Source organism: Schistosoma mansoni, chromosome 3, assembly GCF_000237925.1.
Source record: "Schistosoma mansoni strain Puerto Rico chromosome 3, complete genome".
Classification (NCBI taxonomy): domain Eukaryota; kingdom Metazoa; phylum Platyhelminthes; class Trematoda; order Strigeidida; family Schistosomatidae; genus Schistosoma; species Schistosoma mansoni.
Window position 1 is genome coordinate 7,550,318 of NC_031497.1, and position 72,089 is coordinate 7,622,406.

The following is a 72,089-nucleotide window of genomic DNA, read 5'->3' on the forward strand; positions in this document are numbered from 1 at the left end:
TGATCAATCAATTGTGAATAATGGCCTCATTTATATTATGTATAACACTGGTGTAAGTGCGTAGGCTTGCCACAAGCAATAATGGTGCTGTTAAAATTTTAAAAGATCATTGTTGAACTGATTGGTTTATTTTTCATTAACTTTCAGCTTAAGGCTTTAGAGAACGTTTGAAAAGAAACATATTTTGTCGTATTACTTAAATGCTTATTGCATCAAATGAAATTATTTTCGTCAGAAAAGGTGATCTATTATGAACTTGGTACCCATGTGTCTATTTCAAGGTGAAATCCAATCTATCATCAAGCCAATTCTTAACTGCAAATCAGTTCACTTATGACAAAAATAATCGACTTATAAAGACTCAATTGTAGGCAGTGATGTTTGAGCAGTTGAAGAGCGCTATCAGACCTTACACAACAGAAGTAGTTTGAAGTTAATTATACAATCTTTTACCTTATTATCTCAATTCACGTGTAATATTCAGTAAACTGAAGAAAGTAAACGAACCACACAAATAAATAAATTGTTTGAAAATCCCCATCACATTGAAAGACTAATATGTAAACGAAGAATATTCTTTTCAAGAAATTCTCTTCAAGTTCTATAGTTATATATCCAAATTGAGATCATGAACCGATCAATGTTAGACCACCATTGAAAACCTAAAGGTTAAGCGTTCGAATGCGAGACCTAAAGTCCTGCGTTCGAGTCTCGCGTGTGGGATCGTGGATGCACAATACTCAGAAGTCCCATGTTAGGACGAAACGGCTGTCCAGAGCTTTTTACCAGGTTTTTTTATACTTTAGAGGTACAGGGCTAAGAAAATGTGTATACTTCCCTATCCAGGTGTCTTTCCTGCTTAAATTCCTTTTTACTAATTCATCAGTTCTCTTGGCTAAGAGAACGTCCAAAAAGGTTATTCTACCTTCACTTTTTTTTCAGATATAACCTAATGGCCGGGTGTACTTCATTCAATTACCTAAGAACCTCTATTTGTGATGTGCTACTTTTAGAGGATGAACGTGCCATCTATATATTGAAAGTAAAATGTGAATTTTTGAATAATGTTTGTCAGAGGATTATTCTCTTATTTGCCCAGAAAAATGTCAGCTAGTGTGAGAACCAATGAGGAACCCATGGCAACTCCATCCATTTGTCTATAGTTTTCTCCATCAAACTTAAAATTCACACTCATGGTACATTTCAGTAAAAACTCTTTTACTGCATTGATTGGGATTTAGTCTCGATTTCGTTTTCTCTAAGTTGTTCACATTATATATTCTACGGTCTCCATGAGGGAAATATTTTTAAATATTGATGTTACATCCGAAGACGTCATCGTTTGTTTGGATTTCTGATCCTGTCAACAAATTGGAATACACACTTAACACTGTGTTTTACAAGTTTTTTGTGGATTGGTTTTAGTTTGCCAACATACTTATATATCTTTCTAACCCTAATTGATTCTGATCATGAATCTCATAATTTCACTTAACGTATAAATCAATCCAAGTTAACGTTGCATATAAGTCATCTCAACATTAACAATTCTAACTTGCTTAAAGATTCTAAATTCACATGGTATAACTTTCAACTAACTAAATCTCCATAGTTATCATGGTTATCAAAATTTATTCATCACATATGACAGCTTTTGTCTGTTGATCGGAATAAATAATAAAGTATTTTAAAGTTTCAGTTGCCCATGCAATTCCTGCTTTTTGAAGAAAAAATGGGTTACAATTATAATGTCAACTTCTTTAAAATCCTTTTTATGTATTGCTGAACAACATAAGAAAAATTCGTCCCCTTACTTTTCTTCTCCTTTTTTCATCTGTCCTGTTACTCTCTTTGTTCGAGTTTATGTCCGAAGAAGGTTTCTCTGGTTTATAGACGAATGGTATTCATAAAAATATTGTATAAGATTACAACATGAATAATTACGCTTCAACTCACTTCGTCATATCAGCAGTGTAAAGATGATAAACTACAATTAGCCATTTATAGTCAATAAACAAGAGCTAGTATGTAACAGAAGCAATTATATGGACAGTTAGCTGAATTTTATGTTGATGTATCTTGAAGGGCAGAAAACAGTAAATTCTGTGTTGGTGCATTGTTGTAGCAACTTTAGATTAAATTGCTTGAGGTAGAACTTGATAATTTGAATTAGCGGTTTAAACAGTACATAGAAAATATAGCAGAATATTTTGTTCAATCGAAATAAGTGTAATTGAGCTAATGTAATGTGGTATTAGTCGATGGAATTCTCTGTGAGATATAATCTTGTGTATCTTTGTATGTCGGTGTGAAAAATTGTAATATTTTATCGTGAAATATTAATATTAGTAGTGAATAGATTAGAGATGGACAAACTATGAACACCGAGACAGTCTAGAAAATTGTGCGGACAAATACTTTTACATAACGTTCAGTCCTAAAGTGTTTTTAAAGAATGCATACACAGATCTATTTTACACTCATGATTTGAGGTAAAAGATATAATTGAAATCTCTATTGAAATAGAAATCTCTCAGTCAATATCTAATTAAGACATGGATAAATCCAATACATTACGAAAACCTTCCATCTAATTAACACTACTACAGTTCGATTAAGAGTACATAAACATATAATTGGTTCTTAAATCAACCTTCAAAAAAAAACTTTAATAAAAATAGTACACTATTCATAACTAATTAAAGTACTTTTAAAATTAGAATTACAATTTAAACCTTGGTATTATAAGTATTTCTCATTAAAGTAAATCATTTTTTATCAGATAATCAATCTTAAAGTCAGGTTAGTGATCAGAATTAGCAAAAATTGAGTCTTTCTTTTTTTTATTGTAAAATATTATTAAATCGTATTATGGGATGTTGGACAAAAGTTGAATCTTCTGATTTGAGAGTATTCTTTTTCTTTTTTAAATGAGGTAACAGACTCAATCATCTGAATAAACATAGTTAGGGTAGTTTCTCATTATAAATAGACAGTTTTAAATAGATTTGTGGATTTACACTATCTGTAATGAAATTTATAATAGTGAAGTTCATAGTACGAATATGACTTTTGAACTTAAGTTATAAAACTTAGTTTTTATTCAATGATCAAGCCATTTTGACTAATATTTATCGAAAGATACTGTTATGAGTAATTTATCCAATGTTTATCACCAACAGTAGTCACCTGTTTAGATAAATATCTCTGCTTACAATTTAACATTAATGTCGGATTCTGTTTCCCATATTCATAATCTCGTAGCTAAATATTATTATTCATTTTGACGCAAAAAGAGTTGGGTAATGATCTATATAAATCTATAATTAATTATCCTATTGCATGATCATGGTATTAAATCTAACTCTAAATTATTTAGTTGACAAACAATTTTGTTCCTCCGCTTAATTTAAAAAATATATTAAATAAAAGCTAATCTTACTGGATAGTTGAAATCTGTACAAACCATTTTGACCAAAAGAAAAATTAGGAATATACTGGTCATTTTTGATTTCATAATAGAAAGTACAAGTGGATATATTTGTTAGCTAACTGATACTGATTTAAACAAAGTGATATAGTAAGTTAAAATACAAAATTCGTGAAAATATAAGACAACTTTCTAGCTAGTCTTAATGAGTGAGCCTGATATAATTCTTAGAACTAATATATTTGAGATATATCTGAACTTAACTATTACAAAATCTGAACCGTACTTGAATCCACTCATCGACAAATTGAATTCAAAAAGGTAAGGGTTTTAAATACCATGTACAAAAATACAAATTATTGTCATTTATTGCTCCAATTAAGGACATCATCGGTCAAATCAATAACTGACTTGACTCTTCCCAGTAATCTTGCATTGGATAAATTTCAATATGATGTTTGATAACTTAATTCAAGAGACATTACAGTATTTATTCACATAATTAAATCAGCACTAACAACCATACAGTACATTCTTATGGTTATAATGTGACAATCAATTACTATCATAAAGTTAAGAAAACAAATCCTTAGCAAGGAATTATGAAACATTGAACATACAATAAATGACTATCGAGAATTTGTTTAAATGACTACTTATCATAATAAATTATTCATGTATAAAAAGAGTAATATTTTCATATTTTTTCTACTTTTCCATGACTAATTTCAACTTGTCTTTGAATAACTCTACAGATTAATGACAGTAAAACTTCATTTATAAAAAAAATACTAGATATTATTTCTGTGAATAATAAACAGAATTCTGTGTAATTCACATAACAACTAATAAAAATTAGTCACAGATCGTGTACTTCTTTTTTTTTAATATTTTAACACCTAGAGACTTGTTTTACTTCTATCTTGATTTTAATTAAGTGAAAAGAAAAAAAGGGGGAGGAACGTAGTTTAAAGAAAAATATGTTTCCGTTAGTTATTACTTGTTTTATTTCCTTTTATAACACATACTACATGACATATTGATAAGAGTAATAGTAACGGTAATATTATTATTATTACTATAGTTTTTACCGGATATATTCCGCAAAAGGTTGATAAACAAAAATTTCTTGTAACCATTTTTTTTTCCTTTCTACAGTAGTTAAACCGATACTATCTAAATGTATAGAACTCTTGAGTGTTTAGGGAATTAAGAATGAGACTAACAAAAACGTTATTTTGTGTCTATGTATACATTTAATGACAAGAAATTGAGGAAAGAAAAAAGTGGGATTTTCTTAAAAGATTTACACACTACCTTATCTTTTATTTATCTTTCTGTCTCATTTTATTGAATGTCACTAAAGTTATTAATACTGTAATGATTATCTGTTGTTAAGGTTACTCTCTTAGTTATTTTGTTTTTGTAACCAAGTCTATATGTTAAGTTATGAGAAAAAAAGGTTTAACAGTCAGTGAAGAAAATCTTTTAAGCAATAAGAAATGGTTTAAAAAACAGCAACCCTAATGAATGATGAATCTGTGATAAGAAAGTAAAATCTAATTAAAACAGATATAATTCATTTCTCCTGATAACAAGTTCGTTAGAGTGTGTGTATACACGGAGTTTTCAAGGTGCATAACTGTCAAGTTGTAAAATTCTAATTAAACGTTTTATTTCAATTATTATTCCATTACTATCAGTAGAATGATTGGATTAATTTTCATAACAAACAAATATCAATTAGTGAAACATTGGAAAACTATTTTGGCATTGAATTATCATTATGCTTACTAGATGACTAGTTTCAAGGTGATTTTTAATTGAAAAGTTATTATCTGTGGACTAAGTAAAATGAAAATGAGGCAGTCACACATTTCTAACATCAGATGAGAAATGTGTTAAATCATACAGTGACTATGGTTTAAAAAAATTCACTTGATAGCTCCTCAGAATAATTTTTACACCAAAATCCATAATATCAGTATGGGGCCCCGCGTGCGGGATCTTAGATGTACACTACTGAGGTGTCCCATACCAGGACCGTCTAGTGCTTCCAGGTTTTCAATGGTGGTCTAACATCGATCAATTCATGATCTCAATCGGAAATCTATATTGTTTGGTTTTAATTTTATGCGAGTTACTGTGTAATTACTCCTAAAGAGTTTAAAACCAGAACCAAAAAACGGCAATTCTTTCTAGCTGATAAACGAACTTAATGAATGATATGTATTCTATGAAATATTTTTAGTATTGATGCATTAGAAGGGATAAAAGTACTAAGTTAGGGCTACCTTCATGCTAAGATAAGTAATATCAGTGGTTGATGCGAATTTCGCAATCATAAAGATCAGTTTTGTAGTGATAACAACCTACACACTTTTGATGATTGACGAAAAGACTGTTAAATAGCTTTTCATAGAACCTTCTCTTCATCGGAATATTTAAAACCAGTCCATATTAAACGAAATTACATCGCGGTAAACTTTTTGTTGTGATGAAAAAAGTGTTTTACTTCATAAATTTAACTTAAACATAAAAAATTAATGTTTTTTGGTATAAAAAACCAACTAAAGTCGATAACTTCATAAGTAACTTTTCTCTAACTATGACATAAGATTCTACAGAACAAAATATGATGGGAAATATTTACAGCTATGAATGATAATTTTGATGATGTTTTTTCTTCCAAGCCGTAAGATTTATATCATGAATCTTCCCACTTCTAGGTCAACGGAACAAACTACTAGTCGATTGAGAAGAGATTCTGATAACTCGTTTCTTATCATGATAATGTCAATAAAAACAATGACAGCTTCTTAATTAAACCATCCTGCTTAAAAACCACATTGCCTAAAAATAGAATATGCATGAATATGATGAAAAAATAATGGAATCGTAATCGAACCAATTATCACTTAATTTGCTAATCTCATTCATAGATCTTATAAATAAATGTAATGTAGGATCTTATGCTATTCACAATAGGCGAACTACACTTTTTCTTGTATGATCATTTTATCCTAATACAATAACGAAACTTTGCAATCACCTGATAGATAATTAAAGTACATAAATTGTGTTTAGGATTGTACTATATGATTTAGAATAATAATATTACTTAACATCTACTTATAATAAGGTAATTAACACCAAAAGTGAATTTATAGAATGAGTACTCGTCTTTCAACAAGTAAATTATACATTGATATCATTGGATACCGGCTAAGTATTCTAGAGATCAAGCATGCACGCACAAGACCGAAGGTCCTACGTGAGGAGTTGTGGATGCATATTGTTGAGAAGTCTCGTACTAGGACAATATGATAGTCAAGTACTTCCGGGTTTCCGATGATGGCTCAGCTTAGATCGGCCCATGATTTCAACTGAAAAAACAACGCATTGTCCTAAATTCTGAGTTTTTAAAAAACGTTTTAAATAAATTATACTTAGAAAATAATGTAATAGTTTATGTACGCCTACAGAAAACTCTGAAAGACAAGTGATAATCAGTTTCTGAAAAATTGCCTATTTCATTAGTGTAAACTATGAATCAATTCAATGGAAAATATCTGCAGCTTGAGTTTTTACAAAATGTGTAGCTTGTATAACTTCTTCAGTTCAAGTTTAAGGTCTATCTAGTTATCATATTTGTCACACAAGTACATGAGTCTTAAGAATTTAAAGTTAAATTAACTGTATTTTACTAAAATCTATTTATGCAGACTCTTCTGAAACAAACTATCTAGTTGTCAGTTCATCATAAATGATACCTTTTCTCTCTTCCAACAATTATTAATTAATTCTATTTAGTTCAAAGGAGATCTATATTACAGAAAATGTTCATGTATCAGAGATCACATATATGTTTTATTCAGAATTTTAAAATATACTGGAAATAGTCTATATCACATAGTTACAAATTCTTTTTTGAGTTATGCTACATATCGAACAGTATTGGAAAAATCACAAATTTAATTTCTGTTCATCTCCTGGATACAAAAAAAAACAAGATAATACGTCAACATATTCTTTAATTGTGAAAACAGAAATGATTAAAGTAAACTGTAGCAATATTCACTTTATTTTGAATAAAAAACAAGGGTGTTCTTTTTTACCCAAAAATCAACCAGGTTTAAGCGAATGTTAATTGAATCTATTTTTATTATTTGTAATGTTAATTATTATTCTTTGACCAAAATAACACTGATAGATGATCAAATGTTTTCCAAGATTTATAAAAATTATCAGTATGGTGTTGTGGAGATTACTATGTTTTTGATTGAGATCATGAACTGGTTGATGTTAGACCACCATTGAAAACTGAATGACCTAAGTTTGAATCCTGTGAGTAGGGTCATGGCTGCTTACTACTGAGGAGTTCTACAGTGGGATAAAATGGCCGTCCAGTGCTTCCAGGTTTTTAATGATAATCTAACATCAATCGTTTCATGATCTCAATCAAAAGAGACTGATAAAAATTGCTTCATTTCCTCAAAACAATTCTTATTTTATACAAAGTTGAGCTTTTTTTGGGGGTGGGGGGGGAGGGAAACACATCTTAATTTTCACAACAAAATTCATTTGCTTCATCCAAGCAACATTATTACACATTGTATTATGGAACATTTAAACCAGTTTATTTCTACAATGAACTGAACAAATTTTCTCATTTTAATTGAAAGAAAAATAAAAAAATATTGAAATTAGTATAACAAACAGGTCAATTTCCTTCCTAACTAAAAATGAATAAGAAAATGAAAATGAACATAATTTTTCTTTTACATATAAAAATACAATAAAAATTTATTGTTCATAGGCTTGACAGAAAATAATTGAATGGCTTAGTTGGAGTTTTATTATTTTTATCATTATTATTAATTTTTCTAATTAAGAACACCTTTATCTTGTATGACATTAACTGTTTTGAAGAAAAACCAGAGACAAAATGAAGGGAAAAAGAGAGAGTTAGAGAGAAAGAGTGCAAGAAAGAGTGAGGCGTTTCAATCTTGTAATTACTGTCTTTAGTTTTCTTCTCTCTTCTTAATCACTTCTTTCACACCGATCAGAAGATAGTATATCCACCCACCAACTGAAAACTTTCACATAATCCTGTCGCATATTCTTTTAATAAGATATTTAACAAGAAATATGATTGTGATCTTACTAATTTTGTTTAAAAAAAATATACATTATGATTGATTACTTGGTCAAACTCGATTAGTTAATGATCAGTTTTAAATCTTGTGGGTTATTTGTTTACTACAAAAATATAATATAAAAGACAATAGATAGATGGATAAACAGATCGGATAATCAGAAGCCAATTCTAATTATTTTGATCTATTTTCATTTATACTCTCTTGAGGGACCTTATTCTGTCATAAAAAATATAAAAAAATTCGACATCATCTATCAATTTTAGCTTTAACTAATTTCTGTATTGATTTATAATTGAATAGATCTGAAATCAATAAATTGGTTCATCTTTATTTGCTAATCTTTTTCTTTTTCTTGTATTTTAGAATTATGGTCTCTAGTTCTTATTTTACTCCATCACCAATAGTTCGAAGTAAAAGTTCAATGAATATTTTGACATCACCAAATAAAAACAATGAAAAATCTCGTGGTTTAACACAAATATGGCCTTGTAATGTTCAATTGTCTAGATATCAATCATTAGAACATCCTAGTAATTATTATAATTATGCAAGGTCAATATTTATTTGAATAATCTTTTAAAATCATATTTCTTATAATTTCATAATTGATTAATATTGTTTCCCTGTTTACTAACTAATTATAGTGTAGAATAATGGTGATTTGAATACAATATCCATTTAAAAATGTGGCGAAGGGTCATATTACCGGCTTAGACACTTTTTATTGTTAATCTAGAAACCAATTGAAGTAGACCAATTTTAAAAATTCAAGTTGATATTGATATTCACAATTGATTGATTACTGGGTGGTGATCAATGTTTTGTGTGTCAAGTCCGTCTTAGTGCTGATCGAATACTATCGACTATCTCCAACCACCATCTTATCTCAATATATAGTGCACGCAGTGTCGAGTCACCTAGACTAGTAGCCACATTGCAGCTTGATTGATAGCATTCGATCAGCACTAAGACGGACTTGATACGCATGACATTGATCACCACCCAGTGATTAATCAATAGTGATTACATCTCAGTCCTGCACCAGCTCCCTTAAGATTACAGGTACACCTTGATATTGATACTATTTAGACCATGGATTGTTTGCTAATATATCAAGAAAATCCCAGTAGTAACTTCGTTGTACCTTGAGGATTTATAGAACGAGACTGGACACTGAAATAGATTGTCTTTACCTCAGTTAATATATTTTAACAGTTGGATTTACGAGTCAATCTAAGCTGGACCACCACTGAAAACGTGGGAGCGCTGGTTGGCCGTTTCGTCCTGGTACGGGACTCCTTAGTAGTTTGTATCCACGATCCCGCACGAGAGATACGGCAATCTCCACAAATTCCCATGCTGATCTATTAATATACTTGAACTTTAATTTCTTACCCACTGAAAGTCCTCACAAACATACTTATGAGTTTTTGTGCATACAACTTTATCCTTCAAAACATTATATAATGGCTAAAACAGATAACTTTTTTGTGCTAACCAATGAAAGATTTTAAGATGGCTGAACATATTGAGCTGTACAATGGTCAGCCAGTTATTACGTCCATACATTTATGTCTAATCATCAGACGGATTACTTTAAAAGCCAAAATTTATATTGACAACAAGCTATGGATCAATTGTATGACAACGTTTTACCTCCTTTTGTACTTTAAAGCATTAAACAATTTCTCATTTTCAAGGGGGTCATTTATTTTCCTATAACATAATAAAATTACTAAACATTATATTATATACTTCTCTCTGTCCGCTTAACAGCATGTGAATAACTTTAAAACAATCTGATAACAATAATGTATTTTTTCATTCCGTACTTTATTAGGCGAGAGAATTATTGATCCACACAAAGGTTGATCTTTGATTTGTCCTTCGACCAATCTAATTTTAATGGTATATATTTTTCAGATTAGAAAATAGTCCCAAGAGTAACATCATTACTTATAATAAGCGTTTTAGTGGCCCTCGTGTATCTGACTCCAGTTCGATCGTGTGAATGATTGTCATCGACTTATTTAAATATGCGTGTCGCCAATCCTCGTATATATATATATATATATATATATATATATATATACGAGGATTGGCGACATGTGCGACATGTGAGTAACGGAATTAAAATAAGTCAGATACATGAACGAAGTTTGAATTCGTTTATTCTATACAGTTGCTGATCTGAACAAACAACCAGAAAGATAGAGCAAAGGAAGAGAAAAGGATAGAGGAAGACGAAACAAAATGACGCTCAGTGGGGAAGCCATGTGAGCCAACACCATTTAACCAAGAGTAAATCGATATTTATTGTCAGACAAAGATAAGCTACAGAAATGTGATGAGTAAGATAAGAAATGTACACACATACGCTCACATAAAAACAGTCAAGGGTGATAAGCGAATAACTAACAAGGTGAAAATGTGACTCAAGGAAAGTGGATAAGTCGGTCTGTCCAGGAACTAGAATAACCTATGCGAGCTTAGCATAAGGCCAGCCACTATAGCATATAAAAACTCAATTCTCAACTCAACAAGATAAACCATTGTGATAAAACACAAGCGTCTTCATTTCATGATGGATAATCATCATCAATCTACATCAATTGTTTTTAGATATTCAACAAATACTACACGTCTATATAAATTATATCTATCATTTCCAGTAAACCTATACTTAAAACGTTTCTTTGTTCCTACTACTTATACTAATATTTTAAAACAAGTAGGCTAAACTAGATCTAATTTTACTTTGAACAAAAAAGTTCAATTTTAATCTAATTTTTCCAATTAATTTTTATCATTACATCATTTTTCTATGGAATGATAACACCATGAAAAATTTCATTAAAAATTCAATGTTTTTTTTCCTTCTACAATTTTCTGTCCATCTACATATGACATAAATAAGTTAACTTAATGGTGACATATTGTTAACATTATTCTGTTCAAGTTGTTTTCAGTTTAAAGTATACATGTCATATTGTGTAAAAAGGAAGATGACCATCAACAGGAGTATATATTCACTTTTATTTACACACATACAAGCATTCATAAATACAGAAAACTGTATATCCTTTAATGGAAACCATTATTAAGGCAGTGAACAAATAATAATTTGGAAAATGTCTTAGATATGTATATTGTGTTTGATAATATTGACACAGTGAAATAAAAAAGGAAACGAGCATGTTTTGTTGAGAGTTAGACAGTATAATGAACAACAGAGAAATAGAAGGAACATGAAGGGAATGATGATTAGTTAGTCAAGGTCACTTTATCGATGTTGAAATGAAATTTATCTTAGATGAGCGACCAGTTTTTGTATGTCTTGCTTATTATGTAATTTCTAACATATGAAACTCTTATTCTTAATGAGTTTGTAAAAAAACGTTGTTGAACTACAGATGTCATACAAACATACATATATCTTCGCTTATTACTGATGTTAAATAATTAGATCTGAAATGTTTAAAACATATGTATGTTAGAACAGATGAAAAAACAATAAACTTAAATTTATGAAGAAACAAATAATTAATTAATTGAATGATAATAATTATATACTGTTGAAATAATTTTTAGAATTAGTCTACGTGTGCTTCAAAAGAAGTTTTACGTAATAGTAAATAAGTTTACTGCTTCAGCCAGGAGGTCACCAAATGAATAATCTTGGAACCTTAAGTTTAGTTCATCTGTTAGCTAAATCATTTGATGCTACACGTTTGAAGAGATTCTCAAGGAAATTTCGAATTAAGATTTTATACTTATTCTTGTAGTTTGAGAAATTAATATATTTATTTATAAAGAAGCATAGGTTGTTTCTCGTGTGCAATTATATCACTCAGTATAGAAATTAGAAAATTCTACCGACAAATTAACTGGTAACTGACGAATCTTTTTACACAAACGAGAATATATTTAGGCAATAGTTTTCTTATGAATCTATCATTATTATTAACGTCGAGAATACGGAGAACTTTAGATTAGACACTTTATGTTAATTCATTCACAATCATTTGAAAGCAAACACATGTCACTAGATATAGAAATCAGTTACCTCAGTAATAACATTGAAAATGATATCAATTAAACTCATTAGTTTCTGAAGACTGGAGAAATTCCCATTGATTATAATATTAGCTTCTAATAACTTGTTTTCCCTAAACAATCTTTTTAAATTAAAATCATCTAGATAATGTACTAATAATGATCATGACAAATACATAAAGGTTACTAGTCATAGGAAGCACTGTGGCGGTATTGTTCTCTGTGACGATCAAAATTTATTGTTAAATATCAACTTTACTGTGTAACAGACAAGACTGAGTTAGGTGATTCATTACTTCAGCTTAACTTGGCAAGTTGTTTTGAACATTAATCATAAAATTATATAAGCGGTTTATGCTTTATTACTTCTATAAAGATTTAATCATGCTTCATACCTGACATTCATCGAAGACCATTCAAACAAATAACATCCCATCATTAGCGTAAAATTACTTCAACCGAGGATTGAGTTGAAGACACATAGTTTTTGTGGTGAGCGCTAAACCATAAGACCACCGAGCAGATATATAAAAGTTCGTATGTTTAACTTCAATCGATCCCTGATAGTAATAACCATCATGTTCTCATTAGTGACAAATTTTGGGAAGCAATTACACCCATTCTCTGAGGAGCCGGGACTATTTAAATTTAAAAGCGTTAAATGCCAGTCATTCGCACACCAATAGGATTCGAAGATTGTTGAGAAATATTAAGATTCGATTGAAACCACACGTGTAAATCTCTGATGTGAATGAATGAGACGTTGAGAACCAAGAATAACTAACCAGGTAAGTGTTGAGTCTTGAATTAAACTAACGATCAACATAAATCACCTTGTGCAATAATTTTTACTAAACATCTACCTACTTTCCTCAGTTGTATGTACACAATATTCAGAAATAAAATATTTTACCTCTGAAAAAATCGAGGTTTATTATGGACATTTTTTTATTGGTTTTTAGAAAATGCATCTATCCACGCCACAGTGAAACAATGTGGAATTTAGTTAATAAAGCTGCTTTGCAAAATGCTGCTCATGAACGAGCTGAAGCAGAAGAATTACGACTACAATCATGGCAAAAGATTCAACAAGTTAATAGACAAACTAGAATCAGACAAGCTGAAGCAACAAATAAACTACGTAAGTTTATTTCTTCCCATAATATTCATTTATATAATTCCTGACAATAAATTTTAAATATTTAAATTATATTATGCCCACTAAAAACTTGTTCATTATCTTATGTCATTAAAGCTAAGTAGGTTTTATTCTGGGTTATACACAATTTTTAATTAATTCAAACTTAAGTTTACCAGTATTTGTAATCTGACTGTTTCCTTTACTTGTTATCATGAATCGAAGTCAGATAAAGTGTGAAAAACACTAAGTCGTATTCTGTAATCAAACTCAGAATATTCATATAATTTTACAAGTTTACTTCAGATAGAATTCAGTAATTAGGAATAACTATACTGAATTGAAACACAATATTACAAGGTTGTGTTCCATGTTTATCTGTGGATATTCGTTTAAGTTTTATAGTCACCAGTTTGTGTAATGTTATCATGTTACAGTTGCCATGGTCAAAATTGGTAATAAAAAAGTTCTCACTCATAAAGAAAATACTTATTCATTGAAGCTTAAATATTATCATATAAAGTGCCTGTTTAAAGAGTTACAAGTATACTGTTCAATCTTTTGTTCTTTATAAGTTACAAGCAATATCTTAAAAGTTCCATATTTGTTTTAATTATCAAGCTCAGAGTAACTAGGGATAAATTCAAATCTACACACAATAATTTAAACTGAATATACTGAATTGTTTTAAGCATTCAATATAATATAAGGAAAGATGGATAGTGACTAGCAGTGGAATCCAGGATGCGTGTATCATCCTATTTGGGACTCGTCAGCTGGATGTACCTGCATCTCAGAGTTTATGTTCACTCTGGGACTCCAACCCAGTGCCTTTCGCTTCAAACGCCATCGCGTTATCCACTCAGCTACTGAGTCCTGATAGCCACTTGCTTGTACAATGGGGTGAACTTTAAATTCACTTGGTATTATTTGTGTGAACCTTCCCATTGACGTTTAGGACTGCTGATCAATCGCAGTTCAAGTGAATTCAATAGAATAATTTAAAATCTATCTGACACAAAGATAACACATATTGTATGCAACTTGCAAATGCTTCCATTTAGTTGTTAAATGGCTATGATTATTATCACTAACATGATGGAAAAATACAAAAATTGAAACACTTAGTAAATCGCACATCACTAGACAGTCATTTCATTCAACTTTATCTAGTAAAGTGTATCAATGACACGATTAACAATAAATCAAGAATTTTTAGGGCTTGAGATAAATGTAATACATATACACAATAAAACCAGACTTTGGTGGCTCATATTATCGCTTTCAGTTAACTTATAATATGGTGAGATATTCATTCATCTTATCAGTGAGTAACTGACTCAATTCAGTCTCAATTGATTCCACAGGTTTGGGGAATACATTGATTGAAAGTACGTTGAGAAATCTGTACGGTGGTTCTTTGTTTTCAGTGACTCATTCTGTAGTTGATGTTTGCCTGTAGCAAAAATGGACTAATTATTACATCGATATGTGATATAAATGTTCAACTTTTGTTGTTACGCAATTACAGGACATTTTAAACAATAATCCTACTGTTAAGTATAATGTAATTAGTAAAATAACTTTTTTCAGGAGAAAGAGTGGAAGAAATAAATCATTGGAAAAATGAACTGAAGACGGAAATTCATTTAAATGAAGAAGAACAAGAGAGATTGAAAGTAGGCAATTGTTTATTTAATTCGCAATTAATGATAAAATCAAGTGTAAGATAAAAAGAATGATTATTACATCTTTTAATATGTTGGTTCGGCTAAGGCGTTGTAGTATATGAAAGTAATTTACATTCCAAACTAACTTTATCCGGTAAGCTATTGATTATTAGGGAGTCAACGATAGATATTGGTCTTATTCTCAGAACACTACGTAATACACTAATATAACCCTAAATCTAGTGCCACCCTGTGCTTTAATATCTTGCAACGAGCCTAATATATTAAAACTACAAACTTATATTTAGTTGTAAGATCTGTTAACTTACCTTTAACAAAATTTGTAATCTAATATAAATTCTGTTCGGCATGAGAATCATTAAAACTAGAACGTATTCGTAATTTTTTTTTCATTCTATCTTTGCGAACTCTTTAAAAGTGAACACTATTGACCCAATCAAAGATTGAACGCTAAATGCCCAGGTCTCATAAAAAGTATTATACCTTTAGATCACTAGATCAGAATCCGCTAGTTCATATTTCTGAATTTATTCAATCTACAATGTTCAGCACTTAACATACAAATTGTAAAGCTCCTTATAAAATCCACTCTTAAACGTTTTTCATATTTACCTGTTTTACAAAATAACAGGTAGCTTAAACCTGAAAATATTACATTATAATTTCTGATAGGTTTAGATTTCCACGGTCAACCTAACACAATATGAAATAATGTTATTCTCTACAACATTATAGAACGAATCATTATATGCTATTTATTAGAATAAAGTTTAAAGTGCCAACTATTATTATTAGCATACAGTAACTTTTGAGTTTCTACATTTGGTTTACTAACTAGTTGACTAAAACATTTCACTGTAAAACAAAATAGCTACTTTAAAATTACTTTTTTTTAAAAAAAAAAACTTGTTTTAATCAATACTTATATAAGAGAAGTTAAATGGTATGTTTATTTTCTCAAAGATACAAGATGTTTAACATGAACTAAAAACAATTGATTTATCCTCACTTTCATAGTCTTCCTGTTCTCTTCTTTGTTTATGAAACATTTCCTTAATATATATTAAATAACAAATAAATTTTTTTACCCTTAGGCTTTTATGACCTTACATACTACACATCAAGTGTTTTATCTCATTTTTAAAAAAAAAAAAACAGAAACAACAATGAGTTAATAATTCTATTCATTGTTAACTCCCTCTCCCTCGTTTAAGTCAACAAAATGTTGCTTCAGTTTAAAAATTATTATATTTTTCTATTTTCTTTTTTTTCCTTTAATAAAATGAAAAACTCTGTTAACGAATTACTATCCTTTTTTCTTCTTTCATTCATCTCATTTCTATTTCCTGTAGTTTTATATGATTTCCTCTTTATTCTTTATGACACGTTTATATTACATTGTTATCATAGTTACATTGTTGCTTTTGTTTAAATAAAGTAAGGGTTATGTTTTTTTAAAAAAAAAAGAAGAGAGAATTAAGCTATTCTTTATTTCAAGTTTTAAACTGATTTATTTATAAAAAAAAAGAGAGATCTAACTAGACAGACAAGACAATTTTATATGAATAAATCATACTTCAATTTATAAATAAATTAATATATTTGTAATATCCCAATGAGTGGAAAAATTAGATTTTCTGACGTTTCGTGACTCAGTGTAAGCCACTTCTTCATAGAATAAATAATTATCAAATCAAAACTTGGTAATGATACCTACAAATCCTTCAATTTAGTTTCTATATGTTAATATTACATAAGACCATTTTTTTAAAAAAAAATAAACAATGAAATATTCTACCTAAAGTTTGTGCTGATGATGTCATTCAGAAGAACGATGAAAGCTCCACAACCAAATCAGCCAGCTCAGAGATTAAACCCTCATTAAAATACAGTCTATTTCATCGTTTTCAATTTTAGTCTTATAGAGTAAAAGTGAGGAGTATCATATTTACATCCTTCAGGATATAAATCTAAACTAACATTAAATTCATTTAGTATTGTTTGTTTGAATCTTCCCATCGATTTGTTAGGACTGCAACTGGTCAGTCTCTAATTGGCATATGTGCATACTATGCGTATTGCCTCGATATAGCCTTAATTCACAAGCATGGTAAGCAGAGATTTATTTTATTACATAAATTTGCAAATGAACTTGTATTTGTAATATGATAAAGTGAGATATAAACAAATCAATTATAGAAATAATATAACATTGTAAGCAATGACTAATAAGACTGAATAAAACCAAATTCCAATTTAATAAGAAGGAAATAATAACATAACATACATTCTCAGTTTGTAGTATAATAAGTAATATCATCATTTTGGGTCAACAAATCTTGTCATATACTAGTTATGTTTTGTATTTAATAGTTTTTAGTGTTCTATAAATCTCAAATAAGAATTAATTGCTAGCAGCAAAACAAAGTAATTTTATAAGTCAGTACTGTCTACTTGTCTGATTATCTTTCAGAATTTTCGGTTTTCCACTTCTGATGGTAATAATAATAAATATTGCTAGTTATGTATAATGGTTGATAAGTATAGGCAATATGCTATTCGGTTTAATTTAGCCATCAAAAGGTGAAATCAACGTTTGTTTTTTATTCTATATATGACACCCGATATCTGATATAAATATCTTTTTAAGATTATTATTTCCCTTACCTAGTTGCTTCTTGTGTCATTTAACTTAAGTAATGTTATCTTTTATTGAAAATTAATGTTTATTGCCTTACACCTTGTTGAGAGGTGTGTAGATATGACAAATGACACTGAAGCTAAGTGAAATTTGTACCTGATTGGCATATAGGAAAATTATAAATTTATTAATATTACGTCACTTTATAAGGTTAGAGTAGTGTTATATTAGATATCAAATGAAATGTTTGAGTTTTTATGGAAAATCTTTAAGTCTTATCTTGTAAGAAATGTATTTAATGCGATAGACCGAAAATATGACCGACTAACACAAAACTACTGTTAAATGTTGATGAATCAATGAATAGAATAACAAATTAATTAGTGTGCATAAGAGATTAAATAAAGTAGGAATTTAACTTACTTATTATGAATTACAATTGTATTGCTTTGTAATAAATATGGAAGTTAAATTTCTCCCTCTTGCTTTAAGTCTGAATAATAAAGTGGGACCATTACACTAAGAGAACTTGAAATAATTTCCATGTCTTAAAATAACCTACTCTGTAGCTGTTCTTCGCCTTGTGAAGTACATCTTAAACTAGACAGCACTGGAAAATCTACATTAAAGCATTTTACATAAGATCTTATCACGAGTCTTGCAAGAAATATCAATTATTCATAACTAAAAAACATTGTAAAGTGAATACAAAGTTACTCAAGAAAAAGTGTTAGCCGTAGTATTGATTACTGCTGCAACTATTAACGACAACACTAAACACCATATTTGCGATAATAAGTTTTGTTATTCAACAACTCCAATTTTGACCATAATCAAACCATTGAATCTGCTTCGTTAAACGAATTGTATGCGATAAGAGAGGAATGTTTACGACAAGACAAATGACACATCAATCAATAATGAGCTATTTATCCTAATTTTACCTTTGTTTTCAATCACCGATACGGTATAGATATAGTATGTTGAAAACTTACTTTATGAATAATATAAAACTGAGCTCTTAAGACAAGTTGAATTTACTCATGAATAAAAATATATCAGCATGAGGTTGTGGAGATTGAGTTTTTGATTGAGATCATGAATCGATCAATGTTAGACCGCCATTTAAAACCTGTGAGCACTAGATGGTCGTCTCATCTTAGTATGGGACTCTTCAGCAGTGAGAACACACGACCCTGAACGCGGGATTTGAACCCAGGACCTTGGACCTAGCTTACAAACGCTTAACCTCTAAACTGTTGAGCCGGTATCCAACGGTGTTAATGTCCAATGCTTCCAAGTTTTCATTGGCGGTCTAGCATTGATCGATTCGAGATCTCAATTAAAAGAATATTAATATATTTATATCATTAACGCGTAATCTAAATTTCCTACAACCTGCTAATTTTTGCGTAATTCTTTCAATCCTTTAAGTCTCTATTTAGTTAACGCTATAGATTATGACCGCAATTTTTCACGGACTCTGTAATATTTATAATAATAATAATTCAACATTGCGAACCATTAACAGAAATACTAGTATTACGTTTGCTACCTGTCAAAACTTTGTAGTAACAAATACCATGTAAAATGAAAGAGACAAACAAAATAGAATATGCTAAATTTGGCTTAAAAAAATACCACCAATACTATGTGAAAGATAAGTAAACTTGAATTCATAGAAGATATTCATTGACAGGAAATGTTCTTCATAAAGATTTATCAATGACTTTATCAATTTTTTTAAAATACCGTTATCCATCAATTTATTCTTCCTAGTCCTTCCTGTTTCAACACTTTTAATAATCTGATAAAACTAAGTAATACTTCTTCCCATAATTATTTAACCTAATTTATATCATATAACAATAAAGATTATTCTGAAGATTTGTAAGGAGAAAAATGAATAAGGAAAGGTTGTGATTGACTGAATAACAGTCTCAACATATATGCCCGTATGTATATAAACTATAAAGGACCCAGCATTCTCTAAATTACATTTTATAGGCAATATTTTTTGTGACTATTAATAAAACAACTCAAATCAATGACTAGCATTTTTGTGTAATATGATTGCCAGGAACTCATTAACAAGTTATTTACACAAATCGAAAGTGGAGACTCATCGGAGAAATATTTAAGTCATTAGTTTAACTCAAGTTACGAATATTTTCTCAGTGGTATTTCTGTATCTCTATTTTTTGCTGTTAGTCGATTGCTCAACTAATATAGTTCATCAACCATCGCGAATTGGTTGGAATTAGAAAAGTGAACTGCTGAATGTTAACTCACTAGTCAACATGATCTCTGGAACCAATGAGTTAGATCCCCAACTGGGCTGCTAGTGTCCACTGCTAATAGAACAAAACATCTATCAATCGCATCCTAGGTGTTGTCAGTTGGGAACCTTGATAAAAGTTTAAGATTTATGGTTTATGTTTCTTGTACTAATTATTGACCCTAGGTTTTTGTCTCGAAAGAAATTTGACTAGTTTCAAGATGAAAAAAGACTAATTTATAATCAAGGCATGTAGAAGACATCTTGACTGAGCGATAATAATAATGAGGTGTAAGTTTATTTCTTAATGAGGCCTCCTGTAGATAAATTTTTCTTAAACACCAAAAACTCCTAACAGGAGATGATCTATTTAACGGTTAAATAATACCATCAATTTTTAAAATATTTCCATACAACGGGCTCCTCTGAGGCACAACATTTACCATTAAAGATAATCACTATTATTAGTTTTCGACAAAGACCAAGAAGTCATTCATTAAAGCTTAGGCAAATAACGGATTTTTTATTGATAAGGCATAGACTATTTAGTGTATTGTTTCCTTAATAGGTTGAGTAAACTGAAAGTTTGTTTAAAGCTATAACACTTTATTTCAATTCTATTCAAGTACTTGTTTGAAAAGGGAGTAAAATTTACTTTCATCCACAAGAATATTAATGAGCACAGATACGATTCACTAATAAAAATTCTTAAAATATAAACAAAATAAGAATCATTATTATTTGTACTTGAAAATTTCATGAAATAAACAAGAGTTGACTAGTGTGGCATGTGCTACTGATGTCAACAAATACAAGTAGTATGTATAATCAGTAGAAAGTGAAATGCCTGGTGGCAGAAGGTTAAGAAGATCCAGTAAAAGAGAACGAGGACAGAGAATGGTTGGTGTAGAAATGAAAGAACAATGAAGTCTGAGACGATCGATTGGCATTTCAAATGAAGTATTTACAGTATGGTTCACAGGTTTTACTAACACGTTCTGTAATTTGTATTTCAAATACATTTGACTGTCCCCACTGAGTTTCTCGTTCACGCCACTAGTTGCTATTGGGAAGCTAGCATATTACAAACTTTTAATGTCGATATACATATGTATACTAACACATTTCAGAATTGGTTATTGTCATAAAAATGTTTGAAAATCCACAAATTCAATAGATATAAAGCCTAAAGATCCCTTTACCAATCTGTAATGCATTTGGTTTGTTTAATATACAATTTCGGTTAAAGAGAATATCTGATTGAAAATAGAAATCAGAAAGCAACTAAATTATCATTATATATAGACTGACCTAAACTATATAATGTATTTCAAAGGTTCATTGATTTACTGCCTTAGGGAGTTGCAAATATATTATTTGTTTAAAATATCACCATTCTTGTGACCTAACGTTCCCTACCTCATTCAATTAGTCAAATGAATCATGATCTTATTTAACACAATGATCGACAAGTGGTGGACACTATCAAATAAATATCTAAGTATTCTTAATATTTAGAATTTCAGTTAAGGTTAATCTGATTGTTTCATACGTGTGTTATAAGCATTACATTGCAGTAAGTTGATTATCAAGTAGAACTGTTCAACAAGTTATCGTCTACAGATATTTCACTTCAAGTTACTAGTGATAATATTAATAATTCAGGCAGTCCAAAAACAACACATTCTACCAGACAGAGAAAAGTAAACGCTCTTAGTTTAAGCAATAAACAACGTTTAGTTTTTGCTAAACCATTAGTCATATTGTTCTATTTCCGTTCACTTTCTTATATTAGACAAATATTCAACTTCTAAACTACAATAAAGATTATATAAGAAAGCCATTAGAAATAGCTGAAGAATGTCTAGCAAACAGGGAACAAAGACATGGAATTGATGAAGTTAAAGATATTGTCGAAAGAGCATTAAGTAAAGTAAGTGCTTTTCCATGTTAATAAGAAGTAATTTTTAATTTATTCTTACTTAAATACTAACAATGACAGTCTTAGGATATGCATAGTATCATAAAGTTTTAGAAAAAATTGTTTTTATTACAAAATGTAATTTGTCTATGCCATCTAGTTATTATGAGTTCACTATAATATACACTACAAATATGAACTAATAAGTATAAACATTAAAGAAACCGGATATGTCTAACTAATTGCCACCAGCAAAGATAAAATATATTTTATTGTTGACATTTTTAACATCTAATTCATTGAACAACATTGACAAATAGAAACTTAAAATGCTTCCATTTAAAGAGATTTCTGAAACAGAATGCATCTTAGAAATTTCATATGAATTTATAGAGCAGGTATTATGAAGTTTAAATTTTGATATATAATAGAATAACAAGCTTCTGGTCCGTTGTCTAATCCCCAAGAGGAGTGACAGGCTTTATTAATTAGGTAAGTAAGTAAGTAAGTAAGTAGCTGTTTATCTTACTGAAAAAAATTATGATCACACAGTTAAAGTTTCATTCATTTTGTACTGGTTGCTTGAATCTTCTCACTGATGTTTAGGACAACAGCTGATCTGTCTCTTATTGGCATATATGTATCCTGGGAGGATTGTATAGATATTATCTTAAGTCACAAACATTGTAGACCAAGACGGGTGATGAGTCCCGAATGGGATGAAACTCGCGTTCTGGATTCCTTTGCTGACCACCATCCATCTCTGTCTACACAGCAACAGGATTCGAAGAAAAATATCTTTGTGAGTAGTTTTCTCTCGAGAACTAAAGTGTTGAATAATTACTTAATCATAGTATACTCCATAAATTCATTTTTGTACTACGAATGAGATAAAGAATGTATATATTTGACAAGAATCAGTTAATTATTGAACTATTCCTTTGTTTCATTTTATTAGTTCACATAACTTAAAACAATTATATGAACCAATTATATACATAATAATCATTAATAGGCGTTTGGTGGTAAATAAAATACTGGACAACCTCAAAACTTATTGATAAACATATTAAATAGCTCCTACTTATCTTTTGTAAAAATTATTTATTATCTACATTATTTTTATTTGTTTTTATCTACTTACCTCTTTCAATCAATCTATGCAACCACTGATGGCACCGATCAAGTAGTTACACATAATTTACAAATTTATTCTCGCTTCAAACTATTGAACCTTACAGTTTATGCTTGGCTTATAACTAAACGAATTCATAAATATTTGTATACTCACGAACTTACACATTTGCATATAGATACAATTATGTATATGAATGAACAAGTATAACGTGCATAAATATTCTCATTCAGGAAACATTATTCACTAATATAATATATTTGTAAATGTTAAATCACTATCACCACCACCTCCAAACAAACACACTAACAATTATATCAAAGGCTAAAACCTTTCATTCCAATATATATCCATGGTAGCGTCAATATGGAGTATATGTATAAGCGAACAAATAAATTCAGAAAGAAATAGATTTTTCGAAAAAAAGTTTACATGGGGAAAAAACTAATAATGGCAAAGATAATAAACTAAAAGAAACACTAGGATCAACCACATCTTCATTTGTTAGACCAGGAAAAGAAGTCATTATTTATGCAAGAAATAAAATTAATCAGGGTGAGGTAAAAGAAGGAATACAACAACAACAACAACAGCAACAATAACAACAGAATAGATAGAGAAACATTTTAGGCAGTTCATATATGGATAAATTAAATGCATGAAATTTTATGCATCATACTGTAGTACATATGTATGTATCTATGTATGCATAATAATAGACAATAAAAATAAATTAGGGGTGAGAAAAAAATACATATTAATAACAATAATAAACACAATAATTAGGGGTACAGAGGAATATTTTCTGAATAATTAATTTAAAATAAATCATAGAGCAAAGAAAATTAGATATAGTTTTGTAAACATTGAATTTATTTGGCATATCACATTCTTTATACTCATCTTTTTATAAATATACATATATGTACACACACACACACAGTAACATGAAGGTGGATAAGTATACAATTTTAATCTGTTACGCAATATGATAAATAATATGAGAAATAGTGCTCTAATTATAGTCAAAGGTGCATTAGTCTACAGTCTTAGTTAAATCTAATTAGTATAACTGGAAGTGAATCAATTTATAAGAAGGGAAGAAAATAGAAGAATGAAACAAACATTTAAACAAGGAATAATGTCAGTAAATTGTATTCAACATATACAAACGTTATTTTAATTTTCATAAATGCATTTAAGGTTTTCCGGTTTGCTTTTGTAAAGGGATTATAGTTTAGAAATTTGTTAATTTTCCTATGGATAATTTTAAGAAACGTTGTTTTAGTGCAAAATGTCAGAGAATATTCATATATTCATCTACTATGACAAATTTTCTCTCAGAACTAAACATCAACAAGATTGTTAATTAAATCGTATACATGTAGATCAACCTCATTTTCATACGAATTGTAAATATCTTAACAGTTGGATTTACAAGTCGGTCTAAGCTAGACCACCATTAAAAGCCTGGAAGCACTGAACGGCCATTTCGTTCTAGGATAGAACTCCTCAGTTGCAGGATCGTGGATGCACATTGCTGAGAAGTACCATACTAAAACAAAATGACGTCCAATGCTTCCAGGTTTTTAGTGGTGATCTAGCTTAGATTGACTCGTGAATTCAATTGTTCAAATACAATCTTCACAAATTCCCATAATGATAATAATTATGATTTCACTAGTGACAAGTATTAAGATAGATTTCCTGGAGTTCTAGTGAGGAGCTGTGACTAGTGGAGTCAAATCCGTGTCGAGTGTGAGACAGCTATCCACCATAGACAATGGATGAAAGGTTTTGTAAGATCATGATTTAATTGAAGTTGGACATCAACACATTTGGATGCCAGTTCATAGTATACTTACACTAGTACGATAAAGAAAGAGCATAAATAATTGTTGAACTACTTTAAAAGGTTTTCTTTTTTGTTACAAATCCATTTCAGAAATTTGTCATACTCCATGAAACTTATTAATTTATTTCATTTGTCCTACAGTATAAATCAAGACATGCCATCAGTTCGTAAATTTACTGACCATTGATCTGAGCCATTTTGGTAGATGTAGACTACCCGCTTAAGCTCCACGTGATTCACACGGTCAGTGTTTAAGGAAATTGAGTGAAATTACTCAGAATCATCCGGTATAATTAAGGTGCATTCACTCTTTATATTCATGATCTTGAATCCCACTATTTCTTCGCACATAATTTTTAACCTCGTCTTTCTGATTTATATTCCTACTGCTCAATCTTCCTTATTATCATTTATACTTGACTATTTCGATCTCTTTTGGAATTTCTAAATCAAAAGTAATATCTCAGTAATCAGTTCATAAATTAAAACACAATCAAAACTTCATATGGAATATTCATCGATACTGAAAAACTAATATCTGCTATATTGAGTAGATTTTTGACATTTACAAAATGAAATAAAATTTTATATGAATGTGACTTTATGTTATCCTTGTTAAAAGATACATCTCATTCCATAAATAAGTAAACGTTTAAGATAGTACTTTACACAATTATTGAATTAAAAATAGTCAAAATTTAGAGGCATAGAAAAACAGTTTTATGTTTGGCGAATATTAACCTTTTCAAGTATAATAACGATTTGACTATTAAGAAGTGTCTTTGAATTCTGATATTTATAGATTTTTCTTAGAGAGGTTGATAATTATAGCACAAAATTATCAAACAGTACTCAAAACTTTATAGCATCTATTTAGGATAATTGCCTCCAAATCAACCAAAAATATTTCAATACATGGATCTGAAACCTGATTTCATAGTTTTATCTCTAGTAAGAAATGAGATTTCTTAACTAAATAGGTAGGTATTCCCAACATTCAGGTAAATTTAACTACCAGTATGAATAAATTCCTCTCCTTTAACCCTTAGTTTAAAAGAAAAACAAGTCAATAAAACGAATTCAAACATAGATCTTTATAGCATTTAAACTGCTGACAGATACTAGTTTTAATCTAGTTTAACTATCAGTCCTACAGAAGGTTAGTCGTAATAAAAATAACTCACTAGTATTATCACTGATTGAGAAACTAGGTGATATGAACTTAAATAGTCTAGATAACATTAGCTCCTCACAAGTTGAGCACCCCCCCCCTTACTAACAAATCCCAATTAACACGAAGCCTTTATTTATAGTTTCCAATCAATTTGCTAACAGTCAAAATGAAACAAAGAAGTAATCAACTTAAAGAATGAATATTGACGAACCTGAAAATAGAAACCATATTAAGATAAGAATCAATAACTCAAAGAAGCAGTCTCTATTTTTTAAAAAAGGATTAATCTTAATTGAACTTTGATGAAATTCTAATTTCTTTCTTTTTTTATCTAGACTATTAAATGAATATTAAAATGTCACAATAAAATTAAACCATCATGTTTAGATTATTTTCTTTTTTGAAAATAAAGACGTATCAATTCGTTGTTGCTTTTTTAAACTTTGAGTTTATCGAATATACGAAAATGAATTTTGTTTCTTTTTTTGGAAAAAGTAAACAAATAAATAATGAAAATGTTTTTTTTTCAATTTAAGGAAGTTCAAACTGTCAACAAAGGAATTGATTTAATTACTAAACTTGTTGATAAAGCAGAAATTCAACTAAAGTGAGTTAAATAAAATAAAAAAATTTCAAATGAGACTTAAAAGACTAAATGGCGAGACTATAATTTATGGATCAGTCAATCAGAAGCGTTTGAGGGATTTCAAGGTCATGGCGCCAATTTCAATACCTGATGCTGATGTACGTTCGGTTCATAGAGGGTTTTAGAGAAAACGTAATAATTGAGTGGCTACAACAGTTGGGACTACTGAGAAGTTCCTTTATTTGTAATTGCGGTAATCAAATGACTTGTAGACCATGTGCAGACTACTGTGATGATGTTGTCTTTCGATGTAATATTTGTTAGAGGAAGAAGTCTGTTAAAATAGGATTTTTTGTTTGATACAGAGTGAGACTTAAGCAAATTATAACAGTTGTTGCGAACTGGATAATAAAATCACCAATAGCACTGGCTGCAGCCTGGTACTGCAATATATACGAATGACTGGAGAGCGCACAGATGCCTACAGACTTGGTTATATGCTTCGTGTCGTTGTCCACAAGTGGGATTTTGTGAACCCAACAACCGGAATGCAGACAAACAATATTGAAACTATATAGTCGAGGCTGGAACAGCTTTTGCGACCTTATCGTGGCTTCAGAGGCCGACTATACTGATGATTTCCTCCACAGTAGGCATTACAATTTTAGAACCTCCGAACCTCTTTCTAGCCTCGACAAGTTTTTAAACTACGTAAAAGAAGTGTATTCACTTTAATCCTTTGGTTTTATATAATATATTTTCACTACATACTAACTGTTTTCTGATTTGTCAATATTGCTCAAGGTCACTTGAGAGTCGTTCAAAAGTCATCCATAAAATTTAGTCTCCCCGTTGAAAACTTTTAAACTCAATGAGTTATTGATTTCTTAAGCACAATGTACAAGTAAGTTTGGATAGTCACAAAATGCAAATAAAAAAAGACTTTCCACTGAATATATCATTATTAGTGAGGATTCGGATTGTCCTGTAATTTAGATTAGTAAACATTTGCCTTCAGCTGACGAGTCCCGTATAGAACAAAATACGTGTCCTGGATTCTACTGTTAGCTTCAATCCGTCTATCTTAAATTTTTCTCAGTTACAACAAACACCATAAACAGGGATTTATATAAAATCAAAATCACTAAAATCGGATTATATTAAAACAAAATTAATAATGGATAATACAATACTACACAAAGTTAGGGATATGATTTTATAAGCAGACCAGTAGAAAGTAGATTTAAATTTTTAAGCCTCTGACATTTACGATAATAGCTCACTGTGAAATCCAGGATAAATGTTCCATTGATAAGCTTCATATTTTGCCAAAAGAAATTACTTACAAACACGTTTGTACATTTTAGTTTGGTACTCAAAACTGATATTCCATGTATCAGTACGTTATTGTACTATAATAACTTTATCCAAATATCTGTTTTTAGGGATTTTAAAACAGTATAATACTAACAGTTATGGAACATTTTAATGAGAACTAATGACATAACAGTCTCAATTTTTTAAAAAAAACAGATTCTAGAAATCGTATTCAGAACTATAGTAACACAGGTATTTGGTGATACTCAAAATTTCAAAATCACTCCAAACACCTTGTATCAATCCTTTTAGACTAAATAATTTCGTCCATGTTATTTAGCCTTACAAAGGAAGTTAATTATGTGGATAGAATTAATCATCCAGTATTAAATAAACCGTCATAACATAAAATAATTTTCATTATTCATTAAAATTAGATGAATAACCACTGAAAACCAAGAAGTGGTGAATAGGTATTAGATCTCAACACTTAAAGCTCGTTAGCATTATATACCCAAAACTATATATGACATTCGATCCAAAAACTTTAAATCTTACAACGAACACAATAACTTGTGTTTTTGGTATCAGATATCTCAAGTAATGTCTTTAGAGCATCAATGCGACTTGTTTTACATAAATACGGTTTACGAATGCAATTTAATTAATCACAGAACATAATTTAGAATATATATATATATATATATACGAGTCACGTTAAGGTTAACAAATAACCTTTCGTGCTTTTCTTATCAATATCATACCTATAGAAATACCAAACGATTTATTGGTTTATTGAAATCACCTCTAAAAAGATATTAAAAAATCAAACATAAAAAGTTATCGATTCTAAAAATTTTATACCAAAAAATTATCCTCATTCTTATGTTTACCACTCTCTCTTTCTCTCTCATGCTGAAGCATAAACTAATTCTATTTTGTCATTAGCAAATAAATGCGAGTAACACTTTTCATTTATCACCTTAAATTATTGTATATATATATATATATATATATGTTTAGTCATATTTTCTTAACTTTGCAAGAGAGATATAAAACCAATTGGATTACATGGATTCCATGTTACCTTATCAAGAGTCTTAAGGAAATCATAATGTATGTTAATAAATTAAACTGTATCGACAGTTTCCATAGAAAATTTTATGACACAGTCCAGTTATTTAATTGATTATAACTGTTATATCTAGAGCTTTGATTCTTGCTATGCCGCGTACTACTAGACTACTTGAACGATCGAACCTACAACGTCGCAAGAGAGAAGACAGAAGACTAGTAAGTAGGAACTTTATTCCCCAAACAATGTTAAATATAGTACAAAGATCTCATGTATTTATAGTTTTCTGGCTGAAAGTAAATCATCGTTTTGGACAGCCAATAGGCACATAAGGGGTCCTTCTTATTCATCCAATAGGGAAGCTACACGTCGACATTCTAGAATGTTTCCCTAGTGGTGATTGGATGGAATGTCTTCAGCTCTTTCTGGGCTTCTCGAGGCTTTCTTGAGTTTGCCAACGAGCCATCCTTACAATAACATTTATTTTTCTACTTGATCTTACGGCATTAAAAGATGTCTCTTTTAAAAAATAATAAGCATTTGTTTGACAGGTATATATGATAAACAATTATTTTCCTTTTGTGAATAGTTAGTCCTTTTTCTGAAGTTTCTGTTTGTAAGTGTTTTCTGGATACAAAATTGAAAATAATATTTAATCAAAATTAAAATGACACATGGTACAACATATATGTAAATGGTTGCCGGATCTGTAAAGAATATACCAGGTAGTAACAAGAATACTGATTCTTACCTCTAACCAGATTTGATCAATAAATATATGAAAATTAAATACTGAAAATAAGTGTTATAACAATGGTAAATGTTGCTATTTATCATAGGTCTTGATATTCAAATAGTGAATTATCTAACCAAATCATCATAACGTATTTCTATTGTATAGAATTCCAAAAATAACAGTTATAAAAACGTAATCTTAGTCGTCTTATTGAGATTGATTTATATGAATAAACCAGCTGTATAAAAAATAATAGCATAAATACTTGACTGTTAACATTTATAATTGAAGGGGGTTTTGTGGAAATTTTAGTAATTTTCTGTAGTTGAAATCATGAGTCCATTGAAGCTAGACCACCATGGACCACCGTCCAGTGCTTCCAGGTTTTCCATGATGATCTAGCTTCATAATTGAGTCACAAAATCATACGCGCATGAAATTTAAAGGATAACTTATACCAGACTTTCACACATTATCAGTTTCATTGAGAAATTTCTTTCAAACAAAAAATATTGCCCAGTTAAGACCATTTCGATGGAGGAATTTTTACTCACGAAAATTTGACGGATTTAAAATCCTCGTAATTTTTTTCTTGTCTTCCTAGACTTTTACGCTCAACTCAGAATGAACTACAAAAGGATGCTGTTGATAAAGATCACGCCCAAACAATCGATGATCGCTTGCATGGTCTCTGCAACTCATCAGCAAATATTGCTCTTTACAATGGGATTGAATATTTCGATAATACGTAAGCTTATTTAATGGGTTTTAATTTATTAGATTAGTCACTAAATTAATGTTTTCTTGTATAAGTATTGATAGAACAATGATCTCTTTTGTGACTAGCCTTAATATTACATACACAGTCTTGGAACTGGATGTAAGTAGTTTTTTAAATTAAGCAACGATAGAACATAGTCGAAAAATACCTGCTTAAAAGAGCCAGAAATCATCATTATAAACAAGAGCCGTCTTCACTGATGCCTTGTACATCCAGGCTTTTTTAACTGTACTAACGACGCGAAAGCCCTAAAGGTTGTTTAGATTTGTATCATTCTCCATTGCTTTTGGTATACATAAACTAAAATCATCAGTTATATATATATATATATCGGCTACCTGTTCCTGCCACCTAGATATTTCAACAAGTTATCTGATTTTTGTTTTTTTTAACACATTATGTTTACTAATTGCATAACCTATTCAGGTGCGTTTATGAAAAGTTTACAACCTTTCACTGTACAAGTTACAAAAAAGTACAATCACAGATATCGTGGTTGTTGATAATATATATTGAAAAGAATGTACAGTATTCAAATGTCGATTCATGAACTGCTAACATCTAACTAGCAATCACTCAATATTTATCGTCAGAATCGATCAAAAAAATAAGAAGCGGAAACTTGTTGAAATATTTTGTGCTGAGAATTCTATATTGTACCAAAAATATAATATTGAATAAAGCTAATAATAATAAATAATATATATGCATGCGTCGAACCCACTCTTCACACTTCGAAAATTTTCGAAATGTCGAATATGCGTGATAACTCATGATTATGGGATAATTCCATAAAGAGTATCATATAATTACCAAATTATGCTAAATGTAACTAATTAAAGAATAACATATTCCAGGTAGAATTTTTTACTATTATTTGTGAGTAAAACAGAAAAATTGAAAAACAAGAAGATTCACACTCTAAATGCATTAGAATAAATGCTTAATGTTTAATTACATTATGTATATATGGATATAATTTTGTTTCCAAAACACGTATATCTAAATATCCATCAAATAATTTCAATGAACAATAAAACAATTAAAATCATTCCAAATAATAAAACATAATGTGATATCACTTCCATCATGAATTGAATAATTGGATGGATATCATTTTTAGTGAAATTTGAATGTTTATTATTGTTTTATCATCTAATGTGAAATGGTGATAATTTAAAATAGATATTGACAATATTATACATTTTTTTAAATAAATAAACCGATCAATCACTCATTAAAAACAAGTAGAGCCTAGTACATATGTGAGTCGGCTCAGACTGCCACACCTCCGATTGGCACAACTCATGATGATTACCTGTTTTCTAACTTACTCCCATACTAACTAAATTAATATATCATGATAGGCAGTGGTTAGTTGCCTTTAACAAATAATTCGATCATTTCACTGAAAGAGGGGGGTCACAATTTAATCACCATGGTTACAGAGTAAGAATTATGCGCTACCACAAATATAACTATAGCCAATAATTTTAAAAAATGTAAGGAGGAGAATTTTACGGAAGGTGTTTTTTTAAAATTTTCTATGATACTATACATCACGAATTAATAGAATTGATCACGCATGTAATAAGACAAATAAAGTAAATATTCCTGTAAATTCTATCTAATTGTTCAAGACTTAGACCATTCTGCAGAATTGTTAGTTTTCGAATAATTTACACTTCATTATTTCTTTTTAATTTACTCAGCTGCATGGATATCAAAGGAACTTAGGAAAATATATAGTTTTTTTCTATATAAATTGATGGGGATCTATCTGTAAATCTGTAGAAGTATTCTATAACAAAACCACGTAATGTGGTGTGGTAACCTAAAATTGTCTTGACTTCATTAAATGTGAGGAACTAAGATCTTAACCGTGATTTTCAAAAAATCGTCAATTTCTTTCTTACTCCAAACAAAAATTGTGTTTATCAGACCAACTAATACTATTTATATTTTACCGGTTTTATTTTTCTCGTCCCAACTTTTATAGTAAGTACTAGTCCTCCCAAATTCGTTGCTTCTTAAATTTCATAGTCTAACTCTTTTCTTCTATTGGTTACTGTTTATTATTCATAATTAGGAACCTTTTAGCACGCATTTACAAATTACAACATAAATATCACCTGAAGCACGAGTTTAAATGTTTGTTTTGAGAATAAAGTTAGAGTACTTATTTGTATATTAAGTAGAATAAAATTGAACGCCAAATTACTGAAAAAAAATCACTATCAACCTAAATCAAAAAAATTGTTATTTAATAGATTATAAACAATTCATTCTACGTAATCACATCAAACTCTATGACTATGATCTAAAATTTGTGTAGGAAACTTCATAGCACCAAAAGCTTAGTATTGACATTTGAAGTCTCTACTAAATAAATTAAATGGTGTATGACTCGACGGTATCCAATTCCTATTCGTATCTAGAAAATTTGACGACCTTGTTTAACTCTTATCTTTCAGTCGGAGTATCCCAACTTCATGGATGAGGTACACTCAAGAAAATTTAATTAGATCACAAAATCAACGTAGTGCATCTGAAAATCTACGTGAAAAAATTGATTCTGCCTTAAGATCCTTAATTGGTAGTGTACATGGTCAATTTGTTACGGTAAATAATGCACTACAAACAAGAATAAATGAAGTTGCCAACGCAAGAGATAATCTTCGCTTATCCTTGAGAAAAGTAAACATTACTATTTTCTGTTCCTATCGTTTTTAATCGTAAATTACTCATTAGGTTACACAGGAATTATATGAAGTGGAAAACTTAATAGGAGCACTTAAAAAGACGACCGATGACAAAATCCAACCACTGAAAGTTGCACAAACCAGATTAAAAGAAAGAACTCGAAGGATTAATGTGGAGAGTTGTTACGATCAACCAATGAAAACGTAAGTTCACGTTGACTGAAGCGAGAGATTAACCGAACAACTGAATTCGTAAAGACATAATTTACCCTAACGGCATCTTCAACTTACTAGTTTACTTTCTCCGACACTAAAGTGTATCTATATACTGATATGATTAGTACTAAAACACCAAAATAAAGCTCCAGATAGGTACGTATTTATGTCTAAACAACGCGATAAGTGGGAATTATGATCACGCCAACAGGATCTAATAGTAGATCCTAGGATAGTTATATGGTTGTGTCATATGTAATTCACCTCTAAATATTATCTTTCGTAATTATTAACTACTTCTAATAAGTTATAAGTAGCGATGTAAGGAAGTTAACCAATGGGCACACACCAAGTGTAGCTGAGAATTGAACACAAATTTTCATTTGCACGTTCTTTCCAACCCTTCATTCTATCCCACCATGCAGTTCTTACTTCGTTCAATGATGTAGTCTGACTAAATATGGTTTAGTGGTCCCATTTACCATCTCCGTGAACATACTTCGACGAATTCAGTGATAATAAAGCAGTCTTGATGAAGGACTTCACTATGATGTTTTCTGGAAGATAGAGAGGCTTAAGTGCTACACCACTGGATAGACAGGTAAACGAACTTAATTCTAGTATATCCATACTTCTTTCCATAACTCTTTCTTTGCTAGTGTATACATTTTTCAAATAATCCGTGAAATAAGGCCTACTACTACTTCATGTTACATAGAATGAGCTCCAGCAAATATCACTACAATACATGATACTGTATCTAGTCTCAAAGCATCCTTTCCTACGATGTGCGATATGCTTTTGTCTTTGTATTATAGTGAAAGTGGGAAAATATGGAATCCAGTGCGAAAGAGCTGAGTTTGTATGTGTTACTGATGTAGTGTGAATCGAATGTACCATGGTTGTTTGGATAGATTATCGAAGTTGAGTGATTATCAATACTTCCTCTACTGAGAGCAGTAGGTTTTAGGAATATGTGTAATGCCTCAGCTATTCACCTTTCCTTATAGTTGGAAAATACTTTTTGAATTGTTTTGATATTTTTAAGGTCGGCTGATCGCCATTGAAAAGAGCATGTACTGCTATTGTTAACTTCGTTTGAAGATTCACAAGGTGTTTTTGTGAAATTCAGCTGTTCTTCGACTGCAATCAAGATTTCACGAGACGACTCTTCAGAATAGGAGGCATCACAATCAACACAACGTTGTCCACAAACAAAATTCTGTGTTGAGATGTAAATGATCTCCTTTCTTGATTGAACTAAAGTATTCCGAGAAGTGTTGGTTGTTGCATATTATGCTTTGATTTCATGTAGTTTTAAGATTTAACTTTGTTCTGTCGCACCACAGTACCATTAACTACTATCAATAATCTCCTCACTCATTTCCAACTCACTTGGCCGCTGCTTACAACCAACACTTTTCCAAATCAGAGTAGCCATGAATGCCTAGGACTAACCGATATGTATTATGATGTTGAGTGATGACAGAATATGTTTCGAAAAATATACTATAAGTAGGAGGTAACCACTTCTTATTGAGAAATTTGTTTCACCTAAAAATGTAGAAAATGAATTATCTCTCTCACAGTGTGGCAATATACTAGAAGTGTAGTTATTTTTACCATAACAACTTCATATTGTGTGATATATATATATATAGTATAGCTCATCTATACTTGATATTTTTTTACAGGCTTCAGACTGAAGTTTTGGAACTTAGAAAAACAATCGAAGAACTTAAAAACAACCGCAGGAATGCAAACATCACATTAGCTAGATTACAAAAGAGTCGGACTTCCCTTGAACAAGAAATAGAAACCAAAGAAAATTCACTATCTATTGATCAAAGGTGTTTAAGTATGCGAAAAAGTTTTCCTATCAAAGATAAATACGGATCATTATACGCTATTCCGGTTAGCTATTAGAACAAAAATTTTTAGTAAATTATTATGAAATGACAAAATCAGCAATTAATTTGTGGAATTCTTAGCCTTTCCCATAATCATCTATTTAACAACTTGATATTTATCAATCACTTTCCACCTAAGTTATTATTAAGCTCAATACAGACAGGTCATTATTTACCAAGCTTTAGTTACCAGACGTATGGATGCATAGAACAAGATGAAGAGATATGTTTTGTCGATTCCGGCAATTACTTTTGAAACCTGTATATTCGCGACAAATCAAAGATTGAGGTGAGTAGATAATCGGCAACAGAAAGAATGGGATGAACCGGAAAAAAAAGCTACCATCCGAATAAAGAATGCTTCTCTCTGTCCCAAAACTTGTTTTATGATAATTAACAGACTTTGATAACAAGTTTCTGGACTCATAAAGATACCGGAGAGTCGCGGTCACCTTCAAACAATTCAACTGAACATACAACGGTCATCTAGTATCATATCCTGACTCCGAATGTAACGCAATTCATATAGCTGGAAACTTTCTGGAACTGTACATAAGTTGTACGAGTAATGAAAAGTAAGAAGGGTTCCCTCTAAATTACTAAAGCGGTTTAGGTAAACGAGATGCTTTGATAAGTATACCCAGGGTGTCAGTACCAACTCACAATCTAACTAGTCATAATAAATTTACGAGAATGCTAGAGCAAATATGTTTGTTGAAGTCTCGAATTCAATGCAAGCGTGTATAATGCCGGTGCTACCACACAGATCTCTAATTGGTTATAACAGAATTTCAGGAGGCAAGGATGCTTCAAAAAGGGTAACTTGTATGGACTATTAAGACAACGGAACTCATGCCAGACTAAGAAACAAGCGACTAGTTAAAGAAACGCAAACAACAGAATTTATTTCTCATCCAAACACATGTGGTTGATGATGCTGAATATAGTTAGATGAGGGCAAATCACCACTCAAGATGGTAACTGTAGCAACTTGTTTCGAATAACAATCAACAGAATGCAGTTGTAACTCATTAAAAGCTGAACTCACAAGCCCTCTCTTGGTTTAGGTTCTAGGAACTACTGCAAAACAGTGTAAAATCTGGACTATACTTTGGTATCCAGATCTTACTATCATTCGCATCGTCGGGACTGTCACCGTTATCAAGGTAACATACAGACATCCCAATAGATATAGCGAAGCCATATGTTTATTTGGGATACCCCCAGCATGCAACAAATTAAACTGGTTAGCGATTTAGACAACTTAAACATAGGAATATAATACTTTGACATACAACGCAGTCACTTGATTGTTCAAATCATTATAATAAATTGAAACATGCTACTCCTGTCACCTACATCAAAGATGATATTACCTACACTATGACTGTATAAGGGAACACTACATCAACAATCGATGATGGTAGACAGAACTAAGGGGAATAGTTTACTATCAAAACTGGTACTCACGAACATAGCTTCCAAGCTTGAATTACCTCTTCCTGGACAGGGATATTACGCTAGTGATCACAGCAGTTTACTTATCAATACCAAAAGCCCCATCATCATTTTGCCTTATTTAACCAACCAACAGTTGTCACAATTCCAGTAAGCATGAGTTCCTATTTCAAGTTGGTATCGGGTGAAAAGTCCTAAAGGATAGATATCTAAATATGCCTAGTCCAACGTGCTCATTGATAATCACTACATTATTTAATCAATAACTAATTGGAAACACATTCGAGCGACTAATTTGATGACCGTAAACATTACAACTAACTTTAACTAATGAACAAGTCCTTACTTCGTACTCAATAAAACTATGAGGGCATAATGCAATAAAAAAAAGAAGTAGAACATCGTTTCCGTAACAAATTTTTATTCACTTATTTCTTTCGAGATACACCGACTGTTCGTCCACGTCGTCCAGTTGTTCTTGTGTGTTGACCGCGAACTCGCAATCTAAAATTACCATAAAAGCATATGAATAATGAACAAGAGTAGGTATTATTTATGCACATAAGTACACTGATAACTGACACGATGGGACCAACTTAGGACGCACTAAATGCATTAATGATAACAGTGCGAAGCCCGTTTTGACCATTAGAACAACTACCTAAATGCTGTGGGTTGTTCTACTGTAGTGACTCAAACTAACTCATCTACTTAGGAAACTAATTTGATATCCTAAGTTCAACAGAGACTGTGGACGGAGCGCTCATATTCGGAGTTACTCGGATTTTTGTACTTGTGACAAGAAATCTGTTGTGGACAGTCATTACTTTTTATACAGTGAGTTGAAGGGCGTTTTTACACATAGCACGACTACCAACAACTAGAAGTTCCTGTGCAAGGAGTTAAAAAGGTCTAACCGATCAAGGAAAAAGAAATTTGCGACTCAGAACATAACAAACAAACAGCAACTATGTAACGTTTATCCTATTTTCTAATAGCGTGAGTTCAGTGCTTACAGAAATGAGTACAGATAATTGATGGCATGTCAAAACACCTTAATTTAGTCGGCCAGGTACAACGGAATTAATTAGTGTCTAACATAAGTTAAGAACTCCTATTAAAATTTAAACGACCAGATCAGCTGTAGACTGAATGTTTAGATATGACGATTATTACCTAGCAGATGAAGTGACGAGAGACGCCTTGTAAGCCAAGATCGATATATGTTCACACACTTCGATATAGAATAACGAATGAGGTGAATCATCGGTGAACATTGTAAATCAATAGGAACTACACGAAGATAATTTCCGCTAGCTGTGCAAATGCACACGCCCTATTTCGCAACGTTCGAGAAAGTGCTTGGCACAAGCAAATCATGCATGACTGCATCACGTCCATGACAAAACGCGACAGTTCACTGAAGCGAATGTTGTACCGAAAAACGTTTCAACATGACAATGATGTCTGAATGACTAATTTACGTACCCCCAATAGTGACGTATACCCCGATGGGATCTTATCCTCTTTAATCGTTCAAGATCTTCACGCAGCTTAGTTTCCAAAGCACCAGACATCAACTGTGAGTGTTTGCCATCATCGACATCTTTCTGTCTATTTAGAAACCAATCAGGGATCTTGTACTGCCTTGGATTGCTCATAACTGTTACAAGCTTTTCAACCTCATCTTCAGTTAGTTCACCAGCACGCTTGTTAAGGTCGATATCAGCTTTTTTGCATACTACATTAGCATAGCGTCGGCCAACACCTTTAATCGAAGTTATAGCATACATTATTTTCAGTTGACCATCAATATTCGTGTTCATAACACGAAGAATGTGCTGAAACTTTTCTGGTAGCATAAGATCCTAAACAAAATATATTAAAGAAACAAATCTACACTAACCATCGTGGCTAGCGACTTTGATCAAATATCCCGGTTACTATGAGACGACAAAAAGTCGCCGCCTGGATTTTACACGAACCACTTTAAACACAGTGTCTGATAGACTTCAAGAAACGTAATTCCAGAAAATCTTGTCGCACTTCGTGACCTATTACTCAACTTTATGTACGCACAAAATATTCTTATACTTTACAATTACGATATGAACAATATATCTTCATACTTTAAGTGAGCTGGACGTGATCGTTAAAATTGAGTGAAAAGTCTAGCTGGTAACTCGGCTAAAACTGTCTTTTAAATTTACTCATGTAGGGTTCGTCACATCTAACATAAAACTTGTCAACATGGGGAATCAAAACACCTAGACATTTTTCAATTAACGACACTTCTAAATGGTAATATACTCAGTTATATACGTATTTTGCAACACTCTCCGGATGAAACACCTACTTTTTTAGAATCTGAAGCAAGCTAATTGTTAACCGCCGAACTTTGAAGTTCAGTCATGCTCTCCTGAAATTTCAGCTTATCATAATGGTTTCTAAATCGTTAATAAAGCTCAATATCACTAGTGGAAATTCACTTCCGAAGACACTTATTAGGGGGGGGCATTAATAGGACTGAACAGTGTGGAATACCAGTAGGATAGTGCTCAAGTATAGACAAATTAACATATCATAAATGTTATTATATAGTTCAAGGGAAATTTGAGCTTTGAATGATTAGATGAAATAGAAATCTGTATATGTGTGCAGCCAGTTTTAATCTTCACCAGGCGAAACCTAAGAAGTGGAAGGAATGTAATATTTTGAATGTTGTGTTTTTAACCACATGTAGTTGAACTTCCGCTTGAGAACCATAACAATTACCAATATTTTGTCTTTTAATAGGCTGAAAGAACTCTGAGATCAAAAAGTGTTTTACTTGTTTAAGCCTTATCTTGTGCATCTGCTTCAAGGTATATCACGTTTTAAACAATGCTGCTTGGTGGAAAATATTTCATGTTCTTGCTTTTCGAAAGATGTGCGATGATAAACAAACTCATGAAACAAAGTTTCATAAGTTATCCACATTGAAGATGACCCTTTAGTTCTATTGTGACAACCCGTCAAGCACTCGCACCAGACCACTCCTAGATACACCGTGCTGCATATCTCTTACAACAACTAGTCAGCTAAGATTTCAAATACTTTGTCACAACTTCTATTATCCAAACATCTCCACTAGTCCTTTCATTGTCGACATCTGGCTCAATTCCTTTTCAGGGTTCGTGTGTAAGAAGAGGTTTTGGATGACGGTATTATTAGGTACTGAATATGTGTGACATCTCTAGGAAAATAGTATACTTTGTTTATAGGAATACGGTCGATTTCGTTTCTTACTGACGTTGATATCCCACATAAAGCTATGCTTTCCCTTCATGATTATCCTCTTTTGCATGGTCAGTACTTCTTCTACATCAATACGAAAATTATTCTAGTGAACGAAAAATAATGAATGCTTTCACAATAAATCCCCACGAACCCCTTCGAAACGAGTGGGCATCCAAGACCTTGATGTGGTGGAACATCTCTAAGACTTTTGATAACGCTGCTGGGCTGACATGTTTCCATATCCTGGTCGATTGGTCCCCTGATGTTTTGCCGGGACCATGCAGTGTTTTTAATACAACGCACTGCACAAGTAGGTTGTGATTCGCACATTATTCCACACGTGAAGCCTCGATCAATCAATTCTAATAAACTTTTCTCATCTTGAAAGTGTTCTTTGTATGTTCTTCCCTGAAAGTTTACTAAAATCTAATGTCATATTGTGTAGAACATTGTTGGATACTTATGTGATCAGTGTCCATTATCTTGACAAAGGAGTAATCCATCTAGAACATTCCACGCGAGGACAACTTATGAGGTCAACTAAACATTTCACAGCTAGAGGTACATATCTAGTAGTGAACTTACTAGGTGACCATACTGTTTTCCAGAACCAGAAGAATTCTAAGAAAACCCTTTTCATATATTTTGTGCCCATTTCTCAGCTGTTTTCCTGATCTTTTACGAAAGGTGGGGTATGTAGATAAGCTCATTTCAATTTAACTTGTTGAAGATATTCAGAGGGAAGACAGATCAAGTCCGGGCCAGAAAATGGTCATTTTGATCGTGTTAACTTTGATCTCATGAGTTAAAAAGCAAAATAATTGACTTCACATACATCTTTAGACAAGTTAGTCATTTTATACAATTTCGGAAGCCGTGCCTTACAATGGTAACATTGTTGCAGCCGATGGTAACATCTTCGTTGCACAATAGGCCCTCTTATAACAGCGACTGATCATAGAAGCCAATCAGAACGTGGAGCACTTCATTATAGCTAAGTATCCGTAGTTACAAACTACTGTGAACAAACTGATGGCACGTTATAGTGACCACACAGTCTCATTACCTCTTATACTTACTCGAACCTGTTTGTTCGACCACTGACAATTTTAGCCAATCCTGCATGAAGTTTAATCCAATATATGGTTGCCCTTGCTACGACTGACGACTCATTTTACTTTTGTCACCAACACAAAGACAACATTATTAATGTATAGTTAGATATTTTTCCGCGATGCTGGTATGACCTTAGGTTTCCTGGGTCAAACGATAGGAACAATCCAATAAAATATACTGTTGCCCTGCGGTAACACCAAGTACTCAGTTAAGAGGTCAACCTTTGTTACTTTAGACGAAGTTAGATGGAGAACATAACGAAGGCACAAATGAAGGAATGTAACGACTGAAACTACAGTATCTAGCATTAACACAGAACTAACGAACCATGATTCATTTAAGCAGAACAAGAACGGCAAGGTATGCAGAACAAAACGAATTCATTCTATTCCGCGGTTTCTTATCAATTGAACATAATCTAAAATCACAACCTTTAGCATACTTTAGTCTGTGAATTTTGGATGAACATACGTAACCAATATCATAGTAATCAGAAGAATATTAAAGATTGATGTGCAATTGCATTTTCGGAAGCGATGATTTAAAGCATGTGTAAAGGCAATTAAACTAACAAGTGATTTGGAGTGGTTCCATGAGCTTTTAACAATTCTTTAGTTACCTGACCTTTTCCCTCATCTCCCTCTTTCAGTAATTCTTTTTGAATGTGTCGACAAAGCGCTCCCTCTGTCCACTGGATTGAGGGCGATAGGGTGGAGAGGGTATATGCTGAATTCAATAATTCCATGAATTGTGAGCAATTGTCGGTCACCAAAGTCTCCGGAACTCCAAAGCAGCTAAACAATCCAGATAACTTGCTGGATTTAAACCGTTCCAATTTAACAATGGAGAATGATTATTTTCAAAGTAAAAAGTATCTCAAACAGTACAGCTTGTGCTATAGTCAAAGGTTTCTCTAGCACAGCAAAATGAATGGTTAATAAATAAGTGTTCGATATCAGAGAATCAACAAAATTACTCCCGGAAACGTTAGATCAATTACCTCTCTGAAAAGATTAAAGTAACAGTTTTCAGAAGACAGCCAATGGTCAAGAATCGTCGACTGAACCATGCCTTAACCTTGATGCAAACCAAACACAACTTTACTGTCAATGTCGCGTCAACATGCAACAAGGAAGTTAAGTAGTGAATATAAATCTCGACCAAAGTCAAACAGTGAAACCTCAAACAGAGATGGCTTCAGAACAATAAGCGTGGTTACAAGAGACCTGAGTAAAAGCCAATACACAAGACGGGGCTAACGAAAAAATAAACAGCACTCCAGAGTAATTTCAGCGCATTCTTTCTGTTATTTGTATATTTTTCCACTGAGGAAGGTTAGAAAAATATGTTGTCGAAGAAGTACAACCTACACGTTACATTCGCTAACTTCAGCCTAATGATCGGGGGCTAAAGGATCAAGTAAGAACCAAAGTATGAATGTTCCTGAGTGTATATTCAAATAAGTGAATTAACCAGCATGTTGTAAACAACCACGTATAATAGAATTGGGTGAACACTGCTGTACTGAGATGATAATGGTACTGGGTGAATAGCACAATTTAATTTCTTTGCAATGAAACCGGATTCACATTACGATATTGGGTATACAATATCTAGCTACTGTGGGATTTACGTCCAAGATGGGTATTATTAAAGATGTTTATGCTATTAGACTAATACATTATTGCACACTAATGTTATTTGATTGGCTCGTCATTATCTAATTGCCTCATCTATATGATATAACGTTGAAATCTGGACGTTGTCTATACTGACTCTACTTATCATGCAGCCAGTGGTAGTGTTTGTAAGAATCCGTGAAGAACAAATTCAGGCTGATGACAGTAATTTATTTAGTATAAGAGGAGAGATTTACGATGACAGAGCTTCTGTGAATGTATCATCCTTTATCGATAGTGTCTTGCGTGAACTTTCACTGGTCCTAGATATTTTTCGCACATCATTTAACGTACATAGCTATTTCACATCTACTTCAAGTTTGATGAAACTATCGATGACATTAAACTTTTTAGAACACTGATGATACAAATGGGACATTTTTGTAACTTTCAATATATGCATTTCTGGGGAAAAATTAGAAGTTCTCACTCCGAAAGTTGAATGCAAAAGACTCATCACTGGCAGACTTTCCTTTAATAACTCGACTATTCAGCAAGAGAAAAAACCACCATGAAAAAATGTGGTATTTGAATGAACTAATGATTCGCTTGTGTCGATGACTGTTTTGATTTTGAATTCCAAATACAGTACATTCGTTCGTGCTCATCAAATACTTCTTGATTAAATTGCGTTATTGCAGCGATTACTAGTTCATACAATATTTCAAATACTCTTAGACATCACAAAAAACTTATAGAAGAAATTGAATTTGAACAACGTAAATACATTATATAGAACTTGGCAGAATTTGTTCACCATTAATAAAATGCCAGAATCGAGATAAGGTTTATGACTGTTCGGAAAAATGTATGGAGATTCGTGTTATATATCCAGTTACAGAGATCAAAGAAAGATATAATATCGTTAAAAGCAATGAAAAATAAACTGATGCTTTATATAGAAAGCAGTAAAAGTGGCTTGATTGTGAAACTTGCATTGTCACTTTAATCAACATCACCTAAAGATACCTTCGCAAGAAATAAACAACTTGTTTCAAAGCAGTGAGGCTTTTTGTGATGACATTTGTTAGAAACGAAAGGATAATCCAATGATTCAGCGAGAGGAACGAGATATTTTCACGAAGGTTATGTGAATCTATTTTTAGATACTACTGTTCAAAAAACAAAAGTTAACGAAGTTAATCATGAACAGTGTAGAGAATGAAGTTATGATATAACAAAACCCTCATGACTGGAGTATAAGGGCGACGTACGTATGCTAGTTCTAAGATACTGGGGAAATATCAGCAGTATAAAGAACTAAAATCAGTTTAAGAAGTATGAAAAAGACTTCCATTAGTGCAGCTGGCTCCACCTTTTATGATAGAAAATGTTGGTAAACGACATCCAATGATGTTTGCTTGGTTGAAATATGAAAGAAAGACCACTAAGTCTGGTTTCTTGAAAGTTTCAAAGTGGCCAAATATGGAACATTCGTCGTGCATTATGCTCTAGCCGAAGGATTTTATGAAAATAAAAGCGTAACCCTTCCAGTTACTATTAATTCTTCCTGAACCAGTTGTCATATATATTTTTTAACATTATTTTTTCTCTGTTTTTGCACACTACTCAGAAGACATATAAAGCACGCAAAATAGTATCAACTATTTCACACAAAACTTCAACTATGGTGTTATGGCTCGAGTAAAATGTATGATAAGTGCGTAGAACTATGGTCTAGGTCGATATTAGTACATTTATCTTTGCTACTATGACAATAGACTTAATCCCAAAATTATAGTCTGACATTATGTGACAACTCATCTATAAGATCTTACGTAGAAGTCACATCACAATCTACATTGACTCATCCTATCGCAGTAATAAGAAGTATAACGTCCACCACTTCCGGAGAACACATTTTGACTGAGTAGAGAGTAGTGTACCCAATACAGAAAGCCATAGGTTATTCAGAGTGACCACGCTTGTATTACCGAATCGTGACATTTTGATTCCTTGCTACTACCTTCACTTTTTTTGACCTTCTCTAAGTGCTAAATGATGAATGTGAAGTTTCTCAGTTATCTCATGGTCAACTTCCAGGATCGTGTGGTTAGAACTAATATCATTACAATACTCCTCCACAAGGATCAAAGTGGCGTTGGTTCGATACCAAATCGGGTGGGATTGTCGCACGTTGGAAGTAGACAAAGGAATAATAAAAATCGTTCAAGTATTGGTAATTTGAGGGATAAATCAAAAAGAAGGCAGCAGCAACTGATCGAGATATACATGTAATCGTTCCATAATGTTTGGCTTAACTTGTAGCACAATGAAAATGGAGATCTACGTGGATGTTAATTAAGAGTTAAGCAAGGAGAAACTGTGATAATGAGAGATATTTTAACAAGTCATATGAAGACTCATGGGTATAAACGTTGCTTAACAGCCTGACTTGTGGGTGCCATGAGTGTTTTTTGCTTAGAAATTGAAGAAGATTCTGTATCGTATAAATGTTGAAGCTCTTGTTAATTTAGTTACGGGGAGATTTTATCAGCCTCACTATTGCTTAACCGTGTAACGGTCAAGTAAGATTACTAACAAATATGAATTATTATCGAAAATTCGTCTAGTGCGTGAAAATACTGATAACTATGTGAATTTCGGACAGCCATGTGACAGTAATTCGTTATATATGAGTGAGTCCGTGAGAAACATTAACTTGACTCAGATGAACTCTCTGAACTTGCTTTTTGACTCGATTGCATTTCAAATAATTCCCAGCTGATATTTGTTGAATACCGTCCACGTAATATTTTGTTTTATACATGTGATTAAAAAAGTCATTCCAATGTCTGAAAGTCAACAACGATTTGGTAACATTAAAAGGACTTACAACAAAAGATGTGCTCAGCCACATTCCATTGAGAATATCAATCCACAAAACTGGAATAAATCAGTAAATAAACGGAATAATCAGAAGTGTCGTAAACCTCTAGCAAATTTATCGAATACATATACCGGGATAGAAACGGAATGTCCCATTAAACTTGATAGACCTATTAATAAAAAATCAAAAGCATGTTCTGCATCATCATCTTATGGAAATACAGATTCAATGACTCAGTGATTTGATGTACAACAAACCAAATTATTTATATTCATACGCACCGGTTGATGGTGTACACAAGTCAGTTGGTAGCATCAAGTATGGAATAATTAAGAAATCTATTTGTATGAACTTCAGTGATTACAAGATGTTAAGATCAACTAAGTTTATATGCCACAAACATAGGTGACATGGTGTTGTACTATGCTTTCGACCAAAATAATATTGACAAGACAGTAATCACATAAGCAGCGCTGAACGTTGACTACCGTGTAGAGATTGATTTCGTCGAAAGCATCGTACAACACCATGTCACCTATATTTGTGACACATAAGCTTGGTTGATCTTAACATCCTATAAACACTCAGCTCTATACAAACGTTGAATATGCATTTTCTCAGTTATCTCATGGTCAGCTCGAGGATCATGTAATTAGAACCAGACTAAGTGGTCTCTTCTTCCATATGTAGGCCAAGAAAACATTACTGAATGTCTGCTTCCACTATTTTCCACAATAAAATTGAAACAACTTATAACTGCGTGTATTAGATTGACTGAGCTATATTTCTCAGTTCCCTTTAATTGTATTGTGAACTGAGTCATCACTTTTTTGGTCAACTGTGGACCAAACAGACTCTACTGTAATTAAAGATACGAAGTTCAGCGAAGGGATCTCTTTTCAACGAGTTTATTATCAAGCTGTACAATCGTATATATATATGTTTTGTTAAAGTACTAATTCCGTGAGGAAATGTGAACACTAATAAAGATGACGTAATAGAAAGATTGTAATACTAGGTTTCGTAATACAAGCAACAACAATAGATTTAGTGAATATAATAAGATGATTAAAATGAATAAAATGTTTTTGTCACAATGATTAAAGGTCATTAAAGGCCATGGAGATGTAAAAACAAATAAGGTGATATAATGAGTATTCATGAATAAAATAATGAGATTATGACACAAGTAAAGTGGAAATGCAGTAATAATAATGGAATAATAATAACAATATTAAGGCCATGGTAACGATAATGACAAGACGTACTTCTTTTCTACGCATAGTTCTGGTTTAAGCTAATGGATGGTGCGAGCTTCGGCTATTTTTAGGAGTTCGATACGAAGAAATCTAGGCAGATTTGAATGGATCATATAAACAACCTTAAAATCAGACTGTGGATCCGTAGAATGATCACAGTCGATTAGGTGTTCAAGTATAGAACTCCTAAATGCTTTCCTTTCACCCTTGTCGAACCAAACTGGGATATGTTCTCGTATCCGAATTTAAAGTGAGCGCTAGCTACGGCCGATGTATCTTGCTCCACAAGAGCAGGTGAACTGGTAGATGCACACAGAGGCGACCACATGCGGAAGCTTATCTTTTATGGATACAGAAAATAAGTTCTTACCAGTGAAGGTTATTCGCAGTTGAGCAGCACTGAATGTCCTTTTAGTCATTGTTGCTAAAGGATTTTTGATTAGGTCTACTGTAATTCATGGTGAAAACGGGAGTCACTCACATCCTACAACACTACGTTGCCTAAACAATTCGTTATATATGGTCAGAGCCAATATCTGAAAGACGACTTGCGACAAACGTATAACCCTATAGTTATCCCAACTCGTCAAATATGACTTCTTAAAGTCCACAAATTAGAGACCCTATGCGCAAAGGTTTTACCAGGCAGAGATGGCAGAAATATTCCGTGACTATTTCAACACTCAGCCAAACCAGGAACTAACAACCTCGGGACATCCTTCCACATTAGAAACTTCGAATGGTCCGAAAACATCCACCAAATTCCCGGGTTATTCTTGAAAAAGTTGAAATCCCTTCGACAAAGAAACTCTTTAAGCTGTAACAACATCTACCCCAGAATTCTTGTATAGTGCCTAGGGGTTACCAGCACGCCCAAATGTGACAACTCCCGAAAGAGGGAAGATGAACCACTTTATCCTTAATAGTCATGGAATACTTTGATTATCCGTTGAATGCTAATTAAGTCTACACCACCCTCCACTTTATTTAGAGATGATCAGGTGTGTTGACTTTTAGCAATATCCCGAACATACATTTGCCAACGTCTAGAAACAGCATTGTAGCACCTCCTCACCACAAAACGAATTAAGGTCTCTTGGAACAAGTACAAAAATACTCCACAAGGTGGGTCATGGGACTGAGGAGCAATTTTTTGAAGTCTGACTCCTCAAACTCGGATTATTCTCTCTAAGCTACAAGGGAGTATGAAGCAATCAGTTAATGTAGTACTGCATACTAAATACTCATGACCATCCAAATAAAAAACATGCTACCTACGCTTCTCCAGTGTACCTCATGAAGTAATCCTCGACGAGTAACACATCAGAAAGCCAAAACCTAAATATGATCATACTTTTCCTTATTAAGGGCAAAGTCTGAGGTACTCTCATAGCGGACGCGATCACAAGGCCTTCAGTAGGTAGCTTTAAGAGGACGGTTGATGGCCCAGGATTTACTTACAGCTTACCGTGCTTCTGCCGGAACAGACATACCTGAAGCATGCTTTAGATTTTCGCATTATCATTACCATTGTCCTTATTATCACAAATATCGTTATTAATTCTACTGTTATCATTACTCTTATTAATACTTCCCCTACTATAAGCATAGCTACTCTGCTCGGATTGCTCGCGAACTTTTTTCGAACTGAAACAAACCGAATTCGCCGCTCGATGATCTGAAAGTTACTGGCTCTGGCTAACCCACTGTTCCAGAATAAACCTACTCGTATATTTATAAGATAAATTGTACCTCAAATAACTATCGCATTTACAAACATAATAGCAGCCAAATGGCTATGTGACACACACTGGAGGACTTCGAAGATCTAAAAACATACTAATGTATCAAGAAGCGAGCTCAAAGAAATCAGTTGGTTTTCCCAAGCTCATCAGTCAGATATTGAATATTAGATGTGAACGAGCTTAGTTTGAAGGACAATGTTCATTGCACATTAAGCTTAAGTTCGAAGCTTTGTTCTTCGTGGCCCTTGTGTTTGTGAAAGTTTCTCATACATTACCTTACTTATTATGAGTTTAAGGTTTTATCCATATATAGTGGTTTTTGTAGTTGTCGATTTCTTGGTCGTTTAGCTATCACTAGACAAATTTTTTTAATGCGCCGAGTGGATGGACAGCCTTATTTCTCGCATATCGAGTGCCTGAAGTCGACCCTACGTTTGTTGGTTGGTGTGGCCTATTAATTTTTTTAACGTAGGTGAGACTATAATTTATGGATGACCTTTGAGCGATTCTAAAGTGACCTTAAGGAAATCCACCTAGATAATAAGATCAAAAGAGGGTTGTAGATTAGTGCGAGGAATCAGGTTTGTGTTGAGAGTTTGTAGTTAAGGTCCTCATCATAGTGACACCAGCTATAGTTCCATAATGCTATATAGCCATATATGTGGGTAAACTTCGCGTCAAAATCCATACTGAATGTCTTCAAATTCATTGATTTGTCCATAAATTGTAGTCTCACCACTCAAGTAGTCCGTTTATAACTTATTATCTAAATGCCAATCAAGAGTTATATATTCCTTGCTTTCTTTCTTCCTAGTGTTATCCCAGGCTTGGTTGGCGCTTGTGAACTAAGAGGTTTATACGTCATAGGCAAACTATAATACCTTAGAATTTCTTCAGTGTCAAATCAAAACGCCAATTGAAAGGAAACAAAAAATATTCCCTAAACAAATAACAATAGCTAATATATTGAGAACGTTGGCATGTGCATAAAATTTGCACAGAAATATTCCAGCGGACTAGGAGGGGATTCTCCGACTTGTCTCGAATATGTATTAATCAAAGCTCCTGCTAACAGGGACCCAACAAGATTGTTAGTTCTCTTGTTCAGAGTCAGTGGATGGGCATTATAAGCTTATATTTTCTCGTGAGGGAGCAAATATGTATGGAGATATTCTCAACCACACCTATTTAGTCCATTTACGATCCACAAGTCTTGCTCATTTCTGCGAAATAAATATGTTGTAGGCATTACTACCAAACAGCTTCAACCTTTATTAGCTAGCTATGATAAACTCTTGCCACTTAACATCGCGTTTAAAAACAATCATCAAATTGATTGTTCGTTTGCCTCTAGGAAATGTAGATAGATGTGGATATTGGGAATGTTAATCCGTCTATGGGTCATAAGAGCTGCCGCTATTTCAGCTTGTGCGCAACCCATTAGAAACATTTTTCGAGTGTTTACTATTATTTCCGTAAACCTATCCAGTATCCAAGTTACGTCTGGTCTTAATTTTTTTCGCTTCCATGTGAACGTAACCGACAACTGTCAATGCTTACAAACTGAAACAGAAAGTGTCTATCTGCCTGGTAAAACTTAACATACAATCTCTTCACTTACTATTAGTATTGTAAGTTTTGGAATATGGAAGTTTTTGCGTACTCGTGTAACTGCAATGAAATGCGAGACCCTAATCCACAGCTAAGAACTTAGACTTTTAAATCAGACTCCCGATGATCTTTTAATAACTTTCACTCCCTGTGGTTTTCTTTTTGCACCAAACTATCGTTTAAGCGCAAACAAATTAATTTAAGCGTCATAATCAGATAACTTCGATTTTTTCAATTTCAGTTTTGCTTATGAAACAAGTGGTACTAACGACTGTCTTAGGTCTTCCAGGAAGTGGGAAAAGTACATTATGTGAACGTCTGCATCAGTTAGAAACAAATGATTGTTCAGTTTTGTGGCTAGAATATGATCAACTTGTTCCAGCACAAATGCTTTCTCTGAAAGCAAATGTATGAAATTTGTTTATTTTTGAATATTTGGACTAGAATTCTGATTGGAAGGCTTGGCGTCAAGCTGTTGTTGGTTGTTTGGAGAAACTGTTAGCTTTATGGAAGGGTTTTGAGATTATACACAATCTGAATGAAAAGGAACAAGTTATTTGGTTGAGGATAAACATATACTCTACTTTAGATGCAAAAGATGTCATAGTTTTATTAGACGACAACTTCTACTACTGTAGTATGCGTCGTTCAATCTATAATTTAGCAAGAAAGTGTAATCTTGTATTTTCTTATTATACCAGACTCATGTAGTTATGCGTCAATAGCTTGTCAATGTGCGATGGATACTTGTATCCTTAGAAATCGCTCCAGGCCAAGTCCAGTTCCAGATGATACTATCCATAAGATGGAGAGAAAATTCGAGTGGCCAGATCCAGTTAACAATTTATGGGAGAAGCATACAATCACAATCAGTTCCGTTGAAGAGAATGTGTATGTCTGTCTTTTTATCCCATCGCTTCTATTGTTGATAGACATAGTCCAGTCAGTTTGCTTAATTTTTTAAAACTGTTGTTGAACCAACCGATTCGAAATGAAGATTCTGTAAAAAATGAGGAGAAAAACAGAAGCAAGCTTATTAATCTAGATAATTTACTTCATAATGTGGATATTCACTTGAGAAAAGTCACAAATCACACAATAAGATCTAAAGGTACGTTTATCGATCAATTTTCATTTACTCCAGATTGTTTGTGGAGAACTCAGTATGCAAAAGTGGCGTCGGATATTAAAGTAGAGTGTTTACAAGAACTGCACAAGACCATATCCGGAGGAAATTGCATTTGGACAATTGAAAACTGGCAACAGTTTGCAGAAGAACTATTCTATGAGAAACTTGATGAGGTTCTTAATAAGAAAGTAACAGATGATTAAGAGCAAATTAACTGGAAAAATAGTTGTGGAAAAATAATTGTATAAGTACTCGAGTATACTTTGAGATACCCAGCATTGTAATCCATGTAATCACACTTATTTTGTTGCATATACTTCGTCTATAGGTTTAATTTGCCATAATATGAATGTATTTCATTGACAATGTAGAAGTGACTTCGGTCTTCCTAATGTTTAACTCTTCTTTTTATTCTGCAAGTGAAATATTAAGTTACTAACTAATTAATTTATTGGAAAGCTCCACGTTTGTCTTTATTTCTGATTCACCATGCATACTACGGTAAAATACTGATCAAGAAATAAATGAATGGTAAAATTGCTGATAGTGATCACAATATATACGTTATTGTGTTGCCTTGGCTGTTCATCTAAGTATTCGTATATGGACCAGTTTCGAATTCGGCGCTCAGTGATTAAAGTCAGTTCCACAAAGCAATATACCGTAGTTCTTTAACTGACTTAACAAGTCGTCCAAAGGTCGTTGATATCTATCCTGGTTAATCAATGAAGGTCGTGTGTATATTTCCAACTCCTCATGGATTGATCTTGAACCTTAAAATTTTTATGGGTTGGAATTAAATGTATGAACCAGTTATTTTGATTGGCTACGACATTTTAAATCGTAAGACATTAGTAGATTGGTTTTCTAGATTAAATTATGGATAAATCAGTTGTGAAGTGACTTAGTTTATTTGACTTTGAACTACTGAGCAATGTAGATTAAATCAATATATTAGTGAGTTTATTGAGATGTTATCCAGTTCAAACTTAGTTAACCTACTTTCTATATTTGATCTTAATCTTCATTGGTGTTGCCTTTTCACTTATATTAGCTTTAACATTTGTTGCCTTTGAATATGCTAATAACACATAAAGTTGGACTCTGATCGACATACATCTCAATACTAACTTATAAATTATCTACAATATGACTTTTTCGTCCAGAAATAACAAAATGTTCTTCATAATTTTATCAAAAAAGAATGAATAAGGTTAATCAACTAATGAAAATTCCCTATTTAGTGTTTTTTGTTCTTGTGTGGCCTAATGAAAACCACCCGATCGAAATGGTCCCCAACTCATGTAATAGCGTATGCTAGATTCCTTTTCTATTGACAGGTTGTCTTTCGACTGGAGTTTTGGTGTTGACCCATGAGAAATCAAGCTTTAATTTGTCGTAAAGCTATTCATACAAGTAGGAATCCTAATAAACTTGGAGTTTTTGTTTATGAAGTCTGGGGGGGAGGTTGAATATATCCGGATATTCACAACGACAACCGAACAACTAGTTGCCATCAGATGATGAAAATGGTGATATAACAGCAAGGATATTCGGTTCGATAGTGAAGTTTCAAGTTTATGGACTGATGAGTAGTGATCTGCTAAACTCATTTTACAGTCATTTATGTTTTGATTGATTTCTGACGTTTACTTGTCTCAAATATTTTATAAATAAGTATGTTACTTTACTCAATAAAATGGTTTCCAGCACCTACCAACTTAGTGTAATTATAGATGCATTAGAACAGCAGTAATAAAAATTGATGATTTTTATCATCAACTTAAGCACCACTATAATTTATGGTAAAGGGAATATTTGTGTGTTTATCCTAATAGAAAAACAACAGGAGTAAAAATAAAATATTTATAGTTTAATAGGAGTAAACATGTGTGATTCTAACATTAGTAATTTATGGTATTCGAACACGCCAATACAGCTTGGAATTAAAAGGGTGAAAAATCTGTAGGTATATTTTAGTTACTTGAAAGTAGTATAACTTGGTAAATAGAAGTTTAGGCGACAAGTCACATATGCATTTGAGTTGTCATGTAACAAGGGTAGATAAATCAGGTGGCGAGGGATTTACTTCTTCCACCTATTTAGCTTCTTGATATTAAGCAGAAATTTCAAGGAACTTTCAGGTGTTTATTCTTAATGTGCCAGAAAACAATAATTATGCTTTGGCTTATGTCAAATCTTGACAGGATAGTTGATCTCATCGTTTTATCAAAATTAGTTACAAGACCGTCTAAGTGCTTTGCATCAAATAACCTATTATCGTTTTATTAACATTATAAATCTATCCTAATTGGATAAAACGGCCCAAGTAACCGTGGCGTTGAGCAAACAACTTGATAAGAATACATTTTGGTTGTTTAGCAAGGATGTTTAAACTGTTAATATGTCGAGGGGGAGATATATTTCACTGTGATCGTCTCACAGATACCATCATGGTCAAGGGCATAAAATGAAAAGTGTTTTCTTTTGTGACTTTTTGTTTCTTAATACTTTATATATATATATATATATATATATATATATATATATATATATATATATTTCAGGAGTTCGTATTCTGTATAGGGTATCAACTGAACAGATTATTATAAGCATTTACGAATAATTCAGCTATGATATTATCTACTGAGATGATTAACTTTCATGTGAACTATAAATCACGATTATATTTGAGTGGATTGTTCTTGAATTAAATAGTTTTTATATACGACAGTGATTAGTTGTCATTTATCTTCATCCTGTGAGCTTCTAGACTTTTCCCTCAGCAGTAATAATTTTTTTGGAACAGAATATTTGATGCATGGATTTTGAAGTTAACCCCTCTCAGTTCTTCAAAGAATTGATCAGTAAGAAAATGCTATCAACCGTCACAGTTTTCCTACTTGAATTTTTCCGTATTCATGATGAGTACACAGTTTTTCAGTTTTATAAACTTGTTTCAAGTGTTATATAACCATTTTTAAAGAAAGAACTCCGAATTAAAATGTATTAATGGAAATGTGAATGTATGCTAATGACACTGATACAATTGAGCAAACCCTTAATGAATGTCTTTAAGTAATAAATTATACATTGTAACATTTTTCATTATAAAAAAATGATAACTAATGTAAATTGAGTTCCTTTTTGATTTAATTGATTTATTCGTGAATAGAAAATGTTAACCAAAGTAATTTATATGAAAAGTTTATTTCTTCACCCCACTGCACAAGCAAGTGGCTATCAGGACTAAGTAGATAAGGCGATGGCGTTTGAAGCAAATGGGACTGGGCTCGAGTCCCAGATTGAACATCAAGTCTGAGATGCAGGTATATCCCATTGACGCGTTCTAAATAAGATGAAACGCGCGTCCTGAATTCCACTGTTAACCGACATCCATCTTTGCTTGTAATGCTTGTGACTTCAGGCAATATCGAGGCAGTTCGCACAGTATGCACATATGCCAACAAGAAACTGATCAATTGCAGTTCTAAACATCGATAGAGGGATTCAAGCAACCAATGCAAAACGAATCTATTTCTTTTGTTTTTAATGATGTCCGTTTTATCCATTAGATTGTACGCTTGCAAATGGTATCGTTTTACAGCAAAAAATAATCTAGATGCAACGGAAGTTAACTGTTAGAGTTCAATTGAACTGCTACACTTACTAAAAATATGCTTCTGTATTGAATCAAAAGAAAAATAAGGTTACCATTAAAAATCATTTGTAGCAAGAGTGAAACTTTATCAATGGTATCTATCATCTAGCGTGTTACAACGCAACACCAATGTCTTCTGAATTTTAGAATCAATATATGATAACTTATAATTTATAGATCCTAATTTATATTTTTTTGGTTCTCGATAGTCATACAGATATTCCATAGTTTACAACGCGAGTTAGTTGTAATCAAATAATCATAATCGTTAACACAAATTTTCGAAAAAAATGCCCCGTTTAATCTTAGTAACAACCTTATGTTTATTTTGTAATTTATTTAAGATGAATGTCATAAAATTCTTTTGTGAAGTGGCGTCGACGAAACAGTAGTTTATTGAAACTAATATGAATGAAGGTCACATCGCATTGTGTAAGGGTTAAAACTTTAAATGTAGACAGTTGGATTCAAGTTGGTCTAGAAGTTTGTCATTTGTTGTGATAAATTCATGGTCTTATTAGATATGTCTTCTGTGTTTAATACTATTCCACATGATATAATTATACAGATAGTGCACGATTCAAGTCGCTCTTAATAACGTATACAAAACTGTAGTTTTAGTTTAAAGATAGTTTATAATTGGCCTAGTGAATTAAGTTACTATGACGTGGTTGTTAACCTTGATTATCGGATACATGTTTATGGTGAACATACATAACACAAAGTGATGATTATAAATGATAACACTGCAAAGTACTTCAGGTATGTCAGTGATATATCTATTACCGTCAGTAGTCATAAACATACTTTTTGTATATATGTACTTACTAATGAAACGTGAATTTGCTGAGAGGTCTTGTGTTTTATTTATCAGCACAAGATATATTATAAATAACAGGGTTCGAACGTACATTTATTGGAAAGACTCAGTGGTTGAGCTTCATATGAATTTGAACAACTCCCATCTAATAAGTTACAGAATAGTTTTGCTAGGGCAATTATTCAACCGTATTCACAAACTTTATTCGTGATGGAAGATAGATGAATAGGTAACCATTATTGAATAATGTTTGCGTAGTAGTGGTTGTCGACGAGTTTGCTATTTGCGAGAGATAAAATGAAGGGAATACGATGTGATTTGCTTGAGGTAAATATTATTTTCTTACAAATAATTTACAGCGGTAGTTATATTTTCTAAATAATTTAGTTTATATTTGTCTACTTTATGCCAAACAAATTGCTCGTTAAGGCAGTCAAAAGTAGGCAAGTTTCCATTCATCTAAATCAATTCGTATGTTTACCTCAAAAAACGTACATCAAAATAATAGTAAGGCGAAACGTTGGATTTACTACAAATTCATTCGCTGAGATTTTACAAATATATATTACTCCTATTTAATAGGAAGGAGGTTTCTTCTTTGTGTTTCCAAATGCATTCTACACGAGCCAAAATTGAAGGGGAAATATTCACTCATCAGCGCAATCACTTGTCAATTTGTGTGCATCCAGTTGACTCATTAGTCCTTTACAATACCCTGTTGATGGTATAGTATTTCATTCCACTTTGATTAAGAAATACTTTTTCCGCTTGTCTGATCTGTACTTCGCTTTCTCATCGCTGATCTTTCTAATAAATTATCCTAGGAACTCGTTACCTATATGCTTTAGTCAGTTTTCTCTTTCCTCTCTAAAATATTTATTCACTCATGTTATGATTTATTAACCTTACGAACAATTTCCATTCATGCCCTAACATCTCTTTCCTTTGATTATTTTACATTCGTTTCATCTACTTTAATTGTTAATCATTTATACTGACATGGTAAAAGTTTCTGCATCTGTTTCCTTTTTTTGAAATGACCGATACAAAATATCTAGATTATAAATGGCTAAAAAGAATTCACAGAACAAGTGAATTCACATTATTCTGCTAGGATTATTGCTCTTATTTTCTTAAAACCTATAAAAGAGGTGGAAGGATCGTATGAAATTTTACTATAAAGTGATATTAATAAGTCATTGATGGTGAAAATATAAATCACTTTTAGATCAATGAAAATCACTGGTCAATTTTCTCTGGTTTTCAGTGCATTTAAAAAAAAACTAATATCAAATTCTTATTGGGATCATTCTAGTAAGTAGATCAATTATATTAATATAGATTAATTCTACTAAAAATGATAACTGAGTATCAAGCTCTTGTTTATTTGAAACAGATTCGACAAGACAGATAGATTTATTATCCCTTAGAATTACTGAGATAAAACACATAGGACAAAAATAAAGTTAATCATGATACATTCGACAAAAGAAAAACTCCCATAAACCAAACGAAATATCCATTTACTTATTTTTGATTACACAATAAATCAATTCAAATATGACAGATAGGTGAACAAAACATCTATGTAAAACTAGTGAAGAAGATTGTTTAACAAATACCCCATCTATAGAATATAAATGAATTCTTTTTCTTATTTCACACTAATTGTTCATTTTCAAGTTTTTCTAAAATTTCCTCTATGCAGTTATCACTATTATTGTAATATTTACTTATGAAATTGATAAGTTTTGCTAATTGAACTCTATACTCGGTTCCTAAGCTATTCTTGTAACCCTCAAGCTAAATCTACATACTAACTTGTACACGAGAGAAAAGGCGCAAAATACGCGAGAAGCACTTTACTCCAAAGGTTCATTCATGTATAGAAAATATAGGGTTTTTAGAAGTCTTTTGGTTTTCCTGAAAATTGTGGAATGCTACTAAACATAGTAGCAGTATAATAATCAGCCTATCAGAAACTCTACATGTGACTTTTCACTCTCGTGATGTTTCTGGCAAAACTTCTCGTCAAATGCTGATTGGATAAAATGCTTCTTAGTGTTTCCTGAGCCTTTCTTGTCTTTTACGAGAAGTTTTCTGGATCACCCCGACAGAAATGTATATAAGTCTGTAACTTTCCTTTTTTAAAAGACTGGTTAAAATAATACTATGCTTAAGGCTGAATTCGAAACATTTAAATGTTATTATTCACATAGATTTATGGTTTATCCATAATAATTTTTCCAAATGAATAAGTTTCATTTGATACAATTCTATTAGTTTATCATGTTTCAGACAAAAGAATAATGGACAAATAAATTAAAATTATTCAGTAGGAAATTGTATTCATTAACTTTTTAGCCTTTGAATTAGTTTAATGTTTATAAAACACGTTTTTGTTTGACTAGTTCTGCCTACAGATTATTGAAGGAAAGAAATTTAACAGATTTTTTTCTTTTTATACATTAAAATAGTTTATATGTGATTAATGTGTGCCGACGAATAATAAGCGGTTAAGTTGTCAATCACTATCTCATCTAGAGTATATATATGATCAGGTTGACACAAAAGGGGATGTAAAATTCGAAATAATTGATTAAGCATTTATTGAAAAGATGTAATCCGTAAATTATTTTAATTATACATTTGTTACTAAGATTTTAATAATGACCGAGGCCTTAAGCACAATAATAGGCGACAACATTTTAGAGTATAGCATTGCTATTGGAGCATACTCAATTTTTTAAGTGTAAGCTAGTTTGTGTTGTAACAAGAACATAAGTTCTTGGGGAAAGTGGCTTGACTATGGCATCATGAATGAGTTGGAATAGTAAATGTTGTGTAAGATTTAGCTATTCCGGTTCAGTGTTTTATTCGTAGCAGGACTATGATATGATATTTGGAAAGCATGATAACGGACTATTTCAGTCCTGTCACAAGGTAACTATGATCATCTAAAATTAGGAAGAAAAATACGAAGACAAAGAGCACGGAATGATAACATTTCGTCACTATATCTAAATAATCTAGTATAATCTCTCTTTTAGGTGTTTTAATGGCAAAATTGATTCCCATATAAAACTGTATGCAACCAACAAGTACTGAGAGAAATTTCCAACCATAATTATAGGATATTAAAGTACATTTCTGTAAAGTCATTAGTTGTGAATGGTATTCATTGTATAATTGTTCTGAATATGCTTATGAACTGTATCTTATTTTGGAAAAAAAGTTTTAAGATTAAAAATAAATTATAACCGTTTATCAGTAAAAATCTACCACACAAATATTTATTAGATCCATTATGTTTTTTATATCAAAACTACATGGAAAGAATAAGAAGCATAAGCTAGATAGTGTATCGTAGTCAATTTACTTTTAATCCAACCGCATATTTAGCGATCATTGTTTTTAGATCAGTATATTGATACTCACGATTAAATAAGAACATTTGGTTCAGTTGTTTTTATCATTGCCAATTTATTATTAATTATCATTCCCTGATTATATCATTAAATAATTTTGTCCTATACATATATTTGTATTTCCCTATGCTTTTACCGTTTAACTATTTACCAGTGTAAGTTTTTATTTCGAAAAAAACGAATCGAATCAGAACACGATACAACTGTGTTCAAATATTCACATATACATGTATAATTCAGTAATATATCTAATATTTAAGTAGTTTGTTATTTTATCTAGGTCATTCATAATAATTATCCATATTGTAAAGAGAATAACCATAAGTAGTCGTTTTACATGATTATGCATATTATAGCTTATAATCAGAATTTTAACTTGTTTATATGTTAATTTATGTTCCACCCCTTGTCGGTTTAAATCTTTCCACTAATAAATAATATACAAATATGTATAACTTGTATTCAAGTAAAGTATTTTTCTTTTTAGGAAAGATAATACAAATAAGTTATAGCCATAAAAAGAAGAGATAAACACTGTTTTCTTGTTTAAAAATTTTATCCCATAGTGATTATTCTTGTTCATTTGCTGTTTGTTTAATCGAATGAAAAATAATGTGTGAAAAGAACAATTAGCCTTATTAATTTGTACATTACATTTCTATGCTTTCTTCCTCTTATTCTCCCCATTGTTCATCATTTAACTTGTTAAAAAGAGAATGATAAAATTCACTTGGGAGTAATAAATGTTTTTCAAAGTAATAAATATAATACACAATAAGTATGTCATTAGCAGAAATAATGAAAATTTTATGATTCTTTTGGATATGGGGATAAAAAGAAGATCCATATCTATTCTATTCGTTAAAAAGTGGGTTGGAGTAGCTAAAACAACAGGAGAATGACCACATTGAGAGGGAATTTTGAAAGCTTTTTCATGAAAAATTTATTCACTTTTTTCTGCTGACTATTTTTTTGAAAATTCTTATTTATGTAACTGAAAGGGTAAACAGATACAAACAGTATTTGTCTTAACGTACTTTTGAGGATAGTTTTCGTTAAGGACTGATAGTAGGTAGAGAATCATTTGATGTGAAAGAGCACTGGACAGTCATCTCGTTCGAATTCTGGACTCAGTCACAACCCAAAACAGGAAAGAAGTCACAAGCTTCAAACCTTACACCAAGCAATTAGCCCGTAAGGCCGCTTAGTGGAAATCAGCCAGTTCGCATTACAACTTCAGTCGGTTCTGGATATAACATGGAAGTTATTCGATGTCGTCGGTAATCCCTACTTAATTGTTAGAGTCTTAATGATTACGTCTTGGTAAAATATGAGAACCATACATTGAATACTTCATTTACAAATTTACATCATTTGTCCTTCACATTCTATATGATTCTTCATATTTGCAATTCCTATTTTTGTCTCTTCTCTTCAACTTGATATTCTTAGCCTTCTACCGCCAGGATTTCCACTTCCAATTGGTGTTATATACTACTTATGTCTGTAGACATAAGTAGCATACATCTTGATGCAATCGTAATTCCCCCTCGTATAATTAAAAAAGTTACATGTTTAATAAGGTAAACTTATTCAACTGGTCACGGACACGAATATTTAAACTTCAATAGAATGAGCCTTTTGATATATTCAAAAAAAGTATACTGTTTGTTGAGTTTGAAGACAAATCGATTACAAGAGAAAGATATATATATAAACATATTCTTAATCGAGTAAGTTAGAATTAATAATAATTTGATCTTATCAAACTTGTCAGTTAAGATTCCAAATTATATTATCATTAGCTTTATTCAATATTATATTTTTGGTACAATATGGAATTCTCAACACAATGTATTTCAACAAGTTTCCGTGTCTTACTTCTTCGTCAATCCTGACCAAAAATATTGAGTGATCGTCGAGTCAATCAGCATCTAAATATTGTGCATTCTTTTCGCTGCATATTGCCAGCAACCACAATACCTCTAATCAGGCCTTTCTTAACTTTTACAACGGAAATTTGTGCACTTTTCAGAAACGCTCAAAATTAGATAACTTGTTGAAATATCTTGATGACAGAAACAGGTAGCCCAGATGTTCAAGCAGGCTGACTGTTAACAATATGTAAAAGTTCATATCATTGTTCACTTAAACGAATCATTTCTAAGTTTTATTGTTTCGAATTTGTATGTATGTAAAAACCAGTCTACTATAAATATTTCACTGAATAATATTCTTTCTCACCTTTTAAAAGTTATTTACTAAAATATAACTAATAATAATTTTATAAGTTCAGATCATGAGTCAATTGAAGCTAGACCGCCATGGAAAACCTGGAAGCACTGGACAGTCGTTCCGTTCTATTGTGAGACTCCTCGGCAGTGCGTATCCACGATCCCTTCTGATATTAATAATTATTTATTTACAGTACAATAAATTACTTACAATAGTTTATATATGATATTAATAGATTATGTAATTAAGTTTTGGTGCTTTTATTACCTAGATTATTACAATTTCAGTTGTACTTATATTGTTTACAAAACAAAACAAATGCAATATATTTATCAATTCTGAAAGTTATTTTGTTAATTAGCTCTGCTTGGTTTTTATGAGAATTATTTAGATTGGAAGATACTTGATTGTGGACTGTCTCTTTTATGTTCTGTAATTTATACAAATGGTTTTAACAGTTTGTTAATTTCACTTTTAAGATTTAAATTTATCATTACAAATAAATTGATATTTGAATATTTTGTTTATTATGGTTAAATACTTTTAAAATATCCCTCAATTACTTTCTAGTTTTGTTTACGTGACCATGATCAATTTATGATTCTACTTTGCTACTTCCTGTTAACCACTTTAACTAATAAATGTAAAACCATTTTGTGTACTTGATACTTTGCAGACTTACGTTTTTTCTTGGTTCTTGTTCTTGATTTATACAGATATTTCTTCAATCTCTATCAACAACATTCCTTCAGGTAAGATCCAAACAAACCAACGGTTGGTTTACACATTAAAAATAATATATGAGTTATATACCAGTGAATAAAACGATGAGTCTTTGATTTTTCGAGACGTTGTGTAAAATGGTTCTTCAGATGGTACCAATGGGTGTCAATTGAATAAAAGAAATAGTATGATACCGCATATTCACTAATTTTTTTATGTGCTTATAATTTTATTGTTTCTCAACCATCAGAATACTAACCTTCTTTTCGTACGAATAATCAATAAGTCGGAAATGTGAAGCAAAATTACTGTTAGATTATCGACAGCTTTGAACACGTCCAACCGATCCATGATATTATAGTTTAAGCTGAATCGTTTAAGTAATTTAAAGAACAAAAGTTTTGACGATTTAAGATAAAGTTTAGTATGTTCTGTTAGTAAAAGTTTATTAAATGGTCTATAAGAAAGTTTAACGATTTTATCATCACATCAGTTGGACAAAGTAGAACCAACGAAAGTTCTATAAGTAAAGATGGATAGTGGCTAGCAGTGGAATCCAAGACGCTCGTTTCGTCCTATTTTGGGCTCGTCAACCGAATTTACCTGAGAATTCAGAGTTCATGTTCACTCCGTGACTCAAATCCAGTGCCGTTGACGTTTAGGACTGCAATTGATCAGTCCTAAACATCAATAGGAAGATTCAAATACAATAATACCAAGTGAATCTACCAAAGTTCTGTTTGAAATGATTTTAAATTTGTAAAAAAAATTACACATAGCTATACAACTTAATATGAGTATGATCATTCTGTTTTTAAGTATTTAGACAAACAATTAAAATAGTAACATTCAGACTAAAATCAAAGTATAAAAATGCTAAATTTTTCATTTCACTCTTAAAAGAGAAATAATTATTTTATCTGTTTATTCTTTTTCCTATTAAAAGATTCAATCAAGGCCCTCAGGCCTATATCAATCAGAATGCTTTCTTGTCTAGATATACACTTGAGACATTGATGATGTTTTAGTGACATTTAATCTTAAAATAAGGTTTTCTTTTAAAACAAGTTTTATTTTTGGCAAAATTATTTGAGAACAAAAATCACAATGTAGAAATGTATGTTAAAAACAACCAGAAAAGTTTGTTAGTGTTGTTCTTTTTCATAGTTCTCAATATTACTGTTAGGCGTAATAATAGTGTCATAAGTATATAGTATTCCTTCATCCTGACTACCCTTTGTTAACGAATAATGTATAAACTTTTAGTGTTGTTATTTATGTACAATTTTCATACAAGGAAGTTGACTCATCTTATCAATATGGTGCCAATCAAAGTATTATAAGTATATATATAATAAATATTTTATTTTCTGTGGGTCGTGTGTTGTTAAAGGAAGACATTTAAACAGTAAGAACTACAAGATGAAAACGTTAATTTGATTTTGCATGTATGTACTATTGCTCATTTTTACTTTATGCTGTTTTCTTTTGATATTGTAGAGTGAAATGTTACATTTTTTGTCACTGTTTAAATTAGAATGTTTGAATTTAGTTAGTTCTTTTTGAAGATAACTAATACCGTGGATTGATTTGAACTAAAAATGCATCGAGATCTAGAAAGTACTAGACAATTATTGTTTCCTTGTATAACGTTCTCTGGAGATGCACACTAACAGCCTAATAAATAATCTAAGTGAAGGTCTGAAAACCAAGTGATGGGCGCATCACTTCCGGTCCACTAAGTTAGGATCCAGTTTTTCATATCACCATCTTCGACTGTTGTTAGAGAGGTAATCAGTTGAATAAGATTAACAGTTTTTTTAAATATGGATCTGCTTTATGGAGACCCAAAAAATATACAAAACGCTTTAAAATCTAGTTTGTCGCTGTAATTATCCATGTTTTTTTTACTTTAACGTCTATTTTAATAACCAATGATAGTACAATGGGAAATTTTTAATATTTTTAAAATATTTCACATACTTCTATCTTAAATTCTGTTTAACTACTTAAGTTGTGATGTTTTTGGCATTAGGATCGTAAATTAATTTTGTTCATTTACGCTTACATTTTTTTAATACGAGTGCTTAATGCCATAGTAGTCACATTTATAACTGACTTGAAACATGTCCGTCGTGAAGGTATTTTGTATGAAGAAGTTATAAATATGATTTTATTATGTTAATAAGCAATGTAACTCTTCAATTTGACTCTAGTTAACTGAAATTTACTACTCTTTAATCGGAACCATTTATCTTTTTGATTGTCGGAAAGAGGTTTAAAGAATATTTTCTTTTTCTTTGAACTTCAGTTTAAAAGACGTTTTAATTAAATTAAGGATTAATATTTAAACCAATTGCGGTAGAAAAAAGCGTAATATATTATTTGCGATCGTAGTTGCATTTAAGTATGACGTTTTTATTTACTTTCATAGATCAATCTATCGACGTCACTGACTCCCTTTTCTTATAGTGATATAGGTGGATGAATTAACAGCATATTTTACAGCTACTTATCTACCGTTTAAATATAGATGATCTAAAGATTGTTTGATTTCTAGATCAATGTGTAACAATGTAAAAAACGCAGAAAATATAAATACCAAATGACTGTTTGAAACCCATATTTCATTATTGAACCTTTATAACATAACCGGCCGCATATTATTTGCATAAGTAAACTCAAACACGCTAACAATCCACAAATCAAATATTAATATTATCTTTCTAGTTTCTTGTTTCTCTCTTTTTTTCCTTTGTTTGTCGTCAGAAAAAACGGATATGAAAGATAAACTAAGCAGTACAAGTATGGATAGAAGTCTATGTTCTGAAAAATAGACCGCTTACTTTTTTAGTTTCAATAGTAATATCATTTTATTAAATAAAACAAACTAATATTTATAATGTGACTTGGCTTCATTTGTTTTCATGGCATAAAAAAACAAACATTTAAAAATCTTAATACAAAAAAAAACCCACACAGATGAAAGCAACAAGGATAACCAATTTAGCAATTATTTATATTATCTATATTTATATATTAGCCAGTAAATTATTCATTTGGGAACAAATAAAACTCTGTAATAAGTGTAACATAGTGATAAATGTGAATAGTCATAAGAAAAAAAGGAAATTTTTAAACCATTGGTCATTTTGATTAATATATATGATACTTTTGCATGTCTATAGTGAATTTATATTAAGTCTACATTGTATATTTAACTATTAGTTCCATTCCATTATTTATGTTTTAATTATTTTGGGGAAAAAGAACTAATAACAATATTTATAGGATAAAGTATTTTTAATTAATAATTCACACATTATATATAGTTGAAATCATTAGTCAATCAAAGCTAGACCACTATAGAAAACATTGAGGCACTGAACAGCCGTTTCGTCTTATTGTGTGACTCCTCAGTGGCAGTGCGCATCCACGATTCCGCCTCGAGAGATTCGAACCCATGACCTATCATTAATTTGAAACATAGATTTCGGAAAGACAGATTTATTATCTACTGCATAGTTAGTAGGTTAAATTTTTTTGATATGAAGACTTTTGTTGATTACCTAGAATACATTTCATTCTAACTGTTGTATTTAAACATAGGGGGAATTATAAAAACATATATATATTCTGTTCTTATAATAACTTAGGACGATGAACATTTATACTAGATCTTACGTTGATTATAGGTGATTTTATTCTTGAGAATTGTACTATATTATCCATGTATTTAATTTAATTCCAAGCTAGTATATGTGTGTATATATGTACGTGTAATTACCTTTCTTTTTTTTATCGACATAATGCCACCATTAAACAAATGTATTATTCGATCCATGGATAATAATTAAATTGAAACAGTTCTTTCCTCAGAAAAAGACATCGTTTTGTAGATTTAATAAACTTACTTGATAATAATTTGAATTTATGGAACAGACCATGTTTCAAGACGTCAATGAAAGCGTCTCCATCAAGCTATCTAGTTTAAGAGGTTCAAAAACAAACACCTGTGCTAAAAATTTTCTTTATTATAAGAAATTGTAAAATCACCGTGATTTTTATAGGATTACTACAATCCTTCAATTGAAATCATCATATATAATATATATTCTCTAAAGCAATTAAAAATCGATTGACTCCTATTTCATTTTACTAATACTAACTATGTGCATATGTTTACGTGAATCTACTAAAGCAGTTATTTCGTCGGAGTATAAAAAATGGTCTACATTAGATTACGCGAACACGTTATGAAATCTCTTCTCTAAAAAAAGAGACAAATGCCTGTACAGTTATGATTTTTAGAAATCTCTTTGATGGAGAATATCAAGTAGATGTTTAGATTTCTCTCGACATTTGCTAACAGATTCTTGCATGGTGAATGATGGTTATTGCAGAATTTAATAATACAATCACTAAGCTTCTAATAAACTGATTATGAGTAGGAAAATATTAGTTTGAAGGAAGTAGTGTATTTGTTTCAAACAGTTATTAAGTCGACAATTAATATTAAGTTAAAAACTACACTGACTTATTAAAGAATATTTTTATTGTTACTTTTGACTCTAGATATGTCATGGTTATCATTCTCTAGTCAGAACTAGACAAAACGTATAACAAATAGTGGGTAACCTGGAGCACTTACTAAATCTGTTAAAAATTGGCCAAAAATTTTGCTTGTATCCGTCAAAAATACATACAAAGAAGTATATTTTGTATGATGCTTTGGGCGTCGACCATCCTATTAGATGTTTTTAATGTGTCATGTTGGTTAATAGATTACTTTCTGAAAGACAACAAACTATACGTATACATATGTATACATATTCGACTATAGTTTAGTTGGAAGCACTCGCGACAAAAACGTGAAAAGAAACATACCGTTTGCTTTTTAAACATATGCGCCTAGTATAAATGTCTTCAAAGTATTAGTGTTCTTCATTTTTAGAGTGAAATCGTTATCTTATATCACCAATATTTAAAATTCACACTGAAGAAATTTTCCTGTTTTTCAGTTAAAATCGACAGAAATAAAAACGAATTATAAACTGGCGAATAATTGTTCTACATCAACAATTGTAGTCCCTTCACTAAAGACATAAATTTATACTTGATACCCAGTATCATTATGCAATGTTCCATACTTTTACAAATCACTTGATGAATTAAAATTGACTAATAAACTAGAAAAAAACAAGTAATCTGAAGAAGGAAAATCTAATCAAAAATGACTATTGTAAGCAAAGATAGATTAAGGCTATATCGAGACAATACGCAGAGTATGCACATATGCCAATTAGAGACTGATCAATTGTAGTTCTAAACATCAGTGGGAAGATTTAAACAAACAATATCAAGTGAATTTTAACTTCACCCCATTGCACAAGCAAATGACTATCAGGACTCAGTAGCTGAGTGGAAAACGCGGTGGCATTTGAAGCGAAAGGTACTGGGTTCGAGTCCCAGAGTGTACATCAACACTGAGATGCAGGTACATCTAGCTGACAAGTCCCAAATAGGACGAAACGCGTGTCCTGGATTCCCCTGCTAACCACTATCCATCTTTGCTTACAATGCTTGTGAATTAAGGCTATATCGAGGCAATGCGCACAGTATGCACATATGGCCAATTAGAGACTGACCAGTTGCAGTCCTAAACATCAATAGGAAGATTCAAACAAACAATACTAAGTGAATTTAAAAAAATGATTATCGTTTTATTGATTCACATTTTTCATTCATTTAGGACTGAAATATCGTCATTTCTTTCCAAAAAAATGTAGATATATATATTCACATTCAAATAAAGTTTAATGGAAACGTAATTTTTGTTTAAATTTTTCCCTTTTTTTAAAAATAAACATATATAATGAAGATATCAAAGTGAAACTAATGAGTAATGCATCCTGTCATTTAAAAAAAAAACAAAAAAAGAAGAACGTTTTAAAACTAAAATTAAATATTTTTAAACTATAATTATAAATTGTTGACAGTATAGTTAAAAGTTGTTTGCTTTTTTCTCTCTTTAGCAAGTATAAATTTAATATCATAGTCTTTCTAAATGGTTTTTTTTCATGAAGAGGAAAAAGGATAATGAAAACCTGTTAGTTTTAAAGTTTATTTGTGCTGAGGTATGTGCTACTGATGTCAACAGATATAAGTAGTATGTATTACCGATTGAAAGTGAAATGTCTAAAGGCAGAAGGTTGAGAAAATCCAAAAGAAGTGAATGAGAACAGAGAGTGATTGGTATGGAAATGAAGGAACAATCAAGGCCGAGAAGATTGATGGATATTTTGCAAATGAAGTATTTACTTTACTGTCCTCAGATTTTACCAAGATACTCTGTAATGTTGTATCAAAAGATATTTGATTGTCACAACTGATTGATTACTGGGTGGTGATCAATGTCATTTGTGTCAAGTACTTCTTAGTGCTGATCGAATGCTATCGATCAAGTTGCAATTTGGCCACTAGTCTAGGTGGCTCGACACTGCGTGCACTATGTTGAGATAAGATGGTGTTTGGAGGTGGTCAACAGGAAACCCTGGACCCGGATTTCGTGCTACATGGCACTCATTAGCAAGGTATACCTGCAATGACACTGATCACTACCCAGTAATCAATCAATTGTGATTAGATCTCAGTCCTACAGGAGGTCAGTCGCGGACCGAATAGCTCAGTGGTAACGTCTGTCTTGAAGCTGGGTGACACGGGATCGAATCCGTCAGGGAGCACCAGCTGCCTCAAGATTACAGGTACACCTTGCTGACGAGTGCGAAGTAGCACGAAACCCGGGTCCGTGGTTTCCTGTTGACCACCACCATCTTATCTCGACATTTGATTGTCCCCATTAGTATTCTCGTTCACGACAGAATCAGTAAAATCTGATGGTTAGCATACAGACAAGAAATAACAGTTTTACACAACAGAATACAATACTGAACCTGAACAAATTGAAAATTATTTAGATAAATCAACTAAAAGAAAAGAGTTTGTATATTTATGCATATATTTCTTATAGGTTTCATAATTTACACTTCTCAAAATAAATAATTTATTTATCATTGTATTTCTCCATAGTTAACATTCAAATGTTTATTAGTAGTCGTTTTAAACAGGTTGGATACTAGTAAACAAACAGAAATATTCAGTATTTTAGTCAATGTTACTTGTCATCATTGTTGGAACCCTTTGTAGTATTATGTTCTTTGAGCCAGATGGTTTAAATGTAAAACTTTAGTTATCATTTTGAATGACGTCATCAGCGTCATAGTTAAACATTCTAACTTAAACAACACAACACTACTAAAAGCATACCTGTAGACTTAAGATTATTTCTCAATATATTATGTCACAGCGGAGTTTAAAGGCACAGTTTCACTAATAAATGTACGAGGATGAATGTTGACAATTGTAAAATTGAGATTCTGAGATATGATTGCGAATAATTGCGAACCAGAATCCCAGTGTCTATAACGCCTTGTATACGTTTTTTTACAAATATATTCAAGTTCATCAAATGTTTCAGTAACAGTGTTGACAGTTGAATGAAGAAAATATAAAAAAATGAAAAGTTCACGAACTGTTCATGTAGTTGACCATGGTCTTGAAATATATATATATATATATAATAACTACTGGGATACTTTTATCATAGATAACTTGGAATCATTACCGTTCGTTAACTTCTCAAATCAGTTTTAAACAAATATCTGCTCTGAAGTTACGCTACCTAGTTTTCGTTATTTTCTTTATTTAAAAGTAATAAGCAATAAATGTTTTTGACGTAGACTTATTTATAAGTGTTAAAAAGTGTTATTTAGTTGTGGTTTAAATGGTAACTTTTGATATTATTTGTACTAGAGACAATTCAATTGATAAACGTGGTATAGAACCCTGTTTGAATCAAAACTTTAGTTAAATCATTAGCGAATCTCTTAAAAATTAGGTTATTCCATTGAATTCTAGAGAATTCACTAGCCAGAAAGAAGAAACGTCAAAATATACCTTGATACAAGTTTTAGCAGGATCGTTTATGGTAAAGAGTTTTGATATCAATAATTAATGACTGAAGTAGCTTGACGAAGCGTAACTGTTCAAATATTGCTGGAATTCAAGATAAACAAGCTTTTGTATGTGTCGGGAGGGCTTCTGAGAACTACGACGGAGCCTCCAAAGGCCCTACGGAGCCGAAGAGTTCTGTTCAATCAGAAAGTAATGAAGCTTTCTAGAATATCAACGTGGTATGCTACTATTGGCTAATAGCATAACATTCCTGTTTGCGGATTGGTTGAATTATAATGTTGATATAACAAACGCTAATATCTATAAATACCCTATAATTTTCCATACAGTTTGATTCTTGCTCAACAAGCACTTTCTTCAGTCTCCTTTCGTTTTCTTATTTGTGACTTAAAGGGTTCTAGCGTTCGAGTGCTCAAGTCATAAGTGGTATATTAAGAATCTAATCTCTAGATATAACAGTATGTATGATAATAATAATAAACTTTATTAATGATAATATTGTTACAAAATGTATAGGAGTATATTTGTAAATTATGTAACTCTGATTCTATTTTGAACTGTACGGTTAACATGTTTCTATTTGTATAAACCTTATGTATAGATTTCAACACCCTTAACTGTGATCCTTTTTAGAACAATGAATGAACAAAATTACTTCAAGAACTTATATTGTTCACAATTCGGTAAATAATTCTTTTATTTGGTTTGAATCTTCTCATGAATGTATGATTTATATAGATGATCTTTAATTATATAGATTTAATCAAGGTTTTGACGAGAAATTTCAAAATTTCAAAAGAATTTATGGTTTCAATGATTAAGGTTTAGGCAAAAATGAGTACCTATATTTCTTGTAAGTATTGACTGTAAATTCTTTGCAAAACTCTGAAATCAATATTAATAGTTGATTCTTCTGAAGTTACTGGGATATAGAATTCTTAATTTCCTGAATTTGACAAACTGATAAAGGTCTTGTAATCATGAAAGTATGGAATTTTGTACTTTGTAAAATGTTAAAAACTTAAATAATCATCTTACATGGTCAATAAAAGAATGGATTCTTTCATAGCAGTCAAAAAAATACCGCTTTTCAAAAAAATCAATGTAATAAAAGTTGAATTATTCCCGTTGATTTAAATAGATCATAAGTCAAAAGTTGACTTGTTTTACTAGCAAGTTGCTGTACTTTTATTATTAAACACTTATTTTATTGTAATACAGTTGATAGACTAAGAGTATTAAACATTTATTCTGACTTATATACATCCCATAACACTC

The 72,089-nt window shown here is 31.5% G+C and overlaps 4 protein-coding genes and 1 non-coding gene across 5 annotated transcripts; 4 read left to right on the top strand and 1 right to left on the bottom strand.

Moving 5' to 3' along the window:
- Positions 1-3,635: 3,635 nt before the first annotated feature.
- Smp_162540 (putative tektin) lies at positions 3,636-35,919 on the top strand (the record flags this gene model as incomplete). The annotated part of the gene is made up of 10 exons (XM_018799088.1): positions 3,636-3,751; positions 8,956-9,144; positions 13,611-13,789; positions 15,380-15,465; positions 22,192-22,329; positions 27,018-27,088; positions 30,800-30,943; positions 33,451-33,673; positions 33,728-33,882; positions 35,589-35,919. 10 exons carry the CDS (start codon positions 3,636-3,638, stop codon positions 35,818-35,820), a joined length of 1,533 nt encoding a protein of 510 aa, XP_018650911.1. The 3' UTR covers positions 35,821-35,919.
- A 1,771-nt stretch (positions 35,920-37,690) lies between these two features.
- Positions 37,691-39,225, bottom strand: Smp_074780 (putative 40s ribosomal protein S18; the record flags this gene model as incomplete). Its single annotated transcript, XM_018799089.1, has 3 exons — positions 39,169-39,225; positions 38,751-39,130; positions 37,691-37,766 (listed from the first exon to the last, which is right to left on the bottom strand). Exons 1-3 carry the CDS (start codon positions 39,169-39,171, stop codon positions 37,691-37,693), a joined length of 459 nt encoding a protein of 152 aa, XP_018650912.1. The 5' UTR covers positions 39,172-39,225.
- Positions 39,226-46,127: 6,902 nt separating this feature from the next.
- On the top strand, positions 46,128-46,406 carry Smp_162530 (hypothetical protein; the record flags this gene model as incomplete). The annotated part of the gene is made up of 1 exon (XM_018799090.1): positions 46,128-46,406. The coding sequence occupies one exon, from the start codon at positions 46,128-46,130 to the stop codon at positions 46,404-46,406; it is 279 nt and encodes a 92-aa protein (XP_018650913.1).
- A 4,624-nt stretch (positions 46,407-51,030) lies between these two features.
- On the top strand, positions 51,031-52,607 carry Smp_074770 (hypothetical protein; the record flags this gene model as incomplete). Its single annotated transcript, XM_018799091.1, has 5 exons — positions 51,031-51,189; positions 51,226-51,454; positions 51,483-51,672; positions 51,714-51,892; positions 51,926-52,607. 5 exons carry the CDS (start codon positions 51,031-51,033, stop codon positions 52,111-52,113), a joined length of 945 nt encoding a protein of 314 aa, XP_018650914.1. The 3' UTR covers positions 52,114-52,607.
- A 15,576-nt stretch (positions 52,608-68,183) lies between these two features.
- Positions 68,184-68,256, top strand: Smp_tRNA_01693_Pseudo_TTG.1.1. The gene has a single exon. It is a non-coding gene (tRNA).
- Positions 68,257-72,089: the final 3,833 nt, after the last annotated feature.